The sequence below is a fragment of the Carya illinoinensis genome, chromosome 9 (genome assembly GCF_018687715.1).
Source record: "Carya illinoinensis cultivar Pawnee chromosome 9, C.illinoinensisPawnee_v1, whole genome shotgun sequence".
In the NCBI taxonomy this organism is placed as follows: domain Eukaryota; kingdom Viridiplantae; phylum Streptophyta; class Magnoliopsida; order Fagales; family Juglandaceae; genus Carya; species Carya illinoinensis.
In genome coordinates, this window is record NC_056760.1 from 3513255 (window position 1) to 3574202 (window position 60948).

Here is a 60948-nt window from a genome sequence, read left to right on the forward strand (position 1 = left end):
TTTGGGGCGGGGGAGAGGGTGGTGGGGGGGATAGTTTCATGGGAAGAAACAAACCTGCATGTTGTTGTATCTATTGAAGGTCTTGAAGCAAACAGGACATGAGAACTGCGTTGGGCCAATGAGAATCTGAGAAGGAGTCGGGATCCAGTACTGCCCCTTGTTGAGCCTGTTCATGGGGTACCCAGAATCATCACCATCTCCATGATCTGTATCATTGATCTCCGAGGAAGAAGCAGAGAGCATAGAAGCCATCTCGGCAGCACTAGGGCTTGGCAACCCTATATGCAGTGCAACAGTCACAGACTCATCGTCGTCTTCTTCTTCTTGTGCGCTTTTGTTGATCTTGTCCACATCCATGGCAGTACTGCAATACTCTTCTTTATCTACTACAGGTTCTTGCTTTGTAGGGCTTAAGCTTAAAAGAGGGAGAGCTTCTTTGAGAGGAGGGGATGCGGGTGGGGTATGGTAGTGGAAGAAAGAGTTGTCGTTTTGGTTGATGAAGAAGTCGTGAGCATAGGGAGGGTGTGGAGGAGGGTTTGAAGGAGGGTAATGGTGGAGAGGGTTGAATTTGTATAGACCTGTGAAGAAATTTGGGTAGGGGTCAGCCATGGTGAAAAAGGCAGTAGGGGAGGAATAGTTTCCCTGTGCTGGCTTTGCTTTTATAGAGAGAGAGAGAGAGAGAGAGAGAGAGAGAGAGAGAGAGAGTACAAAATGGCTGAAGGGAGTGGACGGTGAAGGGTGGAGAGTACTGAAATACAGTTCTCAAATGGATTAAAGTAAAGGCAAGTGGAAGATAATTTAGAATCACCCAAAGGAGAAGAAAAAGAAAAAATAATTAATTTTGGTTAGGATTGGAAGAGAGAATCTATGAATTTTATTATTTCTTTAGCAGAATCTATGAAAATACCGTTACCGGCCGTTTTGTGGTTTATCATTTATGATGTCCCTGGTTTGCACTCATCATTTCTTCCTTTCTAATTTTTTTTTATCCTGCCCTTTTTAATACGCCTAGTTTATTTTTACTAATAAGATCTGAGTTGAAATTAAAATTAAAAATTAAATAAAATATTATTAGAATAAATTTTTTTAATATTATTTTTATTTTAATATTTTAAAAAATAAAATTATTTATTTTATTTTATGTAAAAATTTAAAAAAATTATAATAATTAAATAAGATAAAATAAATTAAAATGATTCGTGAAAACAAACCTAACCTCCAACATTAGTATTGTTGCATAAAAAATATTAAAACTTTTTTTTTTTTTTACCTGATTTAAATTTGAAATTACATATAATCGCCTTTAATTTTTTACAAAATTATGCAAAAGTTAACATGTATCTATCTTTCTTTTTAAGTATTTGAACTTATTATTATATATATCTAGATCACTTGGCAATCACATTATTTATTTTTATTTTTATTTTTGAGAAAGGCAATCGCATTAATTTAAATTACAAGGCGTTCATGTACATATTATTATTTTTCATTTTTCCTATTAACTTGGATTTAATCCATTTTTGTTTTAATTAATTATTGCATGACCAATATTACGTGTAGATCACATTATATATAAAATGAGAAAATTTGTGTTCTTGTGCAAAGAACTTGGAATCGGATCTTAATTTCCTAGATTATAATTAACTGCGGCCGGGCGGCTGATGATCATCTATTATAATTTGCTGCTTGGTTTATAAATTGAGTAGTACACCTAAGACTATTTTACTCCATGCCATATATGACTGGATTTTCCTTTTGTGGATTTATATTATATTACTTCATACCATATAATTATAGAGTGTATAAGTACAGTACAGTCACTTTAAAAATGAATGAAATCTATTATTTAAAAAATTAATTTTTTTCATATAAATCTCATATTTATTTATTTTTAAAAAGTAATTGTATAGTTGATCTTATGCACTCATGACGACAAGTATCATTTCTCATTTAAATCATCATGATTGTTCGAATTTGACACATAAGTTTAGTACTATGGAAGAAAAGATTTGTTCAAATTAAAAATAACAGTCCTAACCATCAAAAGATCATTGAAACATTAACCACAAGGCTAGACATCAAAGAAAAGGAACAGTGAAAAAATTGTTTATTAATTTATTGTTATTATACATTCATAAATATTATAACTAATTTATTGGTGTGTGTTTATATATATATATATATATATATAGCACATGCACAATACTAGTATGGAAAATGCTTAAATGTATTTAAGAAAAACTTACAAAAAATTTACTTTTTCACATGTCAGTTATTGATATGCTGAAAATGATGAAATATAAAATTCAAAATTTAAATTTCAAAATAAAACTAGCAAAATGAGTCTGGTAAGTAAAATTATAAATAAAAATATAAGTATATATAACACTACTCTACTAGTATATATATGTACTACTAGTGTGTGTGTATATATATGTGTAATTTTCTTGAGTTTTTGGGAATGTTTAGCAAATATGAGAATTTTCAAAACTTTTCATAATTTCATTCCCAAATACCACTCAAACACAAAATATTTTTTAATTTTTAATTTTTTACTTTTTGATATAATTGTCATACAAACACAAAAATCAATACAACTTTTATAAATTTTAAAAAGAAATACAAAAATCAATGCAACTTTGATAAATAAATAAAAAAAAAAGAATAATATTAAAACGTGCTCTATCATCCAATTATATACTAAAGGTGTTAAAAAATAAAAGAATTTGGTAAAGTACTCTAGTTCTAGAAAAATCTTAAGACTCAGTATTATATAAAAGGAAAATACTCTTTCCACATAGACTTGCTACCGAAAGCTTTTTATAACGAATTGCATTTTATTTTTTTATTTTTTTTTATTTAATGATGAAGGAATTATTTTTAAATGAATTTATGATTTTTTTTATTTTTAAAAAAAATTTAAATACTTAAAAAAATGTTGAAAAAAATTTATATATATATATCTGATCGGTACGTACTGAGAATCCTGTCCAGTGTCCACATTGTCCTTATATAAATAATTCTTTAGACATATATTTGGGTAGACTCAGGATATTTTCAGTTTGATTCTCATTTTAAATATTAGTACAATAAATAAAATATCAAAGTAAAATATAGTTCTTTAATTTATCCTAGAAAGTTTAACAGAGCTATATATCTTGCTACACCACCATTTAGAAGTAGTTGCGGTATTGGAATTCTGAGCAGTCCGGCCCCTACCCAGCTATTTGGCTGCGGTTAGCGGAGTAATTTCAGATGATTTATATTTTATAAATAGTAATAAAAAATAATTAAAAAAATATTGAATAGACTACCCAACACAGCCTATTCATATAATGTTATCCACGATTTCAAACTTACTTGCTTAGATGGTATTCTTGACGTTTATTATTATGTGATGCTATCTAATTTATTAAAAAAAATTAAAATATAGATATAAAAAATATAAAAGAAATCTAGAATTTCAATATTATTATTATTATTTTTATTTTTAACCCTTTTAGTTTTAGTTTGAATATATATTTTTTGTTTTTAATGAGCCACGTAGCACGACATGTGATACCACGCTTAAATGGCCTAATAGCAATATTGTGGACGTGTTTCATCGTTATTAACGTATAATCACTTATAACTAAAGAGTAAAACGGCTAATTGAGAGTTTGTGAAAATGCCTCCGATATTTAAGTCAATAAACAACGTGACAAATCAACTCTTTTAATATTAACTCTTAAACTGTTTTATTTTTTTTGATTGCAAGTGATCATACGTTAGTGGTGGTAAAAGACGTCCACAATAAGCAACACTCTTTAGTTTCAGTGTATATATATATATATATACACATACATGCACCATGCAGGCCATTTAGGTTTCCGTACGTAATTCGAATGTGTATTAATCGTGATGAGTTAGAAACATTAATTCTTGCGTTGGTAGCAAACAATTAAATGATCATCAGAAATGGTACCATAGTTAGTACTCCATTATATACTGTCACTACTATTTATTCTGTGGTTGTCACACCGGGCCAGCTAGGGCCAGATCATCAGCCCATGACTACCTAATTATGGCATACACTTGATCATGGACATGTAGTGCATCATCACATGCATGCACCTACCTTGTCCTCCAATATTGTTTTAAGGACCAACATAAAAAGCATTAATTAGATTAACTAAATATAAAATAGAAATACTATTTACAGTTTTAAAGTGTGTAAATTCTATATAATTTTTTTTAAAATAAGTGAATAAATCTGGTATCACATGAAAAGAATCATTTATGTAATGATAGATTAACTGTGTTTAAAACTGTATCTAACACTATTCTATATAAAAACATCATCAGTAACAGTTACCATAAGACCATCCAAAATGTGAATTGAGATTTCCTATAATTTTGTCTCTAATATCTTATTTATATAATTGAAAAGAGATAAACACAAGAGCATGTAGACTCCACGAGCAGCATTTAATATAATATTTAATGCAGTAACCTTGAAGGTCTACATATTATATCTATTTGTCTTAATATATATTCTTTACCTCAATAAATAAATATGTTCTCAACCCTAATCCCATTCTCCCTTAGTATATATACAGATGATTTTCAAATTTGCTTCTACCACATAAACACACACACACATATATAGCTAGGTCCGCCATTGTTTCAAAAAGAAGAAGAAAAAGGCTACTGTTTGTGAAAGCACGCGTTCTTTGGAGGATGTCACCCATTCCAAGCAAGAGGCCAGGGTAAAAGAATATTGTGTGCATCATATATAGATATAATATAGGTATCTATCATCGAGAGTAGGACATGATCTAAGCAGCTGGGACACGAAGAAACTATCTAGCATTAATTTTAGAGTTTCAATGAAGGCCAACATTTCCATTGGTGCGCGCGCGCAGTACTGGTCTGCCCGCTCAACTGCGAACTCAAGAGATTGTTTGAGTCCCCATAATACTGTTCCAATTCTTCTTGTGGCCATATATAGAGGAAGAGGCCAACCAATTTCTCTCCATATCTAGATCACTGTTTTCTATCTCCGTATACTATCATGACTTTATTACAAATAGTTTAATCGAATATTATGTAGTATCAGATGTAAGTACTATTTCATTTGGCTACATTTACTTTTGGTACCATACACAACAGTCGCCCTTTTGTTTTGTTTCTATCAAACGTATACACCAGCATGCATCAAATTAAAGTTTATATGTACAGATGATCTTCATCATGTACTACGTACGTACTTCCTCGATCCCACATGACTTTGCCTTGCTAGCTACCTAATAATTGACCACCGCTACCTACGTACTGATCTCATTATCGTTTTATTGATCAATAATTCAAGGTCATGATCAAAGATTGATGAAAAACTAAAACAATCAACTTAGATATTTCTCATGTATAGAATTGATCGGCAACGTCTTAATTATATCTGTGCTCAAACCTCATGACCCCCAGCTTGCTAGCTTGCTTTTATGTGAGAGGCTTTCTAGCTACTTAAGGCCACAACTCGATAAAGTATTTCCCTAATTATCAAATTGATCGATTTGCATGTCCTTCAAATTAATCATGTGCATTTCTTAGGGGGGATAGCTATAATACTAATTACTATATAAATGTTATAAAAACAAGTAAAGATGGATCAAAAATTTGTTTATAATGCGGGCAGAAATACTCGATCCATATCTCCAAAGTCGTGTTACGTTATACGTTACTCCCTGGTTGGAAATTCTAGTCGAAACAGTTCATTATATCACCAATTGCATGGTTAATGGTTATTGTGTTTCATGATCAGGTGGGCTTTTGACAAGGTAGGGAAAGTTCATTCATGTTATAAAAGGGAAAGCGATCGAAGGGACCATTTTGGTGCGCGCATATATAGTACATATATATATATATAGGTATGTTCTGATCTTAAATTTGTGGCTCGGATGGAGTAATTATTAAGTATTTTCGAAATACGAACATCATGTACGTGGTACTAACATCCTATCCCATGATATTGTAATTCCAATTAAAACTGATATTTGCATAATTAATTTTAATTACATGGCATGTTGTGATAGAATCCATGTAAATCTTGTTATCATATATCTGTAGTACTTTTAAGGGGATGATGTAATAAGTTCTCCATACGTATATATTAAATCAAGGCTTTACTGATTTATAAAACTTGAGTGAATGCGTGTGTATTAAATCATAGATTGAAACTAGTTTACACAACCAATCACTTTCTTCTTTTCCTTCAACGTAAAGGCACCCACGCACCGATCGATATGGGGGAAATTTTGTGTAAAAAGGTTTTGGAAGATGAAATATTTCATAGTAGTAAGTACCACTTTTATCTTTATATCTGTTTTTATTTGACCAAATCACACTGATCTGTAATAATATGTGACGTGTTAAAGAGAAAAAAAGCAGATTGAAAAGGAAATTAACATAAGCACCACTCAGAAAAAACAAACTGAAACACCCAATAGAAGCCCACCAAATTATGGACATATAGGAAAAACAAAAGCACAATTACATATCGCCCCATGCAGTAAACCCATTATGAGGTACGTACGCACTATAAATATAAATCGTGTATGTCCACGAAGCCCAAAAGATCTTCTTTATGCCCTTTTGGTTGAATTAAACGACAAAAGCAATGAAAAAAGTGATCTTGCAACAGCCAAATTATACACCTCTCTCTCTCTCTCTCTCTCTCTCTCTCTCTCTCTCTCTCTCTCTCTCTCTCTGTGTTCATAGCCCCTACTTTGCTTTAAAATTCATGGGCTTTGGGGTTTGTAAACAATTAACAGATCGACGAGGAAACCCAACATTTTAGCGGAATTCCAGTGTGTGGATAACATGCATGGACTGGGGGAAGCACTATATACATTTGGGTTTGTGATTAATGTAAAATTGAATGTTAAACAAATGTAGGAATCAAAAGGGAACAAAATCTAACATCTAGTAAAAGGCCGGAGTTGTGTGTTGACCAGAGATCCCATGCTTTACATATATATATATATATGCTTTTATTTATTTGGGTTTCCAAGACAGCACGAGTGTGCTAGCTTGCATTGTAACTTGCAAGATCATGTATATATATAAACACCACATTGAGTTTCCATGTCCATGTCTTGTTCTAAAACTTCCAAACATCTTTTCCCTGAATTTGCAAATCCCCATGCAAAACCACCACAAAAGTAGATAAACCTCCGACTCCCATTGCTTGGTTTTATTTTTATTTTTCTTTCAGTATATTCTAACATATCTCATCAGTACATATGTTGTATTGCCGGCCGGTTTTCACTTGGTTGCCTTGTGATTTCAAATCGTTGTTCCCCATGCATGCACAGATCACATATTTTATATAGACTTTGTTGTCAAAAACCTGAATACGAACTTACCTGCCCAAGCTAGGCATTTGCATTGATCTGCTCTACATGCACATGACTTAATTCATAATTTATACCGAATATCTTAGGTCAGAGGTTGTGGGTTGTAACTTTTATCGATCGGTGGATTTGTAAGTCAACCCCTATGTCGTCTAAAGATCAAGAAGGTGAGAATGTGGGTTCTGACCCTCTAGCTAGTATAATATCCTCTATTTGTAGAAATAAAAAGACAATGTGCTGGAGATCATAAGGGGAATATATATATATATATATATTGAATTCTAGTTAATCATGTAAACTAGGGAAGCAGAACCTGGATCGAGAGCTTAAAGTAAATGCATGGCGGATTCATCTGATCAAGTTCATCCACACACATGATCACCAAGTGGGACAAATAATTAATGAGTAAAACAAATAATCTAAAGGGTTGATGATTTAGGATAGAATCCAGTGGTAGTACTTCACTTGGGGTTCAAAAAATAAAAAAAGTACAGAAAGGCATGAAAAGCATAGACGAGTAATAATATAATGATTGAGACTCGTTATAAATTAAATTGCTTCCAGCAGGCAGGCCAGCTTGTGTAACAATCAGAACATGCATTCTGCGCTTTACTATAATGATGTCCATCTGAATTTCCTAACTGCTTGAAGGGACAGTCGCATTTAATCCTTCGATCTCGATCGAAAATTATTTATGTTTGTCAGAGACCAAGCAAAGTGGCCTGGCAGGCATCAAATGAAGGGGGGCCAAAATAGATGTGGCTTGCTAGTTAGCTGGTTGAATTACCCACAAAAAGAAACCCTCCAGTTTGAACTTGGATTTTGACACTTCTGACTGCTCCAGAAGTTTTAAATTAAGTACTCATATCTCTAAATAATATTGCTTTTTTTTATATATGCATGCAGCTACCCTACCTTATCAACATATTCCATTTCAAGGTGGCACCAGGACTGGTTTATCTTTTACAAGAACAGGATATAGCTAGATAGCTATGTTGAGTCTGTCAATGTGCACTTCAAAACCCATTAATTCACGAAAACTACAATCATAAGAGATTGGCTAATATGAAATGAAAATTTGATTAGCAAGCAGTGACCTAGCTGTGAGAGTAGCACAAGTAATAGATTTATCTCAGCACTTTGCATGCTTCTTCCCCCCTTCAAATTAACCTGCATAAAACAATCTTAGCCTCACAAAAACACTCACCAAGTAGGATTTAATCTTGAAGTAATCATCTTTTGAATGGAGAATTTGGCTTCAAAGTCTGGCTGGAGAATCGCCAATATCTTTCCTGCAGTGAGTTGTGATGGAAGAGGATAGGTACCACTCCTTCACACAGTCCACATCACAATGATTCAGTAACTCTGTTTGACAGGGTTTTGGCGCGATCTTTACAAGTCATTGATCAGCAGGGAAAAGAATATATATATATATACGGTTGGTATTGAAGTTATTGGCCTCGGAAGTCCAAAAACATTGTCATTTTCATTCACAAGTTTGATAGACTTCAGTGCATGGTTTAGTTCAGCTTCTTGATGTGTTGTCACTTTCACTAACTTATTATTTACATTTGAAAAATGTTGTACGCACATAGTCCTAATGTGTTGATATTTCAAGTTGAAGAAATTTAAAACTCAAAAACTTTTAAAATTTAAAGAAACAATTACTCGTATATATATATATATATCATGTCAGTGATGTGAAAAATGTCATTTATATGGGTACTGCTACTGATCAGTGTACATTTCTAACTAAATTTTAATCATATAAACTCAAAACCTGAAAAAATTAAAAATAAAATAAAAATTAAAAATATCGGTAGAGTTTCAGTTATTTGGTATGTTAAGTAGTACTGTTTTCCTTCCATTTATTCCGATTTGTAAATATAAGGACTCATTTTTTGGGAAAAAAAAAAAAACTACTCCCATTTAGGAAAGAAAAGGGACATAAATACTCCAAAAAAATAGAGAGAGAATCAAAACTATGCGGCCAATATCTTACAATTTTTTTTTTCTAAACATAATTTTTATATTTTATTTTCTAATAGGTGTGTTTGAGAATATTAGAGGCAATTATATTCTAAAGAAAAATAGCTACAATATTATAATTACTTTATAATTGGAGGGATGATTAATGTAGAAATTAAGGGAAATGCTTAATCCATGCAAAGTTATATAAAAAAGTACCTTACAAACTGTTGTAGCTAAATATCACACAGGATTGTAACTCTTTTTACTATAAAATAGAGATAATATACCACTTCAAGTCACGTCAATATAATTAATGTATTTTCATAATTCTCAAGTTTCGTTTGAATACAAAAAGTGTTTCTTCTTATCTTATCTTTATAATTTTTTTAAATTTACACACAAAATATAATAAACAATTCAACCTTTTTAAATTTCAAAAATAATAGTTTTAAAAAATAATATTTTATTAAACTTTCATCACAGCCTAAGAGTTTAAGGACTTTCGTACTTTCCGATTTACTTTCATTTGAACAACGGAATTACAAGGAATCGGAGTACACAAGCAGCATTTCTTGGAAATTCATCAAATATAACTTTCCGCTTTACACCATGGGAACTTGGCACAGATGCCAACTTTTGAATGTCTTCTATTGATGGAGGACCTGTTTACTTCGTGATTATTGAAATGATATTGAGGGCTTAGGATGTTGAGTGCTTGTAATCGTCCTAGTCTACGATGGTTGTACCCCCATGGGCGTGAACCTTGTAGGATGAACACGCATCCACACTTCTATTTAGTTTTGCTGATTCAATACTTCTCCAAACCCTAAAAAGCGCCAACTCAAATGACCATAAACTTCTTAAATTGGTCGAACTGCTGTCCTAGAAAGGTTGGTCTAGGATATATTTCACAATATTAGACTTGGGGAATGTTTGGAAATAGTTTTGGTCCTCTCCTCTCCTCTCCAAACATCACTTAATCACAAACACTTCCAAACACAAAACAAAAAATAATTCAAACTTTTTCAAATCCCAAAATAAAAATTATATTAAAAAATTATATTCTAATAATATTTTATCTTTATAATATTTCTTATTCAAACTTTTTCTCTCTTTTCCCAAAACTCCATAAAATTAATGAAATTGAAATATTTTACAACTTGTTACGCTTCCATCAGTAAGAAAACTCAGGTGTTTGACCATTTCGCATTGGGTAAAATCCAACAACCTTCATAAGACTCTTAATAATGCACTGTTCTATATTTCGTAGCCAAAATTGCCATAATTTACAGCAGAAGCACATCTATTCCACAGGCATTAAAAAAAAAAAAATATATATATATATATATAGAAAGAAGAAGAAGATGCAAATAAAACCTCTTACCATCAGATTTCGATCTTCTGCATCAAATCAAAACATCCAGTACCCATCTTCACTGGCAATCCAAGACAGATCCTAGCAGATGGAGTCTCCAACTCGTCTGTCTCTCCATGATACGCAGCTTCAACAATGAACTTCGAAGCCGTCTCAAAAGACATTTTGCTGAAAGGAGATGTTGACTCCGCTATTCCCCCAAGTCTGTTCATTGGACGATATCCACCCGAATGGGTCATATAGTCGGCAATGAGGGTTAGGTGCCGCATATTCACAGATATCCCATAAGAACCAAAAACATGCTGTATTTCCTTGATGATAGTTTCTCTGGCGGCTTCCACCCCATACGTGGTTAGCATAGCATGGATGTTGTTGGAGTATACATACCTGACATCAAGAACATCCTGAAACTGCCACAAAGTACTGAAATCCACACCTGTGGTTTGCAGTGCTGGAACTTTTTCTTTTTCTGCAGACGAGATATCCTTCCTGTCTTTGGGATTTTTACCATAGTATATCACTTGTTTTTCTTTGCAAGTAACTACTTTACACCCATCAATCTTACCAAAGCTCTGGATGTAAACCTTCTTGGCTGTTTTTTGAGCAATCTACATAAGTCGTATTAAAAAAATTAATCAAAATTTCAAAATGGGGCCATAATCAAAAGAATGTATTATTACTAATGAACTACATAAAAAACCCAATCCAAAATGTTACACCAGCAAGAGCAATTACATTGACCTTCCAACCAAAAAGTTTAATAATATGACTTTTGAATGGGGAGTCAGTCAATGCTAACACTATAGTGAGTCATAATTTCCACGCCAATAACTAGATTGATAGTTGTTACTGCAGGAAGACACAGGCCCATGGCACCACCCATGGACTGCAAGCTGGTATTGGGTTAATTTATGCAAGGGCCAGGAGTGCCGCTCCATCAGTCAAACTTTTGAGGGTATAATGTTGTATAGGTTCAAAAAAACGATGTGCCACTATAATCTGTATCAGCCTCGCGCGCACACACACAGGGAAGAGCGAGGTTGTCAGTTTGTAACTCCACCATTGACTCTAGCAAAATCGATCTCCCTTGCATGGTGGATGTAGGCAACTTTATCAAACCACGTCTGCTGCGCCCCCTTTTATGTGGTGCATTCTATTGTTTCTCTACTAGTATGTGTTTGCATGACAAGACATCAAATACATACTTTTCAGGCCACAATTGAGTTTTAGAACTCAACACTTCCACCATTGATGAAATTCGTCTAGGAAGTACTTGAGATGACTAAAAAGGAAGATTTAAAAGATGACCCTATTATTTTACTAAACTGCGCTCAGTCTTCCCCATTGCTCCCCATATGAGGGAATGAAACAAATACCCAAATTAACCTGTAGCTATTGTGAGGTATGCTATTATAAGATGTCTTTCCTCCTAATTGTTTCCACCTGCACTCAGGACCGAATAAGACCCCAAAAAAATGACAAATAGTCACAAACAAGCCAAGTGAGAAAATGCAACATTTTGCGCATACTGAAATTAATCCAAGTTTACCCCATTAGCCGAGCATAAAAGGACAAAAAGGACTTGTAAAATAGAGGTAATTTGGGAAACTTATAGAATTTTTCTATACAATTCAAAAGGGGCAATAAGGTTTTTTTTTTATTTTTTTAATTTTATTTTTAAGTTTGGGACAAGTCTAAAGGAAAAGGAGGAAATATCTACAGGTCCAAGAGAGTAACATAAAAGGGTGATTGTGATGGAGGCTCTAAGTAGGATGGTTTCGGCTGCTGTAGCAGGTGGATTCTTTTCAGGATTCTCAGTGGGAAATCTTCATGGTCCCATTATTATTTCCCACCTCTTATTTCTAGACGACACACTGCTGTTTTGTGATGATAATGCAGGGCATATTCAATCTTTGAAGGCCATTTTACGATGTTTCGAAGCAGCTTCCGGTTTAAAGATAAATCTCGCGAAGACGGAGATGGTGGCGGTGGGGCATGTAAGAAACATTCGGGGGCTGGCCAACATTTTGGGGTGTGGGGTTTCTTCGTTGCCAATGAAGTATCTTGGCCTCCCTTTGGGGGCATCTTTTAAAGCTAAGACAATTTGGGCAGAGGCGGTAGAAAAATTAGAGCTTAGGTTGGCCGGGTGGAAAAGGTTATATTTATCTAAGGGGGGGAGGCTCACACTTATTAAGAGCACTTTATCTAACCTTCCCACTTATTCTTGTCTTTATTCCCCCTTCCAGCTAGCATTGCTTCTAAGATTGAAAAATTACAACGTGGCTTTTTGTGGGGCAGTCTTGAGGAAGTAAGACAGTTCCATTTGATAAGATGGGACGAAGTTTGTTCATTAGTTGCTTGCGGCGGTTTGGGGATTCGCAATTTGAGGTTCTTCAACAAAGCTCTTCTTGGGATATGGCTTTGGAGTTACCATTTAGAGAGGGATGCATTATGGAGGAATATTATTGATGTTAAATATGAGAGGGCTAGGGGGGGTTGGTGTTCTAACGAAGTAAGAAGTGTGTATGGTATGGATTTGTGACAATCTATTCAGAAGGGGTAGAGAATTTCTCAACCATATTTCGTTTAAGGTGGATGGAGGAGATAGGATTTGGTTTTAGCATGATCTTTGGTGTGGGAACTTGCTCTTAAGAATGCTTTCCCTTCTCTCTTTAGGATTGCAAGGGACCAAGAAGCTACTTTGGCTGATTCTGTAATTTTTTCTAATAATATCCCTCAATGGAATGTAAGATTTATTAGAGATGCTAATGAAGTGCCCATTGTTTCAGTATTTTCCAGTAGGCTGTATCATATGAAGTTAGTGTAGGGAAGGGAGGATAAATTGCTGTGGAAACATGCTGGAAATTCCATTTTTACTGTCAGCTCTTATTATAAAACAATGACTTGTCATTGTGTCAACCAATTCCCTTGGAAATGCATTTGGAGATCCAAGGTGCCTGCTAATGTTGCTTTTTTCTGCTGGTTGGTGTCTCTTGGGAAAATCTTGACAACGGATAATTTGAGAAAGCTTAGTATAATCTGTTTAAATTGGTGCTATTTGTTTTTTTTTTTTTGATAGATAAAAGATATTTTATTGATCCACGTAAATAGGCAAAGCCCAAGTACACAGGAAGTATACAAAAATTGGTGCTATTTGTGTAAGAAAGAGGGTGAATCCATTGATCATTTGTTTCTGCATTGTGAGGTGGCTAAGACTCTTGGGGACGAGATTTTCAACAGGTCAACCATTGCTTGGGTGATGCCTAAGAGGGGACGAGATTTTCAAAAGGTGGATCTCTTGGCTTGCTGGAAAGGGTTTATGGGTAGTCATCGCATTGCTGCTATTTGGAAGACGATTCCTTTATGTTTGGTGTGGTGCCTTTGGCTAGAAAGGAATGGACAGTGTTTTGACGATAAAGAACGTTCGTTGGGAGATGTCAGAGAGTCTTTCTTCCAAACTCTCTGTCGTCTCTGGGCGTATATTCTTGTATTGAATGGGGATGATTTTCCTGATTTTCTTTTAGGTTCTTCTAGCTCCTAATTCCTAGCTTGTATTTATGTGTTTCCACATGTATATGTCCTGTGTACTTGGGCTATGCCTATTTAATTGTCTTAATAAAATCTCTTACTGCTTATAAAAATAAAAAAATAAAAAATAAAAAGATCTGCCCGGCACCCCTAAACAGAGAATATATTTTCCAAAGAATAATAAGATGGATACTATTATGAAACAGAAAAGAAAGAGAATGTGAAAGAACCTGAGCCAGTAAAATATGAGGTTCATTGGTAAATCGAAAATGGACCTCAAAGTGCATTCCCTTGGTTTTCACAAAAAATGCTCTATCGTACTCTTTTTTTACGAGTTTTCCTCTGGCTCTCTTCTTTCGTTTGGTTTCTGATTGGTTTCTTTTATCCTTCAACTTATGCTTAGAGGGTTTTCCAAGTTCTGATGGTTCACTTGTTACATCTTTGACATTGACTCTCCCAATCACAGCATCATTACTAACTTCAATTTCATCCTCTAACCGGTCAATTTCACTTTCAGAGCCAGCTGACAGCTCCCCTTCATCCGGTTCCTCTTCAGAAGAGTCCCCATAATCCATTTCATCTGTCGCTTGCTGTTTTCTCTTTTGTGCATCCATACCAAGATCCTCAGACACCCCGCCATCATCAGCATCATTGTCATCATCATTTTCTTCCTCGCGGTGTGATTTATTTCCAGATACATCATCATCCTCTGTCCCATTTGAAGCATTTGACTCAGAATCTGGCGTGAAGTTTTCAATGCCACTAATTTTAGAAAGCAAGAGCAGATGATTTTGTATGGCATCCTCCAACTCCCTCACAAAAACAACCTCTAGGGTTCCCTCCCAGTCTTCTAATGTAATATCAGTGTGTTTTGGATAGTTTTCAGGTATGTGAAGCATCATTTCAAGCTTATAAATACTGCAGGTCTGGTGATCATGAACAGAAAATGGAATGACAGATACTTTCATATTCTTTATTATGTCTGCTACAGTTATCTTCTTCAACTTATCAGCAAGACAAGAGGCATCCTCCCTGTAGATAACAAATTTGTCAAATAGCAACCTCTCTTGATGTATATCTGTGCATATGTGGGTGTAGCGTGTTCATCACCATAATGCATGTACATCACACAAACAAACAGAAAATAGCATATATAGTTTTTTTTTTTTTAATCAGTGAGAAAATAGCATAAACAGTAACACCCAAGATTTTAAGATTTTAAAGTTCCACCAACGGCTTAAGACTTAAGAATTACATTGATATTAGATTAGCAAGAGGCTTAATGATTTTTGAAGTTCTAAATCCAGTATTCCATGCTCAGCAGAGCAACATTAAAAACCATAAGAACTACGTACGTTCTGCCACAAAAAATATAAAGAATTTGCATCATGCTACATAATAGAATTGTATAGCAAGAATGCATTGGGAACCACTGGACACAGTATATCCTCCTCTGATCAACCACAGGTTTTTTTTTTTTTTTTTTTTTTTTCATTTGCAGAAAGGAGGGTTTGGGGGGAAGAGACTTTCACAATATTCTCATCCAAGTGATGGTATCAAATTTAAGCACATGTGGGTGAAGTTTTTCTTCTTTTAATTAATAGTATTAAACGCTTTTGAAAAAGCAATGATCAATTATTAAGTAATAGAGTCATTAATTATCTTGCATAGAATGAAGTTGGTTCCTGAGTATCATTCATCAGTACTGACCTAATAAATATTTTTTTTATCGGCAAGTAAGAACTTTATTCAAAAATAGGCATAGCCAAGTACTGACTTAATAAATATTATTTACTAACAAATAAAAAAAATGGCAACATTCTGCATAACATTTGGACACCATTCATCAGACCAATCTGAAGTAACTTGAAATATATAAAGAACGCAAAAAGGTTTCCCAGAAACAGAAATTAAAAAGCACAAAATAATCTAGACCACAATGGACTTGTATCATTGTATGTAACTTACTTTGACCTCCCAATTTGGAAGGGGCATGTCATCACAGGGGTCTTAATATCACTTGAAGCAGTCATCAATATTTCCTGTAGGCGTGGAATTCCAAGTGTCACATTCATTTCACCTCGCCCAGCAAGATGGAATGTATTCAACCTGATAAATTGTAATAGTTTTAGACAACCTAAAACAAATGAGAAAAATCATCTAAAAGAACATATTACAATAAAGCTTTGCCTTCCATATTGCTGTGGGATGGTAATGAGGAGGAAAGAAAGTTTCATTTGGTGAGTTGGAATAAGGTTTGTCTTCCAATCTCCTGTGGAGGTTTGGGTGTGCGAAACTTAAGACTTTTCAATAAAGCTCTCCTAGGGAAATGGCTTTGGAGGCATCGTAATGAGAGTAATGCATTTTGGAGAAATATTGTGGATGTTAAACATGGGAGTATGTGGGGGAGTTGGTGTACGAATGAAGTAAGAGGGATGTTTGGGGTGGGGTTGTGGAAGTCTATTCAGCTGGGATGGGGGGACTTTGTCAAGAATACTAAATTCAAGGTGGGGGATGGGATAAAGATCTATTTATGGCATGACACTTGGTGTGGGGATTCACCTCTTAAGGTTGATTTCCCTAATCTCTTCAGGATTGCTAGAGATAAAGGGGCTGCAGTGGCTGATTCCTATCATTTTTCTAACAATATGATTTGATGGAATGTGGAATTTACTAGAGAAGTGCAGGATTGGGAAGTATGTGAAGTTTCAGAATTATTAGGAAGATTCAGAATTATTAGGAAGATTATATGAGATTAAGCTTGATCAAAACAGGGAGGACAGTTTGCTGTGGGCGCATTAATTCCAGATTTTCAGTGAGTTCCTTTTACAAGGCAATAACCAGTTATGGGGTCAAAGATTATCCGTGGAAAAGTGTTTGGATTCTTTGGAAAGCCAAGGTGCCTAGTAAGGCAGCTTTCTTCTGCTGGCTGGTGTCTCTTGGGAAAATACTAACCATTGAAAATGTGAGGAAGAGAGGTTTTCAGGTGGCTGAATGGTGTTTTATGTGTAAGAAGGGTTGTGAATCTATTGATCATCTTTTTTTTCATTGTGAGATTGTGACTTCGTTGTGGAATGAGATTTTTGTAAAGGTTGGCATTTTCTGGGTGATGCCTACGCATGTGGTGGATTTCTTTGCATGCTGGCCAGGTATTGTGGGGAGAATTAGCAACACTGCTGTGTTAAAGATGATCCCCCTGTGCCTACTTTGGTGTTTATGGTTAGAAACGAACGGGAGTGCTTTGATAATTGTGAAGATTCTATAGGGGAGCTTAGAAGTCCTTCCTTAGTAGTTTAAACTTTTGGGTAAAGAATCTTGTAAGGAACGGGAATGATTGTAGTGTTTTGCTTTCGTTATATTCTGTTTTAGCTTGTAAGTAAGTAGGTGTTTCTCATTTGTATACATTCCGTGTACTTCGGCTATGCTTATTTACTTGGAATAAAATTTCTCTAATTAATTATCAAAAAAATAAAAAAAAGAGAACATATTACAATTGTAATAAAAAAATGGCATAACCTATATCATACAACTTAAGAAAATAATAGCCAATACGATCAAATCTTGCCAGTGGACATCACATGAAAAGCAGATAGAAAAAAAAAAAATCAAATAATCAGCATCTAGGAAAATACCAGGTTATTAATAGTTTAATACAAGTATTCATATTGCCCGCACAATGAAGAAAGTGCTCTCTTTTATTTTTTATTTTTTTGATAGGTAATCAAGAAATTTTATTCATGGGAGAAGTGCGCTCCTTTATTAAAGACAAACGTTGGCAGAAGACCAGAAAGTGATTCACACCTCTAACAAAAAAGGTTTGCAATCAGAGAAGTCCATACGATCTCCCAATTTTTGTTTACAAGCAATCACACCTTAATGTCCAACTTAACTTCTAACAGCTCAAATCAAATCCTAACGGAATTCGGTATGATCATAATGATTACTTGAGTGCACCCAGACAAAATGACATTTGGGTCCCCATTAAAGTGGTGGCGGCCAGGTAGGTTACGGTTCTTGGAAACTAGACCGCTTAGTCCTCACTTAGGAGAATGGAAGATTCAGCCAATCATAATGACAATATAAGGAAAGTCACTGCAGCTAATTTTGAAAAACTGCATAATAAAAAACAGCACTTTGTTTTAATTCCGGAAATGCACTGATAATAAATGACATAGACCACAGACAAGGTGGATGAGGTTAAGTAGCCTATCAACATCACTTCCTTAGGTACCTACTATGTGCAAGCATAAAACTGTATTATCAATTAAATCAGCATATTTTTAATATTATTCTTCGTCAACTCATAAGTCATATATAAAAAACAAATAATCCGCCAGAAAAAAAAATTCTAAGAGCCACAACAATCAATACCATTGTTTATTTTACATGTTAATAAAATCCCACTTAAAATCAAAAGGATCAATTGGTATGTGATATGTAAGGAAGAAATATCCCCGTCGACCAATTTCATGTTGAAACAGTTACAAACCGCAGGTTAACAAGATTGTGCTGCTATAACACCAGGATAAAAACTCTGAAGTTAAATAAACTTAAAAAAATAAAAAATAAAAAGGAACAACAAAGATTTATGGGCATGCACCAAATCTTAAGATCAAATCAGAAATAGTCTTGTGAATATTCCAAATGCTACCAAAATCATAAAGCAACTAACCTAAGTATAATATGCTCTGCACTATGACAAAATTCTTTTATAATTTTCTATAACATATTACTTATCAAAAAAATAATAATTTTCTATAACATATAGAATGAAGTTAAGAGGCATTTTATGAAACAAGAATAAAAGTTAAAGAGTTCGTACGTCATCTGTGTTGATGGCTCTCCTACAGACTGTGCAGCAAGCACTCCAACTGGTTCTCCAGGCTGAGCAAGGCTTAAGACATACTTGTGCTCCATTAACTTCAAGAAATCTGCTTCTTTCAAAACATTAGGATTTTTTTGTCTCAAGGAGAATGCACGCACAAATTCCTTTGCTTTTTCTTCAAGGGCACAAGGCAATTCCTTGATGTAACTATTGGACTTCTGAAGCTCTTGACCACACTTTTTGAAAATCATTTCTTTATTCTGAAAATAAACAACCAAATGATATGCACATTGTAAGAAATTAGTTTTCTTTAGAATACAGATTCAGAAATCAGGAACAAGTTCTCACTGCAGCCAGTGCTTCAAATTTTGCAATATAACTCGTTTGATGTACATCCACACCATCTTCTCCATAGCAAAATTGAATAATGGAACCATCAGCATCACGAACAGTATGGTCATAGCAAATTTTTAGGCACTCAAGATTTTTTATTAGGCATCTTTGTAGATATCCACTGCGAGATGTTTTCACCGCTGTATCAACCAACCTGTGCAATAGAAAGACCATAGTTGGAAAAAATTAATGCATGAAGACTAACATTGAAGCTGGGTTGCATCTGAATAATCCTTTTAATTGCTATTTTAATCGAATAGGTTAGAAACAAGAGACTAAATTTAATCAAACGTTAACTGTCCATAGATTATGCTCATCTCTATCATGGATGTTCAACCAAGTAAATAATCTTTTATTGGATAAAAGTACCAAAAGATAGAGGTCCCAACTCTCGCTATAAATAAAATAACAAAGAATAACCTAGTTAAAAATCTAGCCCCTTCACTTCAATAGGAGCATTTTGGTCGGTCTTTATGCCCAAATGAATCTCCACACTTAACTCATGCTTCTATCATACTTCAGATTAATGGAAGGTATCAGCATCCCTTTTTATATGGTCAAAATCACCCCTACTAATCGTTTATTTTAAAACATCAGGGCATCTCACCCATCCAGCCTCAAAGACCATCGCAATTGATCTAATTCCCACAACCACCACCACCCTATTAATAGAATAACTTGAAGCATCCCATGTAGTTTCTAATGAGAGCACTACCACTGCCTCCAAAATTTTTTACAAATGTATCTGCTGCAACAGTGTCTCCATCTCTACCTTCTTCTATGTCTCTTCAACTTTCAGCACCAAGAGACATGGGAGAAAGGTTTTGTAATCAGATCATAGAAAATAAAGCAAGTTGCCGTCTCAATTACTAGATTCATACATCAATTGGAAAACTGAATCTATTTTAGCAAAATAATTATGACCTAATAAAACAACTCTAACATTATTCCACACATTTCTTTCATTCGTATTTGCTTCAGATTAATGCTAGTAATTTTATCAAAATAACTACGACCTAATAAAACAACTCTTAACATTATTCCACACATTTTCTGTCATTCATATTTGCTTCAGATTAATGCTAGCATTAATCTGCTGTGAAAACTTTTCTTTCAATATATTGTTTTAGTGATATCTCATCTAAATTAATTCATGTCTCTGTTAGAGTTAGAAACCATATGCCCCCTTCATGGTTCAGGTAGTCAAATTCCTCTAGCACAACATTATCGAGGATGCCCAAGCCACTGGAAAGTGAGCTTTAAAGTATTTGAGACATCTTAAGAGAATTGCTTGCATCTTTTTAGGCACTGTAGTTTAAATTAAAATAAGGGAAAATAGGCACAACACACGCTCATTTGTACCTACATATGTTTACAGTAAGATAAGACGTCTTCCAGTAACAAAATACAGGAGTTTAACAAGGCTTAAAATAGCAAAATTCAGGCCCTAAACAATCGAGCAAGAAAATTAAAGAAGACATCTTAACCAAACAAATAACATGAAACTTCAACATGAAAATGAAATCACATGCCTTTACATGACAAAGGTACATAAACAGATTCCAATTGCGGATTGCATCCATCCTTATTTCACCATTATATGGATGAGACTGAACTTTGACTTACCCTTCACGACCAGCCATGCAATGAAAGTAATATTCTTGAGGGTGGAGACCAGTAAGAAAGCGGTCAATAATAAAGCCTCCAGCTCGAGCTGCCCAATCCCAAGGAGGGAAGCAAGGTAAAGTTTTTCCAGAAACCATCCGAGGGACTCGTTTGCCTTCTAACTCTTGTTGTCCTAAATGAGAAGATATTTGCTGGAAATTAACCTGTTTAAGGCACCACAAAGATGTAAAAAAGGCTAAAACTATACGCAACTTTCGCAAAGAGTAATATATCATGACAACAGAGAAGTTTAGGTTAAATTGATTTTAGAAGGAAAACTTGGATCGTAACCATTTCTTAGATATAGAGATGATATCTGACCATCGATATGCTGTCAAAAGTAGCATTAACAAAGTTTGAATGTCTCAGTTCATAAAATGCAGGGACCAGTGGCATTCGCTAAGGCATGGTGCTACCAAAACCCAAAACAGATGCATTGATTGCAACTTTAAGTTGATCGTTGTCATCTTCATCCCATAAATCATTGGCTGTCAACTTAAAGATAAAACATGAACATAATACCTTGATCACACACGACAAAAGTCACCTCATAGAAGAGTCAAATACACAACTATTACACAACTGGAGAGGGAAGCTCTATGGAAAGCTATAGTGGATTCCAAGTATGGTAGTGCTTGGGGTGAGTGGTGCTCTAACAAAGCAAACAGACCACACAGGGTAGGGCTGTGGAAGAATATCATAAAAGGATGGGCAGTCTTCACTAGATACATCAGACTTGAGGTGGGCAACAACACTAGGATCAAATTTTGGCAAAACAAATGTTGTGGTGAGAGAGCTTTGAAGAAGGTTTTTCCAGAAGTAAACAGGATTTAGCGGATACAGGAGGCTTTGGTGGCTGATTTAACGGTACTCTATAATGGCTCCCCTCAATGGAATGTTAGTTCTTTTGGAACGACCCAAGAACAGGAAGATGAGAATAATGGTTGCGGGTGCAAACAACTTCTTTGGAGTCCTTGTAAGAAAGGGAAGTTTGGTATTTGTTCAGCTTCTACTTCCGACTAAGTGTTTTTCCTACATATGATTCGTGTACTTAGACTATGCCTTTTGTCATCAATCAAATTTACACTTATAAAAAGTATACTTTTCTGTAAGATAATTTTTTTGATAAGTAGAGAATACTTCATTTTTTTTAAGTAATAAGAAGTTTTATTGAATAAAGTAAATAGGCATAGCCCAAATACACAGGAAGTATACAAGAGAAAGCACCTAAATACAAGCCAGCAACTAGTAGAAGCTAAAAGATAAAATCTCATGTGTTATTAACTTGGGCAACCATAAAATCCCATTTCTTTAGTTCTTAAGTCTAAAACTTTTTTTTGATAAATATGTTCTTAAGTCTAAAACTTATCAACATGGCACAACCTTATTCAGATCAAGTGTCCATGGCTCTTTCAGCAATCTAATATTTTTTTACAAGTACACCAGAATTTTATTTTATTTTTTAAATGATATATTTTTTTACAAGTAAAAATATTATATATATATCAATAGGAGTAACCAAGTACACTGGACGTATACAAGAAAACACCTAGCCCATACTAGAAAGTCCCTAATGACCCAAAAACACCTAGCCCATCCCACGCCAAGCTACAGGCAGTGGTTTGCAATGTTCGGCGCCAGTGAAGTGCCTTGAGAACACAACAAAGGTGGTGGAGCAGACTCCATTGGAGGCTCTTCAACAACTTCTATGGGTCTCTCTTCCTTGCAAAGGGGCCGGTCCCACCTCGGGTGATCTTAGTACAAGGGAATCAGTACAGAACAGATCGACGGCAGCCATAACTATTATGTGCCCGTCAGCAACTGTCATTGCTCCTGAGGGGGCTCCGATGGAGGTGGGTAGCCATTTTTTGGCTCTGCAATTGAGTGGGGAGCCTGTCCAGAACAGGCCACTAGAGGATTTTGGCCATTCGACAACAGCGGTAGCCAGCTGGGGGGACCCGAGTGAGATGCTTGGGGAGGTTCTGCCGGAGGTGTTTCATGAGACCCCGGTTCAAGCTAAAATGGCAGTGGTTTTGTTTGACAATGAATCACCTGCTGGGGGGAGGATGATCCTACTCCATTATGCACTCTTCCCCCTAACTCGGAGGTGCATGCTTCGGAATGGGTATTTAAGAAGGTGAAAGAAATGCAATCAGTTCTTGGGTTTACTTGTGTAGGCTTTGAAGATCATATTAGAGCCCTTCTATAATAGCTATGGAAGATAGTCGCTCGACGTTGGCCATGAAGCAAGAAAGGGAACTAAAAAGACTTTCATGCTCCATTAATTGCGAATGTAAGGAGGGAGGGCCAGAAGGGATAGATTGGAAGGGAGGGGCACTCTTTGTAATTATGCAACCTAAGATCCTGTCGTGGAATGTGCGGGGGCTGAATGATTGTAACAAGCGTTTTCGCATAAGATCCTTATTACGGTCATGGAAGGTGGATGTGTTGTGTTTTCAAGAAACTAAGTTGAGGATGGTGAATAGAATCCGAAGCCTATGGGGGTGTTCGTATGTTGGTTGGTCTTATTTGGCCTCATTGGGGGCTTCCGGTGGTGTCATCTTAATGTGGAATAAAAGAGTGGTGGAGGCAGTTGAGGAATGTGTTGGGAATTTTTTGGTCACTGCTCGTTTTAAAAACACAATTGATGGATGGGAGTAGGTGTTTGCAGGCGTTTATGGCCCAAACTTGGATAGTGATAGGACGCAACTTTGGGAGGAATTGGCGGGCTCATGTATTTATGGGAGGTGCCGGGGTATATGGGGGGGGGAGATTTCAATATTGTTCAGTTCCCTAGCGAGAGCCCGGGGAGTCATTGCAACTTGGCAGTCTTGGAAGAACTTTCGGAGTTTGTATTTGATTTGGATCTCATGGACCTCCCTCTTCTAGGGGATGAATTCATGTGGTCAAATAGTCGGGGATGGTCGAGATTGGATAGGTTCCTTGTTTCTCCATCGTGGGAGGCATATTTTCCACCCGAGTGTGCTCGGATCATTATCCTATTGTATTGGACTGCAGAGGTATCCTTTGAAGACTTCGGTATTTCAAGTTTGAAAATATATGGTTAGCGGCGGATAGTTTTATGGAAAATGTTCATTCTTGGTGGTCCTCTTACTTGCTTACAGGTACGCCTAGTTTAATTTTAGCATGTAAGCTGAAGGCCCTGAAACAAGATCTTAAAAAGTGGAACCTAGAAGAGTTTGGTAGTATAGATAACCAGAAGAACAACATGATGGAGGAACTACAAGAGTTAGAGGGAAGGGAATTGACAGGAGATATTTGGGAGGAGGCCTTAGTAAGAAAATGGGGTGTTGTGACTGATTTGGAGAAGATGTTATTGATGGAAGAGACTTCGGAGCGACAAAAATCTCGGCTCTCAAAGTTAAAAGAAGGTGATAAAAGTACGAAATTCTTTCATAAAGTGGCGAATTCTCATAGACACAGTAACACTATTGAGGCACTACATTTTGGCTCTCAAATGCTCGTCTCCTGTTGAGCTAGAAAATAATATTGTGCAGTATTATCAGAACTGGCAAGCTTGAGGCCTAAACTTGATGGGTTGCTGTTTGATTTTATTGATTCACAAAGTGCGAGAGGTTTGGAAATGCCTTTTGAGGAAGAAGAGGTTTATACTGTGATCAGTAGTATGGCAAAGGATAAAGCACGGGGCCCGGATGGATTCTCAATGGGCTTCTTTCAGGCTTGTTGGGATGTTGTGAAAGGTGATATTATGCAAGTATTCATGGAATTCCACTCTTTTCAAAAATTTGAGAAAAGCCTGAATGCGAGTTCATCTCTCTCATACCAAAGAAACAAGGGGCTAAGGCAGTTGAAGATTTCCGTCCCATAAGCCTGGTGAGTGGAGTATACAAAATTATTTCAAAGGTGCTTGCTAATCGGCTTAGCCCAGTGTTGGATCTCATTATCTCTAAGCCTCAAAATGCTTTTATACGAGGGAGACGGATTCTAGACTCGGTACTTATTGCCAACGATTGCTTGGATCACAGGATGTGGGAGGGAGTCCCAGGTATTCTTTGCAAACTTGATATGAAAAAGGCTTATGATCATGTGAACTGGGATTTCCTTCTATACTTGTTAGGGCGGTGTGGCTTTGGTAATAGGTGGATTTCCTGGATTCGATATTGTATTTCTACCTCTCGTTTCTCGGTACTTGTTAATGGCACCCCTGCTGGTGTTTTTAGCAGTTCACGTGGCCTGAGGCAAGGGGATTCTTCATCTCCCCTTCTGTTCGTCATTGTTGTGGAGGCATTAAGTAGGGTGGTGAAGGCTGCAGTTGGTGGAGGGTTTCTTTCCAATTTCTCAATGGGTAATATTTCACTCTCACATCTCTTATTTGAAGACGATATTCTCCTTTTTGTGATGCAGACCCTGGCGACATTCAATCTATGCGGGCTCTCTTATCATGTTTTGAAACTGTGTCGGGGCTTAAGGTGAACCTTAGTAAATCTGAGATGGTTGCGGTGGGGGCAGTACCCAATATCAACCGCTTGGCGCTATTTTTGGATTGTAAGGTGTCCTCCTTGCCTATGAAGTACTTGAGACTTCCTCTGGAGGCAAAATTTAAGACTCAAGCTATTTGGGATGGGGTGGTGGAAAATATAGAGAGGAAGCTAGCAGGGTGGAAACGGATGTATTTATCAAAAAGGGGGCACCTCACTCTACTTAAGAGTTCTCTAACTAATCTCCCCACATATTTTCTTTCACTCTTTTCTTTTTCCTACAGGGGTGGCGACTAAAATTGAGATATTATTCCAGGCCTTCCTATGGGGGAGGAAACAAAATTTCACTTGGTTAACTGGGACAAAGTTTGTTCCCCCAAATTCCGTATGGCGGCTTAGGAATCTACAATTTGAGGAAATTCAATAAAGTTTTATTGGGAAAATGGTTATGGAAATTTTACCTAGAGAGGGACACACTTCGGAAGGAAATTATTGTTTCTAGATATGGGAGTAAGCAATGAGGATGGTGCTCCAATGCAGTGTAAGGAGGGTATGGTGTGGGTTTATGGAAATTTATTAGAAGAGGATGGCAATGCTTCGAAAGTCATACGGTTTGTGGTGGGAGAGGGGTCTAGAATTAGGTTTTGGCATGATGTTTGATGTGGAAAACGTGCTTTGTACATGGTATTTCCAACACTCTATCGTATTGCAGCCAACACTAAGGCTTCTATGGCGGATATGCAGGTGTTCTCTCATGGTTCCTACCAGTGTAATGTCCTTTTTAATAGGTATATTCATGATTGGGAACTGCACGCCGTGTCTTATCTTTTCAGTTTACTTTTTTTTTTTTTTTTTTTCTATGAGAAACACCATGGCTCAGGAGGATAATGTACAGTGGAGAGCCATTGACAATAAAAACCATTCAGTCAGAACATACTACAAGATTTTTTTTTTTTTTTTTATATCCTTGGTGTCCGAGCCAGCTTGCGTGCACCGCTAATCCCATGGGGCCCTGAAGTTAACGGCCAAGATTTTGTCAGGCCAAGGTCAATGGAAGAGAATTTGGAGGTCTTGAGTGCCTACTAAAGTAGCTTTCTTTGTTTGGACTGCGGCTCTTGGGAAGATCTTGACTACAGACAATCTGATAAAAAGGGGACTCATTGTGATGGATTGGTGTTATCTGTGTAAAAAGAAGAGAGAATTTGTTGATCACTTACTTTTGCATTGTGAGGTCACAAGGGGGCTTTGGAATGAGATCTTTCAAAGATTGGATATTGCTTGGGTCATGCCTTCGAAGGTGGTGGATTTATTGGCTTGTTGGAAGGAACTTCAAGGCTATCCTCAAGTGGCGGCAGTGTGGAAAATGACACCGTTGTATATCATGTGGTGTACGTCAGAAAGAAATGAGAGATGCTTTGAGGATAGGGAGCACATGATGGCGGAGCTTCAAAAATTTTTTATGCGCACCTTGATGCTTGGTTCTCAGCTATTGTTCTTGATGGAAACAATGTTCATGAATTTCTTTCCTTAATATAGAATGTATTTAGGTGTTCTTTTGTATACTCTTGTGTACACGGGCTATGCCTATTTCATTCGAATAAATAAAATTTACTTCTTACTTATCAAAAAAAGGGTAAAGAAAGCCACTCTTGAGAGGGAATTTTTCTTCCATATGCTTTTCCATGGAAAGGAATGTTAAGGCAAGGGATGTGATACAACCTCAAACATTTTCCTTCTTGAATGAATCCACCCCCACCTGATCATTGTAGTGTTCCCTAAAGCTATGAGACGGATTCCACCTCTTAATCCTTCACAAGTCTTAAAAGATACATTCCAATGTTGATTGTCATCATACCCCAGTACATATCAACCACTAATGCCTCCCTACAACTAGATATTTTGAACAATTATGTATATAATCCTTTAATGCTTGATCTCGACACTGCTTTAAAAATAAATATATAAATAAATAAAGCTTTATCTCAACAACAGATTTTTTTTATTAGTAAATAAAAATTTTATTAAAATGGGTGAAGCCAAGTACACGGGACATATATAAGAGCAACACCTATGCATGAGTGCCTAAAGATACAAGGAAATCATGTACGTTCATGCCATTAAAGTCTATTACAATTGACCAATGAAGTAGGGTATGAAAAGATAAAGTTCTAATCTCGTCCATTGTCCGTTCACGATTCTCAAAACTTCGACCACTCCTCTCCATCCACATGCACCACCAAAGACATATCAGTGTCATCTTCCACATAGCTGCAATTTGAGTGGTACCTCGGATGCCTTGCTAGCTGGCCAAAAAATTCAAAACCCTTCGTGGCATCACCTAATGGAGCCCCGCTCTAGCAAATATATCATTCCACAAACTCATGGCTACGTCACAATGCTGGAATAAATGATCCACCGACTCCTCTTCTTGCACATATAACACCAATACAACACAATGATTTGGTGTTTCCTTAGATTATCTAAGGTGAAAATCTTCCCTAATGCAACTGGATGACTAACAGGCAGGAGTTCACTTCCTTCCCTCCGGCATAAGCCCTCTGATAACTCATTAAGACATGCGCCAGCTGAGAGCTCCTATCTCCGTGTGAGCACCTGAGCAAGCTGTCCATACAAAAAAAAAAAAAAGAGGCCTTTAGGGGGGCCCCGGTCCTCCATATGTTCTTCCATGGGAATGGTCTTGTAGAATGTTTCAAAAGGGACTTATAATACGACTATACAGTAAATCTTCCCTTCTTGGATGGTGATCAAAAAATCATAAAGCTCCTCCGTTCACACTACAATTGTACACCAAATTAAAGAGATCTGTAAAAGTGTCAATTTCCCAGTCTTGGGCAGCTTTAAGGAACATGATATTCCATTGGGGAGAGCCACTACAAAGATCCATGAGGTCTGCTGCTAAAGCCTCTTGTATTCATGTGATGCTGTATATTGTTGGATAAGCTTCCTTAAGGACTCAATCAACACACCCTAAGTCAGTCCAGAATTTTGTTTTTGATAAGTAAATAAATTATATTAATCAAAGAATAGGCAAAAGCCTGGTACAATGTATAGATTGCCCTTGCTAAGTAGGGGCAATGTAAATAAAAAAATTATGAAAATCTAAGCCATTAAAAGTCAACAGCGATGGCCAAAGTACAACAAGTTCTAGTAAAGAAAGCTTTCAATTCCTCCATCGATCTCTCTTTGTCCTAGAACGTTCATTCACTGTGCTCTTGCCACAAATACCACGTGATGCAAATAGGGATCATCTTCCACACGGCTTTAATCTGTTGATTACCTCTCAAATTTGTCCAGCTGGCCAAAACTGCCACTACTTTCTCAGGCATAACCCAAGCCAAGTCAACTCTACCAAGAGCCTCATCCCATAAACCTCGCGCTATCTCACAGTGTAGTAAGAGATGGTCCACAGTTTCACCACCCTTCCTACACATGCAATAGCAATCTTCGATCATCACCCTACGTTTTCTCAAATTCTTAGTTGTGAGAATCTTCCCCAAGGATGCAATCCACACAAAAAGATGTGCTTTAGGTGGCTCCTTATTCTCCAAAGCTTCCTCCAAGGAAAGTTTTCTCCATGAGGTTCTTGGGCGAGGGACTTATAAAAAGAGCGAACTGAGAAAGAGCCTTTACCTACAGGTGTCCACCACAGCCTATCTTGTCAGCTGCTTGGTTTACTGGAATATAAAAGGCTAAAAAAAGCTTCAAAACTGCTCATCTCCCAATCTTATGCAGCCCTACTAAAATTGATGTTCCACTGGATATGCTTCCCCGATCTCACCATTGCTTCCACCACAATAACGTCTTTGTCACATGCAACCCGGAATAGAGAGGGAAAAGCATCCTTTAGAGCAACATTACCACACCAATTGTCATACCAGAATTTAATTCTAGTACCCTCTCCTAGACAAATTCTATTGTGGCGATTGAAAACCTCTCACCCTCTTATATGTTTCCACAACCCCACTCCATACGCCCCTCTCACTTCTTTTGTGCACCACTCCCCCGCCCCCCCCCCCCCCCACCCCCCAACAAATAGACCCCCATATTTGCTCTCAATCACCAACTTCCAAAGGGCTACAGGTTCCTTATGATACCTCCACAACCATTTACCAAGTAACGATCTATTAAAATATCTCATATTTCTAGCCCAACCACCATTTGATAGAGGGCTACATACCTTTTCCCACTTAAAAAGGTGGAATTTGAATTCCTCCCCCACTCCACCCAACAAGAAGTCCCGTTGAAGTTTCTTGAGATGGAGCGCCACATTTGTTGGAATAGGGAACAAGGACAAAAAATAGGTTGGTAGGTTAGATAATGTGCTCTTGATTAGAGTAATCCTACCCCCTTTTGATAGGTACAATCTCTTCCACCCTGCTCTAGCCAACGCTCCACTTTCTCTATTATTGAATCCTACAATCGCTCTCGAGGCCGCTCCAAGCGGGAGTCCAAGGTAAGTCATTGGTAGCGCTGCTGTCTTACACTCCAAAATACTAGCCAACTGTCTGATACGCCAAACTCCTCCAATAGGCACCATCTCTGATTTTTCCAAGTTTACTTTCAACCCGAATGTTGCTTCAAAACAAAGGAGAAGGACCTTTATAGCTCGAACCTAGTTTTGATCTACTTCACAAAAAAAAGCACATCATCTGCAAATAACAAATGAGAAATGTTAATACGTCCCCTCTCCGAGGATCCAATTGTAAAACCAGTCACTAAGCCATTCGCCACCAAGGCCGAGGACATTCTGGAACGTGTGTATCATCCCCAACTGAACCAGTCCAGAATTTAATTCTGGAACCATCCCCAATTGCCAAACGTGTGTATCGATAGATGTTTGTCCAGCCTCTTCGGATGTGTTTCCAAAGCCCCACCCCATGAGGTCCGCTCACCTCATTCGAGCACCATCCTCCCCACAATCCACCATAGTTTAAATCTATGATAACTCTCCACAAAGCTCCCTTCTCCTCATGGCATCTCCATAGCCACTTTTACCTAATAAAGCCTTATTGAAAACCAACAAATTACGAATTCCCAGCCCAACTTCACGTATTGGGGTACAAACTGTAGCCCAATTCACCAAGTGAAACTCGAATTCTTCATCTATTCCCCCCATAGGCAATCTCATTGCAACTTCTCTAACCGATTAAACACCTTGCATGGTATTGGCAAAAGAGATAGGAAGTAGGTAGGTAGATTTTTTTTATATATAAGTAAGAAAAATTTATTGATCCTCATAATTAGGCAAAGCCCAAGTACACAGGTAGTATACAAGAGAGATATACCTAATTACAGCCTGCTAGGAAAGAAAGAAGCATACAAATCATTAAAATTAGCCCCCTCTAATACAATAACCTTAGCCCACAGTAACAAAGATTGGTAAAACAAGTCTCTAATACCCCCCCCCCCCCCCAAAAAAAAAACACCAAGAGCATTCTATATTTTCAAAGCAATGACCATTCCTCTCGTTCCATATACACCACATAAGACATAAAGGCACCATCTTCCAAACCTCCACTACTTGACGATTTCCTCTTACTCCATTCCAACAAGCCAATAGATCCACCAACCTCTTAGGCATCACCCACGCAATATCTAGCCTTAAAATATATCATCCCAAAGAGTCTTCACCACGTCACAATGGAGAAGAAGATGGTGTTTTTTCTCCATTCCTTTTGCACATAAAGCACCAATCCATTATGAAAGTACTGCACTTCCTCAGCTTGTCTATTGTCAGAATTTTTCCATGAAAGGCCAACCAGCCAAAAAAAGCCACTTTTAGATGCAACTTTTAGAGCTAGTTAGATTGAAAAGAGGTACTTTTTATCAACATAACTCTACTACCTTCGGACAAATAAATCCTCTTCCAACTTGCTAGTTTCCGCTCCATTTTTTCCAACACCCCATCCCAAATGGACAGCGACTTGAAGGAGACACCCAAGGGAAGAACGAGATACTTCATTGGCAAGGTGGAGACTTTGCACCCCAAAATGTTGGCAAAGCTCAAAACACCTGGAACATTTCCAACTGGAACTAATTCTTGGCAAGTTTCACTTTCAATCCCAATGCCGCTTCAAAACAAAGTAGAAGACCTCGCAAAGCTTGAACGTGATTGTGACTAGCACCACAAAATACAAGAGTATCATCCGAAAATAGGAGGTGGGTCATCTCAATTGTGCCTATTCTTGCATCCCCTACCACAAAGCCAGATAGAAATCCACCTTCCACAAGACCTACAATCATTTTACTAAAACCTTCCATTATGAAAACAAAAAATAGTGGGAATAGGGGATCACCATGCCTCAATCCCTCGAGCTTCCGAAGAATCCCCTTGGAGTACCATTCACCAAAATGGAGAAGCATATTGTGGATATACAAAATTTGATCCAAGAGCACCATCTCCCTCCAACACCACACCTCTCAAGCATGTGTAACAAAAAATTCCAGTTTACTCGATCATATGCCTTCTCCATGTCAAGTTTGCATAATAACCCTGGAACACCCGACTTGATGCAACTCTCCAAGCGTTCATTGCCAATGAGGACAGAATCAAGGATTTTCCGACCTCGTATAAAGGCATTCTAGGGCTTGGAAATGATCTTCTCCAATACCATACTCAATCTATTAGACAAAACCTTCGAAAGAATTTTGTACATTCCACTCACCAAGCTAACAAGGCAAAAATCCTTAATCTCCACTACTCTCGGCTTCTTTGGAATAAGAGCAATGAATGTAGCATTAAGGCTTCTTTCGAAAGTATCTCATTCATGAAACTCATGGAAGAAGCTCATGATGTCATTTTCAACTACTTCCCAGCATGTCTTAAAGAAAGCCATAGTGAACTCATCCGGACCTGGAGCTTTATCACCTACCATACTTCGCACTACCTTGCAAACCTCTACCTCCTCAAATGGTCTCTAGCCAACTAGCTTCATGGTGATCGAGCGACTCAAAAATAAGACCATCCAGGCATGGTCTCCAAGAGAATTGTTCCGAAAGTAATTGTTCATAGAAGTTGGTAAAATGATCCACGATCTCAGACAGATTCGATGCAATCCTCCCATCTGAGCGACAACAACAAATATCATGCAAAAAGTGAATCATAGACCTGTCTCGCAGCAAGTACTCTAGAAAATACCCCCCATCATCAATCAATGTATTTCCATAACCTTACTCTAAAAGGTCATTAACCTCATGGGAGCACCATCCCTTTCACATACTTCCATACATAGTCCACCATTAATCACCACATGGTCCCCCTCTCTGTAGCATAATGCCACCACCATATGTCAGCTCAAAATATATATATATATATATATATGTATATATATATATTTTTATAAGTAAGAAACTTTATTGATAGAATCAAACTAGGCGAAGCCCATGTACACAGGATGTATATAAAAGAAACACCTAATTACATTCTAGAAACCTGAAAAGAAAACAAAAACTACTGATACTAACGTTACAGCAACAGCAAAGAGTGAAATGATAAAAAATTCCATCATCCTTTTATCTATGATGGAACCCTTGAAAGAAATCAACAAATTAGATGAGTTGCAAGGGATGAACCATAAAAAAGGTCAGCTACTGGCTTAGATGATTTTACTAACTGAAGACATCCACCACCATACAGAAACTAAGTCAAAATTACACTATCAACATGTCATTGCTTTCTCCTCTATAGGAAATTTATAATATTACTCAATTTCCATATCAAACTTCAACAATTGAAGCCAACAGATCATGGCCTTGCCAGTAAGAACTTCAACCAGAAGTTTAATATAGAAATAAGATACAGTATTATGAGAACAATAAGAGCTTACCGATGCACCCTTAGCCCCAGATGTAGTCATGAGAGAAATACAGTTCTTTCCAGAGGGTTTCAATAACCCTCTGGACAACAACTCTTTGAAGAAGTTCTTACTTAATTCTTCATTGAGCTTGCTTATCATCTTCCTGTCCAAGTCTGTCAATGCAGGTTCTCCATTACCGCGTATCTTTTCTTCAATTTTCAGCTGCAGGAGATCTGCATATTAAACAACGGATTAAGACGTCAGCCACCCACTACAACAAGCATGCTCAATAAAATGATAGAAATGTGATTTTTTATGGGACATAAGCAGCAGCATGAGCAGTACATGACCATGTGAAGACAAATTGAGGCTTAAGCCTGCGAGTCAAAGCAAAGAGGAAAAAATGGAGGGCACAAGAAAGGGCATTCACACACATCTAATACATGAAACAATGTACGAGCTTTAGTTAAATGGATAAGATGCTCTAGCATCATCATCCCCAAGCCATCATTGAATTTCTTTTAACATGCTTTTTCATACCAATCATTTTCCAAAAAGGGAGGAGAGAAGAAGAGAATTGAAAAACCTGAGTTAACAACCATTATCCATGGCATGGAATCGACAAGGTAAGTTGAAAGCAAATCTAAAATAGAACAGTGGCCTTTGAGTAAATCAATTGCAGTTAGAACGACTACATCAATCAAAATAATATCATATTTGCAGAGGAAACACAAAGTTTGAGGCAGAGCTTTTCTACATGATCTATAACATACCTATTTTATCACCACCCTTATCACTAACAAACATACGGTGAACTTCTTCACCAACTTTCTCACAATCTTGAAGGTTTTTGTCCCTGTCATCATCTTTTTTCTTCATTAGCAAAAGATCATCTACTCCACAGGTGAACCCATGCACCTGAATCATAAAGATCAGAAAACAGAAGTTTAATTACTTGTCCAAACAATCTTACCATGGGAACTGTGGAAAAGAAATCCTTCAAAAAAAGATTTTGGGCAATAGAGCTCAAAGCTGGCTGACCTGCAAAAAAGCAGTAAATAAACGACTCAACGCAGAAAGCAGGATCCCTGCAGTGTTTGAGCCATAGAGCTCCTGCACCGTATGAACCAATCCATATTCACCAAACTGAGCCTTGTCAATCACACCCCGCACCAAGTCATTCTTATATATCAACAGTTTATCTTCATCAGGCTCCTTTTTCTTTGATGCATTTCCATCAACCATTTTCCCTTTACTAAGTTTCTTGTCATCCAGCACCCCTTCCTTTGTTCCTTTTTTATCAACCTTTTCTTGTTTATTCAGTTCATCCTCATCATTCCCGCTCCTAAAAAAATCACGTGGGAGTTTTGCATCTTTTTCAACAGTAAATGGAGGGTGACCCTTGGTAATATGATTTAGCAAGGCGCTAATCACCTACAGAGGAAAACAAAACAAAAATAAATGTATAATGGAAAATACTACAGAAGATGATAGTATCTACATGTCACTGACTTTTGATTAACAACCGTGTAATGGAAAAGATATGTAAAGCTCACATTCAAAGGTCCAGGAACATCAAGCATGGTCATGCGTCAAATGAAAAGGGAAAAAATCTTAATTTTTGATAACTAAACTTCAAACTGGTCTTGACATTTAGTTTGAAATACAGAATTATTTTGCAGCATCAAATAATTTTAACCTGTTTCCCAGTCCAAAGAGGCACTGGTTTCCATATTGCCGGCAGAAGAGGCTGCATCTCATCTTCAGAGTTCAACATGCAAACTTTCTGGCCAAATTTTCCTAAAAAAGAAACTGGGCGAGCAGTAGAGATGCCAGCACAATAAAGAAGCTGGTTGAACTCATCGCCAGTAAAAAATGTATCCTTCTTTGTAAGAAGCACAGCACTTACGACATGATCTTGAATCAAGGCTCTAATGGGTTCACCACTTGTGGGCTTGACATATTGATTATTGGCATTTACAATATTGTAAGCTTCTGCACGAGAAATTTCATCTTGTGGGAAGTGAACATTCATTTCATCTCCATCAAAATCAGCATTGTACGTACTGCAGTTTGCATAGTGCATCCGAAGTGTTTTCTCCCCCTTTAACACACGAACTACATGTGCCATTATACTGGGCTTGTGTAGAGTGGGCTGTCTGTTAACAAGCACAATATCCCCATCTTGCAAGTGGCGACGTACAAATTTTCCTTCAAATTCATAATCACAGCTTTTCCCATGCTGTGTGAGGAGACCTCGCGACGATGGCAATTTCCTTGATATTGCAATGCGCCCCTTGCGACTTGGTGGTAGTTGCTTAGTATCTAGCTTATCGCCATATTGTGTAGCTCCAGGATGAATATCCGAACCATTGATGATAGCATTCCTCAACTTGACAACATTCCAAGGAGTCACCCTCTCAGGATAGGTTAATCTTAATGCAAAATAAGGAGGAATTCCAATTTCATTAACTGCTAAATAGGGATCTGGCGATATGACAGAGCGGCAAGCAAAGTTAACCCTCTTTCCCATCATTTTCTGGCGGAACATGCCTTCTTTCTTTTCCAGCAATTGACAAATCCCTGAAGCTACATTTCTTTGACCTTGACCTGTGGCAGTTTTGCTATCAAACAACATGTTTATAGATTGTTGGAGATCCATCCACCGGCTTACTATTTTTGAGCGTTCTAAGTTGTTAACATGAGCATTTCCCAATGATATATTGGACTGTAGCACCTTACCCAACAAAACAGTTTGAGGATGCTCCATCACAGAATCACCTCCCTTGGATGGGGGCCGGAATTTGATTGGAGGTACAAGAATAGTCTCTAAGAAGAACATAGAGTAATCAGTTTTTGGTTCATTATCTTTCATTTTAAATCCCTGATGCTGAATATCACTGATAAATGAACAGAGTTGACTCTCATTTTCCCATAGAAGCTTCACAATTTCTTTAACTTCTGATGGTAATAGAGGTCCTGAAAAGAAATCCTTCTGCTTAACAAAATCAAGAAGCACTTCCCCTGCTTTTTTTCTTTGCTTTCTTGTAGCACTATCTTGAGTTCTTGGAGAGGTGACACTGGATGGATCTGTTTCAACAATATCAACAACATCCCCCCAGTTAGTAATATCATCCGTATTTTCCACCTCAGGCAAAGATTTTCCATTGGTTCCACCAGTGGATGACCTTCCTAGCTTGCAACCTCGAATAGCATTCCGTCTAGCATCAGCACCTGACATGCCACTCTACAAACATCAACCCATAAGGAGAGGATTAGTTATCTAACCAAAAAAGTATTGGATGTCTTTTTTTAGCCTGATACAACGATACTGTAATATTTTGATCTGTTAATAGTATTTGTTCCATTCTTTATTTCTCTTTGTTGGTAATCTTCAGTACCTAATACGTAATTTGTTTAACCAAATCCCCCCTCCCCTAAAAAAATAGCCAAAGAGACTATGAATTTGCATGGCTAAGAATGACTTTAACTAGCATACAAGCAATCTAAATAAAGGTTTTCAATTATCCAAACTTTGCCAACCCCATGTTGGCAGAATCCCTATGGTGCCATACAATTTTAGAAGTTTGCAAGATGGTTCCCCTACATCTAATGTGATGTATGTGGAAAAATGCAACCCTTGAGCTTTTGAAGACCGAGGAGAGGACGATGATAGAATTAAAATCTATTATATTCATCACCCTCTATGCTTGAATAGCTGCTCACCATGGCTTCCAATTTTCCAGTTATCTAGACTTCAAAATTGTTTTCTTTTTCTCTTCTTATTGCTAGTTGGATGTTTCCTTTTGTATACTTCTTATGTACTTGAGTTGTGCTCCTCTAGGCGTTCTTTAATAAAATTACATTTTTTTTATCGGAATTCTATAATAAAATTACATTATTTATCAACAAAATCTTTACCAACCAATCAGCCAGTTTTCTTTACAGAATCCACTCATCACATTCTACAAAACATATGCTTTGCAGTCATGATGGAAAAAGAGGAGATGGGAATTAGGTAATGGTAAGGAGCACCAATGTGGTGAATGCCAAAAGTTCTAGTGTACGAGAGTGTACAGCCAAGGATAACCAAGGACATCCAGTTCCCATGGCAGGCACTTTCACCAAAAGCATAGAAGATTGAAAAAAAATCATCCACTAAATCATCAGAAGTAAGAGCAGATAAAAAAGGAACACTCGATGTTTGTGTGGACAGCATTCAAGCTGCAAGGACGTGAAGAAACTTACCATATGAAACCATCCAAAGGTAGGTTTACTGATTTTAGGATTTTTGGCCCCGCAATTCTTACAAACCACAAACCTTGGCCTCAGAAACTTTTTCAAAACAGACATTGCTTCCATAAACTGAAGAGAGGTCCAACCTTGCTGCCTTAAATACTTGGCATCATGATTCTGGCTCCAATCACCATCATTAGGATATGACGTTTCACCTGGTGTGTCAGAATCCAATCTTTTAGCCCCAACGACGTCACCTTCCACAATGAGTTTCAATTGAGAAATACATGTCTCAACCTTCAATTTTTATAGAATTCAAAAGACAACCGTTAGAGAAGACATCGAGACCGACAAAATGATTAAAAAAAAGTGAATAGGAATAGCCTCCAAAAAGCAAGGCCAGAGTTCAAATAAAACATAATAATCTTCATGAGCCCATCAAGTTCTTATATATAACACATTAAAGTGAAAATACCTGGCTTCTGCTTGCCCGGAAATGGTGACAAAATAAACAAGTTCTCTGGAGAAGATTGTAAAGAATATTAAATAGCAATGGATTGTAGGCGGGTGAAACAAGATCAATATTTCCACAGTGACCTGGGCAATGGAATGAACGCTGCCCACATTTCTTGCAGCTGCATAGAAACGAAGAACAATATCATCCATATGTCACAAAATTGTTGTATTCTACAATAAATGCAGCTACCATAAACCTTAACCATGAAATAGTTTCCAGAAAGTTTGTAGTATAATAAAATTGTCGCCCACAACAAAGAATCAATCAAAATCATTTCAGCCGAACAAAAAAGCCAACCTTCCAACAACTTCCAATTCTACCAGCCAAAATATGACTGATAACAGAGGCAAGAACAAACTTACTCTATTTGCTCCTCAATTAAACAAGAAGGACATAATGTTTGAGTGGAGGGAAGCAGAATTGCAAAGAGAGAGATAACAAAAAAGATATCTATAAATTTGATTATAATACTATAAAAGCTAATAATAATGATAAATACATAGAAGACCACACAAAAGTTCATCCCAGGTGCCGTTGGATTCTCACATAGATGTGGTGTTAAATTAAAATTGAATGTTGTGGGCCGGAAATCAGCAAGCTGTACAGGATGACATGAAAACGGGCAAGTATAAATAGACTTACAGACTCCTTTCATCTAGCGGGCCCAATTCTGGATCATACAATCCACCAGGTACAGGTCTCTCCATACTATCAAGCAAAATGGGGTTCGTAACCTTCACAACGCTATGCTCTCGAACCTCTTCATCTGTAAAGAAACTGAACCTAACTGCTTTAACATGCTCTGTTGTACCCTGCAATAGTGCTCAGACTTAGAATTATGGTGAACTGTAGGCGTCTGAAAGATATTGATCAAATAAAATTGTTTAACTAAATTGAGGTTTTCATTATAGCTTTTCTTCTTGGGAAACCAACTAAAAATCATCATCTAAAAGATTTTATTTTTACAGCTGCTCCTTTTTGCTAAAATTTTTATTTTCTATACAGCAAGTAACAACAAGATACCTTGAGAGACTCTGGATTGGTATCAGATATGCATTTTTCAAAATGTTAGTTTCGAATAAAACCAGACAACTTGCTAAGCTCCTCTTAAATCCCAAGAAAAACAAAAGGATAGAAAGCACGCCGAAATCATGAATCCAATCCTTGATTAAAGAAAAAAAAAAAAAAAACTCGTATTTCGAATTTCCAGCAAATCAAAATACAACCAAAATAACCCGATGTCGTCATATTAATCTCCATTCACCATATACTTTCGGAGCCAAATAAAACCATCTCCTCAACAAACTGAGCTACATAGATATCGCTTCGCTCCATAACTCCATTGAATTTAGTTACTTTATATCATTAAAAACCAAAAGGTCTGTAAATATATATTTTTTTAAATATTTTCAAAACAAACGAAACGAACACAATATGAGAGAGAGAGAGAGAGAGAGAGAGAGAGAGAGAGAGAGACCTCTGTGATCTGAGCCATGACGGTGTTGCTGACACGCGAGGCTATGTAACTGGGCAAGACGGAGCTATTGAAAGCAGAAAGAATGACAGGGAGGAGAGAGAGAGAGAGAGAGAGAGAGAGAGAGAGAGAGAGAGAGGCAGAAAGTGCTTGGACACCGGCAGTTCGGGGTTGTCGGTTTGATCGGCCAGCAGAGAGTGCGAGCGACAGAGGGAGGAGACGATATGAGAGGCCGATAGAGGGCGAGAGAGTGACGGAGAGAGAGAGAGAGCAGACACGGACGGAGATTTACCTGTGGCGGGGCGCTGCAACAGACGACGGAGGGGACAGTAGAGGACGGGTTGGAGTAGCGTATTGGTGGCGTCTTTGGTGTGGGCAATGCTGAAGAGGGTTGAAGGTAGCGTGGGCGGCGTAGTTAACGGTAGCCCTGTGGTGAGGGCGGCTGAGAATTTCGGAGATAACGAGAGGGGTTGACGGAAACGAGAGAGAGAACGAGGCCGAGCGAGGGAGAGAGGTGGTCGGAGAGGCTTACCGACGTGGAGTTGTGGTAGGACGTCGAGGAAACGACGGGGGCATGGCGTTGAGATTGGGCGGCAGAAACTCACAGAGAATGAGAGATAAGGACAGACGGAGACAGGAGGGCGACTGAAAGAGAAGCCCGAGCGGGAAGAGAGAGAATGCGCTGGACGTCGGAGACGGTGCTGGGAAAGAAGAAAGTGAAAAAAAAGAATACTGGGTTTTAGGGTTCCAGAACGACGTAGTTTTGAAGTTTTTTCTTTTAATATATATATTTTATATCTAACCGGGCTGGGTTGGGTTAAAGGATAATGGGTCTTGGGCCTATAATCGGCCCGGTCATAAAAAATAAAAATTGTAGATATATCGACAGAGTGTATATCATTAACTTATTTGGTTAATGTAACCGATTTGAAATTTTGAATGTCTTCTTTTATTGATAGATTCTTTTTTACATATATTAAAACAGTAATTATCAATAATACACGCCTAATATTTTGTCTTCACGCGTTAGTAGATAATAAGTGGGATTAAACAGTAAATAGTAATTTGATAATATACAAAGCTGTTTGTCTTTATTTTTTGAAGAGATAATGCTTATGACATAAAGAAATAATACTTTTAACATGAAGAGATATGTAGTGTATTGTGAGAACAATCAGAGTTAATAATGGTGGAGCTGGATTTTAATGGCTTAGAATGAGAAGAGTTGCGGTGTTGATAGCAGTGAAGTCTAGCAATGAAGAAGGGAGCAAACGACAAGAAAGGAAAACGATTACTTAGTTAAGGCTGTAAATTGTAGTGCCGTTTTGGTGTAAGCAATACGTTGCATTTAGTTTAGTTGAACGTCAACGTTTTAGTAAGCGTAGTATAAGTGATTCAATGTGTAGTATTACAACGCCATATGAATTGTAACTTACTTCTGTAATCAACATAGTCTATAAAAGGAATAGAATGCAACAGGAAGAGTATCGAAGTTCATTCATAAACATTCTCTCTTTCTAACTCTCTTTCTACTTTTTGGAGACTAACCATCTCGAATTGGTTAATTCAATAAATGAGTCCATTACAATTCGTATCAGGAGTTGTGGCTGAGGGCACTTGATCCTTTGCTCAATTCAATGAGGTAGTGGTGCAGTTGAGGCAGCAATAGGAGAGGCAACAGAAGCAACTTGAAGAAACTGTGGCAATTTTGCTACAACAACAGGAGGCAGCACGAATGGATAGAGAAGTTCATGATAAGAGGCTCAAGGAAGTCGGGCAGCAGCTTTAAAGAATCTCTACTACTACTACATCAGTGGGTAATGAAGATACATGCAGAAATGGCAATGATAATCATAATCTTCCAAGAAATGGTGAAAGGTATGAAGTTGTAGGTGAGGTTCATCATAGGGAAAATTTTGATAGAGCTTTTCCTAAAGCCATTAAGTTGGACTTTCCAAGATTCTCTAGCAAGAACCCTGCAACCTGGGTGTATAGAATTCAACAATATTTTCTCTATCATCAGCTTCCACCTGGTCAGAGAATATTCTTTGCATCTTTCCATATGGATGATGATGCTTTAGTTTGGTTTCAAGGCGCTAGTGATGAGGGTGTTTTTACTTATTAGGAACAGTTTGTGCTAGCTTTGCAAGTGAGATTTGGATCATCTCCATACGATGATCCAATAGAGGCATTAACAAGAATGAAGCAAGTGAGTATAGTTACAACTTATAAGACTGAGTTTGAATTACTTTCTAATAGAATACGTGGTATTTTTGGGAAAAAAAAAAACTGAATTGTTTTTTGAGTGGCTTGAAATATGAAATAACGATGCATTTGAGAATGCTTAACCCTCCCAATTTGAATGATGCCTTTGGGTTGGCAAAGATTCAAGAACAGCATGTCTGGAGTACTAGAAGATCTTGGAGGAATGGATCTTTTGAGGTTTTTTTTTTTTTTTCCTAATCAGATCTTTTGAGGTTAATCATCAAACACTAGTGCAATGTGAATAAGGCTGGGTCTATCTTAGGTGCTCCTAAGGGACAACCTATTTCTAAACTACCTTACCAAAAAGTGTTTGAATCATGGCCATAAATGTGTTAAGCCCAAGTTGCATTTGATGGAAGGCATGGATTTTCTTAATCTGGTTAATGAGGAACCAGACTTGGAAATTGAGGTAGTTCTTGAAGATGAAGAATGTGTTAATGATGATACTGCAGCGATTGCTTCAATTTCAATCCAAGCAATGGTGGGGACTCCTAGTCCCAAGACTATGAGGGTGATTGGTCAATTGAAGAAAATGAGGGTGGTGATACTTATAGACACTGGTAGTACCCGCAATTTTGTGGATACTACATTGGCTAGTGAATATGGATTAATTGTGCAGCAATCTAATTCTATGAAAGTAAAGATTGCTAATGGAGACATGGTGAGTAGTGAATGAATGTGTCATGTAGTCACTTTGCAAGTTTAGGGCACCAATTTTGTTTCTAATATGTTTACATTGGAGTTAGGAGGTTGTGACATTGTATTGGGTATTCAATGGTTAGTAACTTTGGGACCAGTTCTTTCAGACTTTGAGAAGTTATTGATGAAGTTTAATTTCAAAGGTCAAGGAATGTGTTTGAAGGGTTTGTCTTCTTCAATGACTAGACTGTTTGATGATGGAGAAATTAATCAATTTATGGATGGAAGCAGAAAGGGTTATTGTTTTATATGATTTCAATTCAGCCTCAAGAAGTTACAAACAAGGTACCTAAAGGTGTGTCTAAATTGTTAAGTAATTTTACAAAAGTTTTTTATGAGCCTATTGGCCTATCACCACAAAGATCACATGATCATTAGATTGTGTTAAAGTAAGAAACTATGCCTATTAGCGCAAGACCATATCGTTATCCTTATTATCAGAAAACTGAAATAGAAAAGATAGTTAAGGAACTTTTGCAATCAGGAGTAACAAGACCAAGGCAATCTCCTTTCTCATCTCTTGTGCTTTTGGTGAGAAAAATGAATGGCTCATGGAGGATGTGTGATTGGCTTATAATTTTGTCTTCCAAGCATAGAAGTTGTCAAAGTAATACAAGGGTAAATCCGAAGGTCGTATTCCACAAGGACAAAGGGTTATCAAAGCGTTTGTGAAAAAAATATCGAAGACGAGGTAAGAAAGAAAATAGTGAATTCAATCCCCGCAAAAAAAAAAAAAAAAAAAAAGGGTTAATCAAAGCTTAAATTAAAGTTTCTAATCAAAAAGACAAATTAACAAACACTTAGGTTGGGTACGAGACTCTATTTATTTCGGATCTTAGATAATTTTCTCAATTAACAACCCAATCAAGGTATTGATAAATAGAAGATAAAAAGTTATGCTCAAATTTTACAATATTTTCTCTACTTTACCAGCCAAACACCCATTAACAAACAATCGAGAGAAGTCTTGATAATTTTCAAGTTTTTGTTATGCATTATGTCAACAACAAATCAAGAGCAAGAGCCGCAATCTATTTTCAATTTAAATCCAACTAGTAACATAGTGAAATCAACAGTTATTAACAAAATATTACATTAAACTAGAACTTAAAATAAATTAAATCTCATTCCACAACCCAAGTTTCTAAAATTAGCTACACATGATGTTTCTAACAATAAAAATTAATCTAAGTTGAACCATGATAAAATTTAAGAGAAAATATCCAGACGAAATAAATCCTAGAGATGTTGCATGTAGGAGAACTAAAGTAAAATGAAAACTGAAAACGTAGAGCTTGAGCTTCGTCCGTCCGTAAACGTTCAAACTAAAAGCAAGAAAATAAAAATAAAAAGCGAGGGGAGAGTCCGAGAGAGCTTTGTCCCTACACCGTCTCCACCTAAAAAGTGAAAACAAGAAAGATCAAAGTATCCCTCAGGTCTGGAATGAAAAACTAAACTTAAAAAAAATAAATAAATAAAACGTCCCAGCCGAACGAGAGAGTGGGAGCCAACGTCCCTCAGCACGCCTAAGTCTAAACGAAAGAGAAAAACTGGAAAAAAAATAAAACTAACTAAGAACTACTGAAAATCCCCTTCATGCCGCCCGTCTCCATGAAGAACGGAAACTAGAAACGTAAAATGAAAAACCAAAACATAATGTAATCCAAAAAATAATCAGCCGCCTCACGGTCTGGAACTGAAAGAAAAAAAACTAAGAACTATAAAACTAACTAAGCAAGCTACAAAAAAAATACAGAAAAAATGGAAGTGCCGAACAAAAAGTGACGAAGCCACCGTAAACGAAAACTTGAAAGGAAGAAAAAAAGTAGCTGAATGTTCAACAAAGAAGAGCTTCTGTGTCCCTAAAAGAAAAAAAACTAGAACTGAAAAAGAAAAAAACGTCTCCGAGAGGAAAACGCTATCCTCTTAAAAAAAACTCAAAACTCCCAAAAAAAAAAAACAAACAAACGTCCCTAAACTCTCCTTCTTTAAGTGAAAACGAGAAGGCAAGCCAAAATGTAATTTTTTTCGAAAAATTGAAATTGCCCCTAGGTCTTGTGTGATTATCTCTGGCATTTTTGTCCTCTGTCCCCAGCTTGTTCCATACCCTGCATCTTGATCTACTGTGAGGTCCCGCATGCGCCTGCTACTGCGTTGAGGTCTATTCTGTGTGCCCCTACAGCTCCCATTTATTTCCTTTGCTATTGTGCGTGAGACATGCCTCTGCTGCAGCTTTCCCTTTTCGTGCGCGAGTGTGTACATTGAGCTGAGACCAAAAATAAAATCTCATATGTCCGTGCTGCACTTTAAGTGGGCCTTCTTGTGATAATTTCTTTTTAAGCTTAATAAATTCAAAGACATTATAAATTATATTAGCTCATCTGAATTTAATTAAGGATAAGAGAAAAAAATCACTTTACATGCAAAATAAAGTTAAATCATATTATCCAATTAATGCTCTTATTTTAACACATGAAACTCCTTTAACTCAAGATATTTAAGAGCATTAATACTACATAATTGACCATTTATCAATATGCATAGACTACAGGGTGCTGAATGAAGCTATAGTTAAAGATAAGTATCCAATTCCTGTGGTAGATGAACTGCTTGATGAACTTTTTAGTTCAACACTGTTTTCTAAGCTTGATTTTGGATCAAGCTATCATTAGATTAGAATGAAGCAAGAGGATGTTCCTAAAACTGTATTTAGGACACATGAATGGCATTATGAATTTCTTGTGATGCCCTTTGGGCTCACTATTGCTCATTCAACATTTCAAGCCCTTATGAATGATGTTTTTAGGCTATTTTTGAGAAACTTTGTCAGTCTTTTTCGATGACATGCTTGTTTATAACAAGGATTTGAAGTCTCATTTGTTGTATTTGGCTGTTGTGTTGAATACTTTGCAACAAGACCAGTTATATGCTAAAAGATCAAAATGCCATTTTGCTTGTAGGGAGATTGAGTATTTAGGGAATTTGATTTTAAAAAAATGGGTGAAAGCTAATCCAAAGAAGTTAGATTCCATGGTGAGTTGGCTTGTACCAAAGAATGTCAAAGCGTTGAGGGGATTTCTTGGGTTAACAGGTTACTACAGAAAATTCATCAGAAATTATGGGATTATAGCTTCACCATTGATAGCCTTGTTAAAAGAGAATTCTTTTGCTTGGACTGAAGATGCTACCAAGGCCTTTAAACATCTCAAGCTAGTTGTCACGAGTCCACCGGTTTTATCATTGCCCGATTTTACTAAGGTCTTTATTATTGAATGTGATGCTTGTGCTAATGGTGTGGAGGCTATTTTGATGTAGGAACAAAGGCTTTCAGCATTCTTAAGTCAGGCTTTAAAAGGAAGAAACTTGCAATTATCAACCTATGAAAAAAAGTGATTGGCTTTAGTCATTGCAGTTAAGAAATGGAGGTCATACTTGCTTGGGGGATCTTTCATAGTAAGGACAGACCATTATAGCTTAAAATACCTATTGGAGCATAAAATAGGTACTCCAAGCCAATAGAAGTGGCTTTCTAAACTTTTGGGCTATGAATTTAGTATTGAATACAAGAAGGGAGTGGATAATAAGGTTGCTAATGCCTTGTCCATAAGAGATTTTGTTGAAGAATCTGTGTCACTCAATGCTATCACAGTTCCCAATCCTAATTGGCTCGAAGAAATCAGAAATGGTTACAAGAATGATCCAGTGGTGTTGCAACAGTTCTTATCTTTGTAAGAAGATTCCTCTTCCAGTTCTACCTTTTCTATTAAACAAGGCCTTTGTTTAAGAAATGTAGAATATACATCCCTGATTGTGCATAACTTAAGTTGAAGATTTTGCATTTCATCCATGCAAGTCCTTTGGCTAGTCACTCAGGATTTCACAAATCCTTACATAGAGCCAGAAATGATTTATATTGGCATGGCTTAAAAACTAAAGTGAAGAAGTTTATTGTAGAGAGTGAGATATGTTAGAAGAATAAACCTGAAAATATGCATCCAACAGGGTTATTACAATCCTAGCCAATCCCTGAACAAATCTCGATTGACGTTTCAATGGATTTTATCGAAGGGTTTCCTATGTCAAAAGGATATTCAGTAGTTATGGCGGTGGTTTACATATTATCAAAATATGCGCATTTTTTTTTTTGCCTTGAAACACCCTTTTACAGCAGCAAAAGTAGCTTTATTGTTTCTCAACATCTTTAAGTTGCATGGTATACCCAGAAGCATCGTATCTGATAGAAGGGCAACATTTACAAGCTCTTTTTGGAAAGAGTTTTTCAAGTTACAAGGGGTGAACTTATCTTATTCTTCAGGTTACTATCCACAGAATGATGGATAAACTGAAGCAGTAAATAAATGTGTGGAGCATTTTTTGAGGAGTTTTTCAGGAGATAAGCCAATAATGTGACTTGATTGGTTGCCTTTAGCAGAATTGTGGTATAATACCGTCTTTCACTATTCTACCAAATTTGCTCCTTATGAAGTAGTGTATGACATTCCACCTATGAAATTATAAGCTTATGTTCCTAGCTTGTGTTTGAACAAAGAAGCTGAAGGGTTACTGAAGACTCGAGAAGAGATTATGAGTATTTTAAAGCATAATTTGATGGTGGCACAGGAGAGGATGAAATTGCATTATGACAGACATCATACTAAGAGAGAATTTACTGTTGGTGATTGGGTTGATTTAAGGCTTCAACCTTATAGACAAAATTCAGTGGCAATTCAAAGGAATTTGAAGCTATCTCTAATATTTTTTGGTCCTTTTCAGATACTGAAGAAAATTGGTGTAACAGCCCGCTAGAAATTCAATTAAGGAATTTCTATTGATTTTAGGAATCTTGTGAAAACTCCGTAAGTTTACACGAATCGACTAATCGCATAGGTTTTAGTCTGTCAACATAGTTAGTGTTATCACTCACTATGGTTCCAGAAATGCGATTTTAATTATTTGAGATAGTTAGAAGTGTCAGAATACATTATAGTTTACACCACTAGGTTTAATTGAATATTTAAGATTTTTCAGTACTAAGTTTATTACGTTTATTTTTGGAGTGAATAGTAACCTCGGTAAACGTACTAAGTGCAGTGTTTTCAAAATCATAGTGTGTAATGTCCAAATTAGGTTAGTGAAATTTTATTTGGACACATAAAAATATTTTAGCCACCTTACTCTTCCAAGTCTACCCCACATTTGGAAAATATCTTGAGTTGATTTTTATAGATATTATTGGATAGAATATTTTGAGATAATCTTTTATAGATATTTTGGGTAGGAGAAAACCACACTCAACTCTCAACTCCAGCATTATCATCTCCCTTATCTCTTCCATAAGTGTCTCCAGCCAGCACCCACGAAATTATCTTCAATTACATCTTCCAATAAAAGATTATCAAACACTCTCTCTCGGACAGCTTTTATGAGTTCTTTTGCACGCCCATTTCGAAGCTTTTGTAAGTGTTTTATCATAAAGTCTCCTTCATATAAGTTGTTCTTTTTTGAGTCTAGTTTACATGAATATCTTATTTGCTCCATTTGAAGATCATTTGGTCAGTCAAATATTGTGTAAACTATAGAAATGTCATTCTGGGAGATAAACTGGAGAATATGTTATAGTTTGGAGTTTTTGACCAAGCTAATGGATAGATATTGGTCCGAAATTTTTATGGAGTATTGTTAACATATATATATGACTATTGGTTGAGTATTTTTGCATGATTAAAGGTTTTGATGAAAGATTTTCTTAGATTTAGAAACTTAGAAACTGGAAGAGGAAAAACAGTTTCTGTTTTGAGAAAGTTTAACTCTTTGGTGGTCTAAACCTATTCTAATGACTTTGATAATTTTATTGGAGGATCCTAAGCATCTTATATACATGTTATATTATTATTTTGAAGATATTTGATGTTAGTTTCAAAGATATGAAATTGTATATAAAGAGATATTCAGATAAGCCAAAGTGTGGATATTCTTGGCTAAATTTATGTTTTGGTTAATTTTTAACCATGTGATCTTGAATTAGAAGCTTATATATGTTTTAGGACATCTTTTTAAACCATGTGATGGTTTGGTTTGAAGATCACATATTTATAAGTCATAGATCAAAAGGTTGATCAAAACAAGTTGGAAACAAAAATCAATAGAAATAGCATATGAGAATTTCGGCCCTATGGAGTTTTAATAGTTGTGATTAGTTTTAAATTTTTTTAAATCGATATTTGAATTGAGGATAAAATTTACATGAGGCATGTAAATTTTGGTGACTTTTGGAGTTAGTATGCAAAATCCTTAAGTTATAGATAAAACGGTCATTTTTCTACATGCAGAGAGTAAAGTAGAAATTTTACTCTTTAAGATAGTATTTTTCATATTTCAATTTATTAGTGATTTAGTGTTAACTTTTAGAATCACTAATTACAATTCCACGTGATAGCGCTTGATGTTTTATAAGAAACGCGGAAATCGAGGTAAGTTAGCTTTTAACTTACTAGCAGTCTACTGTGTATGTGTGCTAAGTAAAAGAACTACAGTGTATGTATGTATATTATCATATATGTCATGCCATGCCAAGTTATCATGTAATTGTCTATTATACATAAATTATTCTGTCATCAATTTTTATCTGTTACATAATATATTCTATCATGTATTACTGTACATTACGAGTATGTCATGTTAAATATGTTGTCTGTTATATGTTATGCCATGTTACGAAATGTTTCTATCTCAAGCTGGTCATGTATTTCAAATTATGTTCAAGTCATGTTATGTTACGTCAGGGCTTCAGTCCTTTCGTATTCTAGTCACGTTTCATCTTGAGTACATTCAGTTTGTGTATAATACATGGGGCCACAACAACTGTGGAGTATCTATTTACACGTAGAATACATGGGGCCACAACAACTGTGGAATATGTATTTTTCATGTTAAGTCAAGTTTATGTAGAATACATGGGGCCACAACAACTGTGGAGTATGTATTTAACTACATTGTGATGCGTCGAATACATGGGGCAACAACTGTGGAGTATGTATTTTTCATGTTAAGTCAAGTTTATATAGAATACATGGGCCACAACAACTGTGGAGTATGTATTTAACTACATTGTGATGCGTCGAATACATGGGGCCACAACAACTGTGGAGTATGTATTTTTCATGTTAAGTCAAGTTTATGTAGAATACATGGGGCCACAACAACTGTGGAGTATGTATTTAACTGCATTGTGATGTGTAGAATACATGGGGCCACAACAATTGTGGAATATGTATTTTTCATGTTAAGTTAAGTTTGTGTAAAATACATGGGGCCACAACAACTGTGGAGTATGTATTTACACGTAGAATACATGGGGCCACAACAACTGTGGAATATGTATTTTTCATGTTAATTCAAGTTTCAGATCAAGTTCATGTCAAGTCAAGTTCAGTTCATGTTTCAATTTAAGTTATGTCAATTATGTTATGTTGTACGCTAAGTTATGTTTTAACTACTTATGAATTTGATTATGCATTTATGCTTTTACTGTCATCCATGCATCATTAGTCTGTGTGGAAGTTTTTTGTTAACTTGCTGAGATTTGTAATCAAATCTCACTATGGTAGTCCCAACTACCATTCCCCCCGAATGGTAGATCTTGATACAGGACCTGAAGGAGGATCAGGAGCTGACCAACTAGACACAGTCGACTGAACGACGGTGCACCGTTAATGTTAATATAGTAGTTAAATTACTACTTGTACGATGAAGTTGCATCTCCAGTATTTTTGGATCATAATTATTTTGGACTAGTGTTGTGATCTTAGTTATTCAATGGATCTTTATGTATGAAGTATGTTTTAATCATTTGGGATATTTTCAATTTGGTGCATAGTATTGCTAAAGAAGAAAAAAATTATCCGCTGCGAATATTGCATAATGTTAGATGCATGTTAGGAACATTGCATCTTATATGTCATGAACGGGGGCAGGTAACCTTGTGTTGCATGTCTCGACGTTTCAAATGTCCGTCCGATCCCGAACGGAATTTGGGGGCGTCACAATTGGACAGGTAGCATACAAGCTTGATCTTCCTCCTTAGTTACAGCTATACCTTCTGTTCCATGTCTCATCATTGAAGAGAAAGTTGGGCCAACATATCTCACCACTCACAACATTACCACCAACAGATACATGAGGTGATCTTATACTTGAACCTTAACTTATTCTACAATGCAGAAACAGGAAGGTGAATAACAGAGCGATTGTTGAGGTTTTGACACAATGGCAAGGGATTGATATGGAAGAGGCTACTTGGGAACCGTATTGGAAACTTCGAGAGAAATTTTCCCACCTTGTGGGCAATGTGATTTGAATGGGAGGGGTATGTAGTGTATCCTGAGAACGATCAGAGTTCAGAATGGTGGAGCTGGATTTTAATGGCCTAGAACGAGAAGAGTTGCGGCGTTGATAGTGGTAAAGTTTAGCAAAGAAGGGAGCAAATGACAAGAAGGGAAACGGTTAATCTGTTAAGGCTGTAAACGGTAGTGCTGTTTTGGTGTGAGCAATACGTTGCGTTTCGTTTAGTTGAACATTGGCATTTTAATAAGTGCAATATAAGTGATTCGATGTGTAGTATTACGCCGCCGTATGAATTGTAACTAACTTCTGTAATCAACAGAGTCTATAAAAGGAATAGAATGCAAGAGGAAAAGTTTCGAAGTTCATTCATTACAACTCTCTCTTTCTAACTCTCTTTCTACTTCTTCGAGACTAACCATCTTGAATTGGGTAATTCACTAAGTGGATCCATTACAAGATAATACTTCTGACATTAAGAGATAATGCCTCTAACATCTTTCATCTGTTATGTTGAATAATTGAATGAGCAATAATCTTCTAAAATCACATAATAATTTGAATGTAATAATATGTGAGTTCAAGATTAAATGGGTCTTGATAATCTATCATATGTACTGGATGGTAAGATGAATTGTCCTAAGAATGAGAGTCCTGTTAAGCTCGAGAATGAGAGGCATGTTAAACTGGTGATAATGTGGATTGTTACAATGAAGAATCTGACTTGATGTTGTAGGTCTTATTCGTCATTGCTATATGAGACTTGTGACATTGCTTCAGCTAATTTCTTCAAGTTGTTTACTGTTCAAGTGCAATTATTATTTGCTGACGCATGAAAACAAAATGTTAGGCGTGTATTATTGATAATTATTATTTTAGTGTCTATAAACAGGAGTTTGTAAACAAATGAAGACATTCAAAATTCTGGATCTAAAACTAGCCGTTTTCTTCTCTCGATCCTTACTTTCGAAATAATCTCTCTCATGTGTAAAACTTCTAAAGCATTTGTGTTTATTTATTTATTAATATTATATTTTATATTTTATGGTTTTTTTAAACATACATATAAAAGATGCTTAAAAATAAAAAATTGCAAAAAAAGAAATTACATTGGATGTAACTTTTATCGGTACATTCTCTCGGTGGCTCCAAACCACCCAAATCATGAAATCTTTGATATGTGAAATGGTTTTTGTTGATGAGGAATGGTTTTAAATAAAAATAGAAAAATACTTTAGATATAAAAGGATTACTCTAAAATAAACTCGAAAAAATAATATGACTTGATGTATTATATTAAATTGTAACGTTATTTTTATCGTAAAATATATCTAACAGATCACATGAACCTACATCAATTTGTAAATTTATTTGTGTCTCTAACACTTCTCATAAAAACAAGCCAACATGAAATCTTAATGCTGGAATGTACAAGTAAAACCAAAAAATCCTACCATCTCACTAAAAAAGCCTATATTAAATATCTTGCCCCCCAAATACTCTAGGGGTATATTTTTTGGTTATATAAAAACCCGAAAGTATAATATAAACAGTGTCTAAATCTAAAATCATAACAAATGAAAGCTTTGTATAGAAAATAAGAATACAATAAGCCAATTAAGAAACGTATGGTGTAGCATAATTGAAATAAAACGATAACACTTTATGGATGCAAAGCTAAGCCAAATGTTATGGGGGACTATTTAAGATTGTGTTAGGAGTTTTAAAAAGTATTTAAATAATTTAAAAAACTGTTTAATAATAAAATTATGTTGTTTGAGTGTTACGTATTAAAATATATTTGAAGATAAATATCAAAATCTTGTTTTTACTTTTTCTTAAATGTAATTTGTAACTTATTAGATATTAAAAAGTATTTTAATATACAACCATCAAATAATCTAATTTTATCATTAAAAGGTTTTTAAAGTTATTTAACACTTCCTAAGATTCATAACACAACCTCAAACAATCTCTCAAAAACATTTGATTTAGTTCAATTAACAGATACGATAAATTAGAATATTTGGCTTAGCTTTGCATCAACCGGGTGTTATGGTTTTGTTACAATCATTCTACACCGTAATTGGTTCATTGTATTGTTATTTTTTTATACGAAGCTCTCATTTGATAGTATTTTAGATTTATATTGCGTTCTCGCACAACAACATTGTTTGTGCGTCGATATATGTCACCCGATAATATTCTATTTCTTAAGAAAAAAGTACATTTATTTAGGGGACATAATATTTAATATAGGCTTTTTTAGTGGAATGGTAAGATGGTTTGGGTTTACTTATACATATTAGGGTCTCTTGTTGGATTATTTTTATGCAAAGTGTCAGAGATATAAAAGAATGAAAAATACTTTAGCCACAAAGAGATTATATAAAAGTAAACCTATAAACTCATGTGTTTTGATATGATGCGTCAAATTGTAAAGTTACTTTTATTAAAAAGTAGATCTAACGGATTTTAAGAAGCCATATCAGTTTGTAGATTTATTTTATGTAATAATCTTTTTATGTCAGTAGCATTTTTTTAAAAGAATTATATAAAAATAAATTTATAAAATAATGTAAATTTATGTAATTTATTATATATATTTTATGATAAAAATAACTTTATAATTAAATATATGATATTAAACTATGTCATTTATTGATTTATTTTTATATAATATCTTTAAGATTAAAATATTTTTTCTATTTTTATTTCAAACTCTTATTCCTCAACGAAAGCCGTTCCGCATAACGAAGATGTCATGACGCGGCCGATTATACACCCAAGCCAAGCCATTGTCCTTTAACTCAAACAAGACCCCTTTTTTTATTTAAAAAAAAAAAAAAAAAAAAAACCCTTTAGAACTACGTCGTTTTGAAACTTACTCTAAAACCCAATTTTTTTACCTCCGTTTCTTCTTCCCATCGCCCGTCTCCTACGTCCAGCGCCCCCCAACTCTCTGCAGAACACCCCTCCCTCTCTTCCCGCTCATCCCTCTCTCTTTCAGTCGCCCTCTCTATCCGTCCGTCCCGATCTCTCATTCTCTTTCGAGTTTCTGCCGCCCAAGCTCAACGCCATGCCCCCGCTGTTTCCCCGACGTCATACCACAAGTCCACGTCAGTAAGCCTATCCGACCACCGCTCTCCCTCCCTCGAACTCTTTTTCTCTCTCGTTGCCGCCCACCTCGCTCTCTCTTCCTGAAATTCTCAGCCGCCGCTCACCACTGGGCTACCGCCAACAACGCCGCGCAGACTGCCGCTCGCCACTCAACCCTCTTCAGCCTTGCCCACGCCAAAGCCACCGCACACCTCACGCCACTCCAGCCCGTCCTCCACTGTCCCCTCCGTCGTCTGTTGCAGCGCCCCGCCACAGGTAAATCTCCGTCCGTGTCTGTCCTCTCTCTCTCTCTCTCTCTCTCTCTCTCTCTCTCTCTCTCTCCCCCTCCCAGTAACTCTCTCGGTCTCTCAGATCTTTTCCTCCCTCTGTCGCGAGCTCTCTCATCTCTGCATCCTCTCAGCGGCGCCACCCCACAGACGCAACGAGCCGCCGTAGGCCGCTGCATCGCACAGCGCCCATTCGAAGTGCTGCCAACGAAGCTGACATGGCAGTCCCATCGCATCGTTGTCGTGAACAAACCGCCGCGCTGGTAAGCTTACTCTTTCCCCACCCTGTCTCTATCTCGTTCTCTTCCTCTCTCTATTTCCCTCTCTATCTAACGGGTTTCAGTTCGGTTACATCGTCCACAGTGGCTGTCCAACACTGCTACCCTTCTTAGTGTGAAGCTGCCACCACCGGACAACCACCGGTCAATTGGTATTTCCTAGACTCCATGATGAAATGAATTGATGGTTGGTTTGGATTAAAATGGTTGGATTGGATTAGCTGGAGTTTTAGTTGTGGCGGTTGATTTGGTGCCGATTGGACCAGCCGAGAGTGAGAATGGTGGGAGTATTTGATTTGTAAAGTGGCGCCGGTGGTGTTTGTTTAAAACAAATTATTTTGGTGGCTGTTTGCTATTTAGATGTATTCGATTATGGTGATGTTTCGGCCATTGTAGAGGTTAATTTCGTGGACTTGCGTTCCAGTGTTGATTGTTATTTTAGAAATCGGTACAAAATGCTGACTGGGACTTGGCAAATGATTAATCACTGAAATAGAACGGTTTAGAGCACCTTGCATGGGCGGAAGATGAAAAGTTTTGCTGTCTTAGGTATCCTAATGTCCTTCGGTTATGAGAGTGGGTTGAGATATGGGGTTTTTGTTGTGGAGTCTTTAAGTTGGTGTCGTTTTGCATAAGAGGTGCTGGTTTGATCCTATTAAAATATAGTGGAAATTATGTTTAGGTGATGATTGATATTTGCTTGGCACTATTGTGAATAAATTTAGAGATGTTAAGAAGTTCAGGTAAGCGGTACTCCAATGCTAGACGTTGCCAAAAATCGATGGAGGTTATTTTGTGAAGAGCTTGCATCTTTTTGCTATGAAAACAACCTCATCATTTTCTGCACAATCTTTTGTATCTGAAAAAGGAAATGAAATATTTTTTTGCTATAATTGGTGTAAACACGAGCAATTTTGGTACTCTGTTCTCGACTCATAAAAAAAGGGTGAATAGGAAATTTGAGATATTTATACGATTATATGGTATTTATCTTCACAATACTCTATTTTGATATGATATCGCATATGAAAAGTGAAAACCTTTGGCATGACGTTCTATTTTTGCTCTTGTTCAGACCTTACCACGTGTAAAACTATGACCTCTATTATTATGTTGGTACCAATATCTTTATTTCTGAGTGCACCCACTTTGGAGACAAAATGGTTTTTTGCGTGGTCTTACTTGTGTGCACACTTGGCGTGCTGAGTTTAAAAGGGGAATATCTCAACTCCTATTTCTGCCTGGTTTGGCCACCTGAGATAGCACAACCCTACCACAAGGGTTAAACATGGCTTCTATCCCGTTCTAATGTTGTTTTAGTTATGCTTATGTCAAAGGTCTTTTATTTATATTATTATTGTAAATAAATTTTATGAAATATCGCTCTGTTACTTTTTAAATTTTGTTTTGTTTTACATTCTAGAATTGGCTTATGTTTATACACTAGTTTATTGCCACCATTTTTTTTAACAAATGGCTTGAGAGCTGTGATAGTTGGAGTATAAGAGAAAGGTGAGATAAGTGCCAACTAGCAAGTGGCATGAATGGATTTGTGAGATTTTGGAAAATATGTAGTAGTGTCGAGTTTACTTCATTTGGAAATATTTTTGAGGTATTTGATTTTGGAGAATTATCATATCTAAGTTTTACATTTTGTGGATTTTAGGTTAGAGGGCGTGACAAAAGACGTGTACGGGGCCTATAAATTTTTGGTTTGCGGAACTTCTTGAATATTTGGTCTCTCATGGATGAGGCATCTGGTTGCGCTTCAAGCCTTGCATGGATTTGGGTCATTGAAGCTCTTGCAAGCTTCAAGGAAGTTGATGTTTCTATTTTACATGGTACTGTGAATTCAAATATATTTTTCTGTGAATAATTTTTTTAATCTATCCTTAAGTGAAGGTTTGGGTGACTCATGGTTTCTTGTTTCAGATTTGATTGAAATGGCTCCAGATTTACCAGATAATTTGGGGAAAAACATGAGGGAAATGCTGGCTTTGAGATGTTTGGAGGTTTTATCTGGTCCTAGTAATGGGATTGCAAAAGATGGTTGTTCATCCCTAGCTTCAAAAGTTGGGTTTGATATGTCAAAAAGCTGTGAGGATGTTCTCGAGCACATAGTGCAGGAGGTAGTATTTGATCTAATCTTTGGTAATAATTAAATTGGTCATGGTTTTTAAAACATGGTATTTGAATCAACCTAGTTTCACATAGTTGATTATCTCCTTCTAAATTTCTAAGCTTGGATTTCCTATTTTAAAGTGAACATAAATATATTTTGTCAGACTTCGTTATCAGATCTTAAAATGGCTGGATTAGAGCTGTCAAAATGCAATGCTCACCCCTTTATAGTCCATAAAAGAGCCTGTATGCCTAAACTTGCCTTACAACAGGTATTGGAGATTTTTCAAATTTCTCTCTCTAATATCATATATTCCCCATTTCATCCAATCTCTTCTTCATGCAATATTTGATTTGTGTGTTTCTTTATGCACAGCTGAAAGATTCCCTTCTTGATGGTAGTCATCCTTATGCTGATACCTTGAAGGTAAGGAGTGGATTGGCAAATGCAGGTGAAATAGTACCTGTGTATAATGTTAAGCACAGAGCACTCACACGGAGAGTTAATAAGAGCTGTCTTGACACACAGCATATGGGACCGAAAGGGAATGTGATGCCTAGAATTGTTGAGGGTAGGAAAAAGCTACTGGAAACCAATCCGTGTACTGGGATTTTACTTGACTCCAAGAGGAAAAGGAATACACTGGCTACTGAAAATATGGATGAAGACTTCCATGAAAACCGAAATGGTTTAGATGCTTGTGATGATCCTAATATAAATGCCAAGAGGCAGAAGCAATTTGCCTCATCCTCAATTCAGTCCAGAGAAGTAAACCCAGTTCCTCTAAATGGAGCAGAACACATAGAGTTTCCATCTGAAAGAGTTATGCTGGTTGCTGGAACAGAAAGTTGTGGCTTGGCTAAGGATCAGGGAGGAAGCCTGGAAGAAGTCAGGGTTCTAGGGGATAATCATGATGAGCATACTGCCTCCATGAAATGTGGGCATATTGCTGATGATGAATTCAGCCATATTGAATCAGAGATTCTTGATGTCGGTACTGCTATACCTTCGGATACATTTGGAGATGAACCTCGTCAAAAGATCTCTGTTGATGAAGTTGGAGATGATAGGGAACAATGTGCTGAACTTAGAACTTCAAGTGGTCCTCTCCTGGTCAAGACTCAAGGAAATGAATCCCAATGTGACTGTGAACACCAGTTTCAACTAAAAGCACTATTCTCTGCATCACTCAATGGATGCAAGCAGAAGATCATCGCACATGAAGCTGAAGAGAATATGGACCATTGTTGTGAAGTGGGGACATCAAGTGATGGTGAGGGGTATCACTACGGTAATATTGATGTCTTCTTTGAGAAAAATGAGTTCTTGAGCTCTCGGGCAACAAACAGTTATGATCCATCAACTGGTTGGACGTTCCAAAATCTTTGTATGAAGTGTAATGAAGGTGGTCAGCTGTTGGTATGTAGCACAAGTAATTGCCCGGTGATGGTTCATGAGAACTGTTTGGGTTCCTCACCCTGCTTTGACAACAATGGTAAATTTTACTGCCCCTTCTGTGCATATTCCCTTTCTATTTCAGAGTATCTTGTAGCTAAGAAAAAGGCCTCCTTGGCAAGGAAAGAATTAACTTTGTTTTTTGGTATGGTTTGGGACCAAAAGCCAGAGGAACTTACCAAGACATTTCATAGAGATGAGGAGGATCTTCTCGTCAAAAGTCATGAAAATGGGTCCTTGGAAGAGAGAGTAAATGGTCAGACTGGTCATGGCGGGGAACATGCAGATGAAGTCAATAATTTTCATTGTAGAAGAGGTATAGATGATAAGCAACAAGCAGAATCTTCTGCATTATGTGATGTCAATTCAGTACTTAGAGAGGAAGAGCCAGCTGAAATTACCAGGACACTAAATGTATTAACTGAAGAGAAAGAAGGGCAAGAAAATTCTATCCAAGCTGTAAGAGTGGTTGAAGGAGACAACCAAGAAGCAGCTGAGCATGATGGTTATAATTCATCTGGTAGAAACACAGATGTTATTCCTGTCAATCAAAGTCACGTGGAGGAAGAACTCCAGCAGGATGTTTTAGAGCAGCAGATTGCCTACCCACCAGATGAACCTGTTTGTGTACAGGATACTCATGCAGGTGGTGATAATTTATCCTGTAGAAACACAGACGTTATTCCTGGCATTCAGATAAACTCAAAGGAACAAATCCAGCAGGAAGTTTTAGAGCAAGAGATCGCGGAGCCAACAGAGGAACCTGTTTGCGCACTTGATGCTGATGCAGAGGAAATTTCTGGAGATGAAAATGCGAAGTCTATCATTTCTAATTATTCTATAAGAGTCCAAAAGCAAGAGAGGCATGAGTAAGTTGCTTATATGCCTAGTTGTTTCTATGCATTTATCATCTTTCCTTCATGTAATTCTGGATGTCTAGTACTTCTACCCTCCATATTCAGGAGCTGCCTTAAAAATGTATTATGTTCTATGGTACACCAGCTTCATCTGGGACTCATGTTATTCTGCTGATAAAGAAAAATCTGGGACTCATGTTTTTCTCCCCTTCTACCCCTACGCACACTAGTTATCAGCAGGAGTTTAACATTCTACTTATTTAAAAAAAAAAAAAAAAAAGGCGTAGTTCAGCATTCTATATGTTGGTTATCCTTCATTGATAATGAACCTTGCTTTAATTTGCAGTACTTACCCAGCAAGTCCTCAGCTAAGGCGAAACAAAGTTCCATGGACAGCTGAGGAAGTAGAGATACTGAAGGTACTTATTTTGTTGTTTGCTTACATTGCTTCATGATGGAAACTAGTATAACTTTATCGATTAACTTGGCATTACTAATCACATTAATACATTTATGATCTCAGCAGTCTGTTTCAAAAGTACGGTTATTCGTGTGGCTTTGATTTTGGACCAATGGCATATAGTTATATAATTTTGTACTTTTTTTAGTTATATAATTATAATTTTGTTGTAATGTAGGAAGGAGTGCAGAAATTTTCAAACACCAATGACAGAAATATTCCATGGAAGAAGATTTTAGAATTTGGTGGCAATGTGTTTCTGCGCATTCGGACAACAGTAGACTTGAAGGATAAATGGAGGAACTTGGGCAAAGTGGGCCCGAGGTGAAAATGAAGTCCTGTCAGGGGAGATGGAAACCCAAAAAAGAACAAAAACACACAATCTAAGAGTGGAATTAGCTTTGCTAGGATCTGTACTGAGATTGATGTATGGTTCATTTTGTTGAGCACTTTTGACTCCCATTGTGAGAATGACTGGTTGTTCTCTGTGTAAAGTCTTCATGCTCAGACTTGGGTGTACAGGCTTTGATTTAACATGGCAAGCCTGGGCCCAATTCCGAGGAAGAGTGGAAGGAAGTTTTTTTTTTTTGATCGGTAATCAAGAAGTTTTATTCATCATAAAAGGCAAATTCCAAGTACATAGGGCATATACTTGAAAGATACCTATCTAGTTACAACCAAAACAAAAAAGTCATGGACATTTAGTCCATTACATACAATGGCTCCCACCCAAGAAAACAAAGTTTTGAAGAAAAAAACTTTCAGCTCCCCCAATGTTATCTCATGGTCTTCAAAGCTTCTGTCATTTCTCTCTTGCCATATGCACCAACACATGCATATGGGTACCATTTTCCATATTGCTGCCACCCTTGAATCTCCTCGAAGTCCTCTCCAGCAGGCTAGAAAATCCACCAATCTACTGGGCATGACCCATGCTACTCCAAGACCCGTAAAGAAATCTGCCCACATGGTCCTAGCCACCTCACAATGTAGAAACAGATGATCAACTGATTCCCCATCTTTCTTGCACATACAACACCAATCCATTACCATTACCCGACGTCTTCTTAGGTTATCTGTAGTGAGAATTTTACCTAATGCTGCTGTCCACACAAAGAACGCTGCTTTTGAATGAGCTTTAGTCTGCCAAATGCTTTTCCAAGGGAAATTGAGCATGCCTGGGTTGGATAAAACTTTGTGAAACGATCTGACTATAAATTTACCTTTCTTTGAGGGACTTCACAACGTCCTATCCATGGAGCCCTCTGTCATGCGTATTGAATACAGTGTTGCATAGAATTCAGTGATAACCTCCAACTCCCAATCTTGTGCTGCCCTAGAAAATTCCACATTCCAATGAGGGACGCCATTAGAGAAAACCAGCAAGTCCGCTACTGCTGCATCCTTAACTCGTGCTAGCTCGAATATGGCGGG

General features: G+C 36.8%; 3 protein-coding genes across 7 annotated transcripts in view; 1 reads left to right on the forward strand and 2 right to left on the reverse strand.

Moving 5' to 3' along the window:
- The window catches only part of LOC122275183 (zinc finger protein WIP2-like), a 2690-nt gene extending 1961 nt beyond the window's left edge, over nucleotides 1-729 (reverse strand). The window contains exon 1 of the mRNA XM_043084156.1: nucleotides 55-729. Coding sequence (XP_042940090.1) covers nucleotides 55-609 — 555 coding nt within the window. The 5' untranslated portion in view covers nucleotides 610-729. The remainder of the gene's footprint in view (nucleotides 1-54) is intronic.
- A 9842-nt stretch (nucleotides 730-10571) lies between these two features.
- On the reverse strand, nucleotides 10572-40383 carry LOC122275088 (DNA-directed RNA polymerase I subunit 1). Its single transcript, XM_043084031.1, has 14 exons — nucleotides 39656-40383; nucleotides 38821-38990; nucleotides 38137-38296; nucleotides 37674-37958; nucleotides 35125-36672; nucleotides 34467-34859; nucleotides 34199-34343; nucleotides 33456-33658; nucleotides 21110-21312; nucleotides 19439-19637; nucleotides 19088-19350; nucleotides 16234-16374; nucleotides 14496-15297; nucleotides 10572-11345 (listed from the first exon to the last, which is right to left on the reverse strand). The coding sequence occupies exons 1-14, from the start codon at nucleotides 39671-39673 to the stop codon at nucleotides 10749-10751; spliced, it is 5127 nt and encodes a 1708-aa protein (XP_042939965.1). The 5' UTR covers nucleotides 39674-40383; the 3' UTR covers nucleotides 10572-10748.
- A 13480-nt stretch (nucleotides 40384-53863) lies between these two features.
- Nucleotides 53864-60080, forward strand: LOC122275795. Of its 5 annotated transcripts, none has more exons than XM_043085035.1 (9): nucleotides 53864-54331; nucleotides 54428-54605; nucleotides 54686-54772; nucleotides 56287-56461; nucleotides 56553-56749; nucleotides 56906-57013; nucleotides 57118-59066; nucleotides 59401-59473; nucleotides 59693-60080. In XM_043085035.1, exons 4-9 carry the CDS (start codon nucleotides 56365-56367, stop codon nucleotides 59840-59842), a joined length of 2574 nt encoding a protein of 857 aa, XP_042940969.1. In that variant the 5' UTR covers nucleotides 53864-54331; nucleotides 54428-54605; nucleotides 54686-54772; nucleotides 56287-56364; the 3' UTR covers nucleotides 59843-60080. The 5 variants fall into 5 exon arrangements, with proteins under 5 accessions (XP_042940969.1, XP_042940967.1, XP_042940970.1 ...); XM_043085033.1 differs by having other exon boundaries at nucleotides 54706-54772; XM_043085036.1 differs by having other exon boundaries at nucleotides 54477-54605; nucleotides 54706-54772.
- The last annotated feature ends 868 nt before the right edge of the window (nucleotides 60081-60948 follow it).

Bases quoted from the DNA above. Each gene is read 5' to 3' on its own strand.
- LOC122275088 (XM_043084031.1), bottom strand. The intron at 34,860-35,124 runs GTTAAAATTATT...TTTCCTCTGTAG, and splicing joins CTCTTTGGACTGGGAAACAG to GTGATTAGCGCCTTGCTAAA. The intron at 19,638-21,109 runs GTAAGTCAAAGT...TCTATTGCACAG, and splicing joins TGCATGGCTGGTCGTGAAGG to GTTGGTTGATACAGCGGTGA.
- LOC122275795 (XM_043085035.1), top strand. From the start codon at position 56,365: ATGGATGAGGCATCTGGTTGCGCTTCAAGCCTTGCATGGATTTGGGTC. The intron at 57,014-57,117 runs GTATTGGAGATT...CTTTATGCACAG, and splicing joins CTAAACTTGCCTTACAACAG to CTGAAAGATTCCCTTCTTGA. The intron at 59,067-59,400 runs GTAAGTTGCTTA...TTTAATTTGCAG, and splicing joins CAAAAGCAAGAGAGGCATGA to TACTTACCCAGCAAGTCCTC.